Below are 72,089 nucleotides of genomic sequence, written 5' to 3' on the forward strand. Positions count from 1 at the left end.
CCCTGTGTGTGTGGTGTGTCGGTACATGTGTGTCGACATGTCTGAGGTAAAAGGCTCCCCTAAGGAGGAGATAGAGCAAATATGTGTGTGAGGGTGTCTCCGTCGACAACGCCGACACCTGTTTGGATATGTGTAAGAGCTGAGGTGAATTTATTGCACAAAAGATTAGAGAACAGACAGGAAATCTACCCTTGTCTGTCCCTATGTCACAGAGACCTTCAGAGTCTCACAATGCTCACTATCCAAAATAATAAACACTGATATCGACACGGAGTTTGACTCCAGTGTCGACTACGATGATGCAAAGTTACAGCCAAGATGGCTGAAAGGTATTCAATATATGATTATTGTAATAAAAGATGATTTGCATATCACTGATGACTCATCTGTCCCTGACACAAGGGTACACATGTTAAGGGGAAGAAAGCTGAGGTAAATTTCCCTCCTCTCATGAGGAAAAAGAGCGGGAATCTCCAGACAAGAGACTGCAGCTTCCCACAAAAAATTCTCAAGCAGTATCCTTTCCCCACTAGGGCCAGGATGTGATGGGAATCTTCCCCTAGGGTGTCCCGTTTGCACAGAAGGTAGCACTAGCTATTCTCAGGGATCCTGCAGATAGCGTACACATTCTAGTATACTACTCAGACCGGCGATTGTGTCGGCATGGGTTTATAGCGCTGTGGCAGCGTGGACAGGTACCTTATCAGCAGAGATTGAGACCCTAGTATGCATATAGATATATATATATATATGTATATATAGAGAGATATATATATATTAAAGATGCTGTCTTAAGTGATAGGTATATATATATATATATATATATATATATTAAACATGCCCAAAGAGACATGAGTATACTGGGTCCTAGAGTCAAAGCTATGTCGATTTCTGCTTGACGTGTCCTGTAGAATATGCAATGGATAGATGATGCCGACTTAAGAGGCAAGTGGAAGGCTGAGGATTGTGTGGAGAAGGCTTCTCGGACCTGGTCTCCACAGCTATAGCTGGTAATTCTGATATTTTGCCTTATATTCCTGCACAGCCTAGGAAAGCACGACATTATCAAATGCAGCCTTTCGAATAAAGAAACAAGAAAGTCCCAGGTGCGTCCTTTCTTGCCAGAGGCGGGGGCAGAGGAAAGAAGCTGCACAACACAGCTAGTTCCCAGGAACAGAAGTCCTCCCCGGCCTCTACAAAAATCCACCGCATGTCGCTAGGGCTCCACAGGCGGAGCTAGGCCCGGTGGGGGCACGCCTTCGTAAGTTCAGCCACAAGTGAGTTCACTCCCTGTTAGATCCCTGGGCAATAGATATTGTGTCTCAGGGATACAAGCTGGACTTTGAGAAGATGCCCCCTCACCGACGGCCCTGCCGGCTTCCCCCCACGAGAGGGAAACAGTGTTAACTGCAATTCATAAATTGTATCTTCAACAGGTGGTGGTCAAGGTTCCCCTCCTTCAACAAGGAGGGGGTTATTATTCGACCATGTTGTAGTCCCGAAACCAGACGGTTCGGTCGGACCCATATTGAATTTAAAATCCCTGAACATATACCTGAAAGGGTTCAAGTTCAAGATGGAATCGCTAAGAGCGGTTATTGCAAGCCTGAAAGGGGGAGATTTTATGGTGACTCGGGACATAAAGGATGCATTCCTTCATGTCCCCATTTATCCACCTCATCAGGCGTACCTCAGAATTGCGGTACGGGATGGTCATTACCAATTTCAAACGTTGCTGTTTGGTCTGTCCACCGCCTTGAGAATATTCACCAAGGTAATGGCGGAACTGATGGTGCTCCTGCGGAAGTAAGGTGTCACTATTATCACGTACTTGGACGATCTCCTCATAAAAGCGAGATCAAGAGAGCAGTTGCTGAACAGCGTATCGCTTTTTCCGGAAGTGAAACGGCAACACGGCTGGATTCTATATATTCCAAAGTCGCAGTTGGTTCTTACAGCTCATCTGCCTCTCCTAGGCATGATCCTAGACACAGACTAGAAAAAGGTTTATCTCCCGATAGAGAGAGTTCAGGAGCTTGTGACCCTGGTCAGGAATCTATTAAAACTAAAACAGGTGTCAGTGCATCACTGCACTCGAGTCCTGGGAAGGAGGGTGGCATCATACGAGGCCATTCCCTTCGGCAGGTTCCATACCTTCCAATGGGACTTACTGGACAAGTGGTCCGGATCACATCTTCGGATGCATCGGTTAATCACCCTATCCCCCAGAGCAAGGGTGTCTCTCCTGTGGTGACTGCAGAGTGCTCACCTTCTCGAAGGTCGCAGATTCGGCATTCAGGACTGGGTCCTGGTGACCACGGATGCAAGCCTCCGAGGGTGGGGGGCAGTCACACAGGGAAGAAATTTTCAAGGGCAGTGGTCAAGGCAGGAGACTTGCCTTCACATCAATATCCTGGAACTAAGGGCCATAAACAACGCCCTAAGTCAAGCGGAGACCCTGCATCACGACCAACCGGTTCTGATTCAATCAGACAATATCACCGCAGTGGCTCATGTAAACCGCCAAGGCGGCACAAGGAGCAGGGTGGCGATGGTAGAAGCCACCAGAATTCTTCGCTGGGCGGAGAATCACGTAAGCGCACTGTCAGCAGTGTTCATTCCGGGAGTGGACAACTGGGAAGCAGACTTCCTCAGCAGGCACGCCCTCCACCCGGGAGAGTGGGGACTTCACCAAGAAGTCTTCATGCAGATTGCAAATCGACGGGAACTGCCACAGGTGGACATGATGGCGTCCCGCCTCAACAAAAAGCTAAAAAGGTATTGCGCCAGGTCAAGGGACCCTCAGGCGATAGCTGTGGACGCACTAGTAACACCGGGGGTGTTCCAGTCGGTCTATGTGTTTCCTCCTCTTCCTCTCATACCAAAGGTGCTGAGAATTGTAAGAAAAAGAGGAGTGAGAACAATACTCATTGTTCCGGATTGGCCAAGAAGGACTTGGTACCCGGAACTGCAAGAAATGCTCACAGAGGACCCATGGCCTCTGCCTCTCAGACAGGACCTGTTGCAACAAGGGCCCTGTCTGTTCCAAGACTTACCGCGGCTGCGTTTGACGGCATGGCGGTTGAACGCCAGATCCTAGCGGAAAAAGGCATTCCGGATGAAGTTATTCCTACGCTGATAAAGGCTAGGAAGGACGTGACAGCAAAGCATTATCACCGTATATGGCGAAAATATGTTGCTTGGTGTGAGGCCAGGAAGGCCCTACAGAAGAATTCCAGCTGGGTCGATTCCTGCACTTCCTACAGTCAAGAGTGACTATGGGCCTAAAATTAGGGTCCATAAAGGTCCAGATTTCGGCCCTATCCATTTTCTTTCAAAAAGAACTGGCTTCACTGCCTGAGGTTCAGACGTTTGTTAAGGGAGTGCTGCATATTCAGCCCCCTTTTGTGCCACCAGTGGCACCTTGGGATCTTAACGTGGTGTTAGGTTTCCTGAAATCCCACTGGTTTGAGCCACTTAAGACTGTGGAGCTAAAGTATCTCACGTGGAAAGTGGTCATGCTGTTGGCCTTAGCTTCGGCTAGGCGTGTGTCAGAATTGGCGGCTTTGTCATGTAAAAGCCCCTATCTGGTTTTCCAGATGGACAGGGCAGAATTGCGGACTCGTCCGCAATTTCTGCCAAAGGTGGTGTTATCTTTTCATTTGAACCAACCTATTGTGGTGCCTGCGGCTACTTGTGACTTGGAGGATTCCAAGTTGCTTGACGTAGTCCAGGCTTTGAAGATTTATGTAACCAGAATGGCTGGAGTCAGGAAGACTGACTCGCTGTTTATCCTGTATGCATCCAACAAACTGGGTGCTCCTGCTTCAAAGCAAACTATTGCTCACTGGATCTGTAACACGATTCAGCAGGCTCATTCTGCGGCTGGATTGCCGCATCCAAAATCAGTGAAAGCCCATTCCACAAGGAAGGTGGGCTCTTCTTGGGCGGCTGCTCGAGGGGTCTCGGCATTACAGCTTTGCCGAGCTGCTACTTGGTCGGGTTCAAACATATTTGCAAAATTCTACAAGTTTGATACCCTGGCTGAGGAGGACCTTGTGTTTGCTCATTCGGTGCTGCAGAGTCATCCGCACTCTCCCGCCCGTTTGGGAGCTTTGGTATAATCCCCATGGTCCTTACGGAGTCCCCAGCATCCACTAGGATGTTAGAGAAAATAAGATTTTACTCACCGGTAAATCTATTTCTCGTAGTCCGTAGTGGATGCTGGGCGCCCGTCCCAAGTGCGGACTTTCTGCAATACGTGTATATAGTTATTGCTTAATAAAGGGTTATGTTATGTTGGCATCCATTGGTTGATGCTCTGTTGTTTGTTCATACTGTTAACTGGGTAAGTTTATCACAAGTTATACGGTGTGATTGGTGTGGCTGGTATGAGTCTTACCCTGGATTCCAAAATCCTTTCCTTGTAATGTCAGCTCTTCCGGGCACAGTTTCCTTAACTGAGGTCTGGAGGAGGGGCATAGAGGGAGGAGCCAGTGCACACCAGTAGTACTAAATCTTTCTTAGAGTGCCCAGTCTCCTGCGGAGCCCGTCTATTCCCCATGGTCCTTACGGAGTCCCCAGCATCCACTACGGACTACGAGAAATAGATTTACCGGTGAGTAAAATCTTATTTTTTCTTCTTTCTGAATTTCTCTTACGTCCTAGAGGATGCTGGGGACTCCGTAAGGACCATGGGGGTATAGACGGGCTCCGCAGGAGATAGGGCACCTAAAAAGAACTTTGACTATGGGTGTGCACTGGCTCCTCCCTCTATGCCCCTCCTCCAGACCTCAATTAGATCTTGTGCCCAGAGGAGAATGGGTGCACTGCAGAGAGCTCTCCAGAGTTTTCTGTGGAAAACGAATTTTGTTAGGTTTTTTATTTTCAGGGAGTCCTGTTGGCAACAGGCTCCCTGCATCGTGGGACCGAGGAGAGAGAAGCAGAGCTGGCTTGTCAAGTTGGGCACTGCTTCTAAGGCTACTGGACACCATTAGCTCCAGAGGGAGTCGGAACACAGGTCTCACCTGGGGTTCGTCCCGGAGCCGCGCCGCCGTCCTCCTCACAGACGCCGAAGATAGAAGCCGGATAGAGAAGGCAGAAGACATCTTAGGCGGCAGAAGACATCAGATCTTCATGAGGAATAGTGGGGATGGCGGTAGTAAACGAAATGGGGGAGAAGTTGGGGGGAGGGTAAGAGCAGGCAGTAAGGTTACTAACATGGGTACTAAAAGGGATTTTACCAAAGTACTAACCAATGACGATTACAGGTCATCCTTGCCACATAAGGTGAAAGATGTCCCTAACGCAAGGGAAAATACTTATCTTAGTTGTATGTATGTAAACGCCAGAAGCATTACTGGTAAAAAGGGTGAACTAGAAATACTTGCAGCAAGCAAACAGTATGATATTATAGGCATTACTGAAACTTGGTGGGATGAATCTCATAATTGGACAGTCAATCTAGAGGGCTATACACTGTTTAGGAGAGACAGACTAAATAAAAAGGGTGGAGGGGTGTGTCTGTACGTAAAGCCGGTTTTAAAACCTAATATATGGGAAGATATTCAGGAGGGGACTGTAGACACTGTTGAGACATTATGGGTAGAAATTGCATGCGGGGAAAAAGGAACAAAAAAGTTAGTATTGGGTGTATGCTATAGGCCGCCTGGTATCAACGCATCTGATGATGAATTGTTACTAAAGCAAATTGAAATAGCAGCAGGAGTAGGAGACATAGTAGTGATGGGCGATTTTAACTATCCAGAGATAAACTGGAAAAACGATTCATGTGATACTGCTAGGGGCAATATGTTTTTAAACACACTAAATGATAACTACCTAGTCCAACTAATTGAGGAACCAACTAGGTACAATGCAATCTTAGACCTGGTATTAACAAACAATCAGGATTTGGTATCAGGTATTATAGTAGGGGAACCCATAGGAAACAGCGACCACAATATGGTCACATTCAATATCAGTTTCTACAAACAGCCCTATACTGCCTCAACTAGGACTTTAAACTTTAGCAAAGCAAATTTTGAAAAGATGAGGGTATTTTTCAGGGATATTGAATGGGAAGGTTTGTTTTTAGGAAAAAATACTACAGAGAAATGGGAGGTACTAAAATTCCTGCTAGCTAAAAATACACTCAAATATATTCCTATGAGTAGCAAAAAAGGGAATAAAAATCATAAACCGATGTGGCTTAACAAAAAGATTAAGGAACTTATGGGCAAGAAAAGGCGAGCATTTAAAAAATACAAATCTGACGGGGAAGCAGAGTCATTTCAGCACTATAAGGAATGTAACAAAAATTGCAAAAAGGAAATAAGAGCGGCTAAAGTAGAAACTGAAAAACTAGTAGCAAAGGAAAGCAAAGCGAATCCCAAAAAATTCTTTAAATACATTAATAGCAAGAGATTAAAAAAGGAGAGTATAGGCCCTTTGAAAGACAAGTTGGGAGTCTTAAGCAAAAATGATAATGACATAGCGGACACACTAAATGAGTTTTTTTCAACAGTATTCACTAGAGAGGACCCAATTCAGGGACTGACACATAATCTCAATAATGACAATATCACACTGATAGGTACTTATTTAAGCGAGGAAGTAGTCTATGACAGATTAAAACATTTAAAGATTAATAAATCACCAGGGCCCGATGGTATTCATCCAAGGGTTCTAATGGAGCTTCACTCTGAACTGGCAAAACCGCTATCTTTGATCTTTGAGGATTCAGTTATATCAGGTATGGTTCCCAAAGACTGGCGTATAGCGGAAGTAGTGCCTATATTCAAAAAGGGAAGTAAAGCTGAACCAGGTAATTATAGACCAGTTAGTCTTACATCTATAGTGGGGAAAGTATTGGAAGGTATTCTAAGAGATAGTATTCAGAAGTTCCGTGAAACCAATAAGGTCATTAAAAGGAATCAACATGGGTTTATGAAGGACAGATCCTGTCAAACCAACTTACTTGGCTTTTATGAAACAGTAAGCGCAAACCTAGATCAGGGTAAAGACGTGGATGTAATCTTTTTAGACTTTGCCAAAGCGTTCGATACTGTACCACACATGAGACTTATATACAAGCTAAAAGAATCAGGGCTAGGAAGCACAATATGCACTTGGGTCAAAAACTGGTTAGATAATAGGAAGCAGCGCGTTGTGGTTAATGGATCTTTTTCAACTTGGACTGAAGTGCTAAGTGGTGTGCCGCAAGGCTCAGTATTAGGACCGCTATTGTTCAATATTTTCATTAACGACCTAACAGAAGGTCTAGAGAGCATGGTGTCAATTTTTGCAGATGATACCAAATTGTGTAAGGCTATAAATACAGAGGAGGATGAAGAGTCTCTTCAGAACGACTTAGTTAAATTAGAAGCATGGGCAGCCAAATGGAGAATGCGCTTCAACACAGACAAGTGTAAGGTAATGCACTGTGGTAACAAGAACAAAAATTACACCTACATACTAAATGGGGTAAAATTAGGGGATTCTGTACTGGAAAAGGACTTAGGTGTCCTCATAGATAGCAAGCTAAGCAGTAGTACCCAAAGTAGGACTGCAGCAAAGAAGGCTAATAAGATATTAGCATGCATAAAACGGGGTATTGATGCTAGAGACGAGAGTATTATACTCCCGTTATATAAATCACTAGTGAGGCCACACCTTGAATACTGTGTACAGTTCTGGGCACCGTACTACAAAAAGGATATCCTGGAGCTTGAAAAGGTACAGAGGAGGGCGACCAAACTAATTAAGGGCATGGAGACGATGGAATACAAGGAAAGGCTTGAAAGACTAGGCATGTTTACAATGGAAAAGCGGAGACTAAGAGGGGATATGATCAACATCTACAAATATATAAGGGGACAATACACAGAGCTTGCGCGGGACCTGTTTTTGGTTAGATCAACACAGAGGACTCGTGGACACTCGCTCAGGTTAGAGGAGAGGAGATTCCGCACAATACGGCGTAAAGGCTTTTTCACGGTAAGGACAATACGTGTTTGGAATTCCCTGCCCAAGGGAGTTGTAATGGCGGAATCTGTCAACACCTTTAAGAATGGGTTAGATAAATTCCTATTGGATAAGGATATCCAGGGGTATGGTGCATAGTCATGCATTATAGTTACTATAAATAGGGATAAAATTCAATGGCTGACAGCAGTATCAGTCAGAAAGTTTAGTCAAATCATCATGCATAGGACACCACAAATAGGTTGAACTCAATGGACAATTGTCTTTTTTCAACCTCAGATACTATGTTACTATATTACTATGTAAGGCGCGCAGCGGTAAGCTGCGCGCCATTGCTCCCAGTCACACACACAGAGCAGCACTGAAGGGTGCACGGCGCAGGGGGGGGGGCGCCCTGGGCAGCAATAAACCTCACATTTTGGCACAAATACAGTTGGATTAGACTGCGGAGGCAGTAAATCTATGATTCCCCGCCATTTTATTGAAAAATCACTGGGACCGAAGCCCGCCGTCGGGTGGGCGGGGCTTGATCCTCAGCACTAACCAGCGCCATTTTCTCCACAGAAGCTGCATGAGGAAAACGCTGGCTCCCTGGTCTCTCCCCTGCTGAACTCACAGGCTGGAAAAAGGAGGAGGGGGGCACATTAGCGACGCAGTGAGTGGGAATTGGCCTAATATATATAAAAAAAGCGCTATCTGGAAATATTTTTTCCAGTGTTTTTAAGCGCTGGTGTGTGCTGGCATACTCTTTCTCTGTCTCTCCTTAGGACCTGGTTGGGGTTTTGTCCCCTTATAGGTTAATCCCTGTGTGTGTAGGGTGTCGGTACGTGTGTGTCGACATGTCTGAGGCGGAAGGCTTCTCCAAGGAGGAGGTGGAGCAAATGAGTGGTGTGTCCCCGTCGGTTGTGCCGACTCCAGATTGGATGGACATGTGGCATATGTTGAATGCAAGTGTGGCATCTTTACATAAAAGGCTTGATAAGGCTGATTTAGGGGGGACATCAGGGGGTCAATCCTCAGATTGGACCGACTCACAGGGCCCGTCGGGGTCTCAAAGCGTCCCTTTACACAAGACACTACTACCGACACGGATTCTGATTCCAGTGTCGACTATGACGAAGTAAAATTGCACCCTAGGGTGACTAAAACCATTCAGTGTATGATTGTGGCAATAAGGGATGTGTTGCATATTGTGGATGAACCCTTGGTCCCCGACACAAGGGTACACATGTTTAAGGAAAATAAACAGATTATTAACTTTCCCACATCTCATGAATTAAATGAATTCTTTGGAAAAGCTTGGGAGACTCCGGATAAGAGACCGCAGATCCCCAAAAGAATTTATATGGCATACCCATTCCCTAAGCAGGACAGGGAGATTTGGGAATCACCCCCCACTGTGGACAAGGCCCTGACGCGCTTGTCCAAGAAAGTGGCGCTACCGTCTCCTGACACAGCGGCCCTTAAGGACCCTGCAGATCGCAGACAAGAAACTGCCTTAAAGTGTATTTATTCTCATACGGGGGCTGTGCTAAGACCGACAATTGCATCGGCATGGGTGTGTAGCGCAATTGCAGCTTGGACAGATGAGCTGACAGATCAATTTGATAATATGGATAAGGATACTATATTCCTAACTCTAGCCCATATTAAAGACGCAGTCTTATTTATGAGGGATGCTCAGAGGGACATTTGATTGCTAGCTTCTAGGGCCAATGCCATGTCTGTCTCAGCGAGAAGATCCTTATGGACTCGCCAATGGATGGGTGATGCGGATTCCAAGAAACATATGGAAGTACTACCCTATAAGGGGGATGTATTGTTTGGGGATGGGCTGACGGACCTGGTTTCCACAGCTACAGCAGGTAAATCAAATTTTTTACCATATATTCCCCAACAGCAAAAGAAAGTAACACCGTATCAGATGCAGTCCTTTCGGTCGCACAAGTCCAAAAGAGGTCGGGGATCCTCTTTCCTCGCCAGAGGTAAGGGCAGAGGCAAGAGAGCACCTGCTGCGGCAGGTGCCCAGGAACAAAAGTCCTCCCCGGCTGCTCCAAAACCCACAGCATGACGCTGGGGCTCCCCTGAGGGAGTCCGCACCGGTGGGGGCACGTCTTCGACTTTTCAGTCAGGCCTGGGTTAGTTCGGACCTGAATCCCTGGGTGTTGGAAATAGTTTCCCAGGGTTACAAATTGGAATTCGAGGAGGTGCCCCCGCGCCGATTTTTCAAATCGGCCCTACCAGCTTCCACATCGGAAAGGGATGTAGTGTTAGCTGCAATTCAAACGCTGTGTATACAGCAAGTGATAATCAAGGTTCCCCTGCACCAGCAGGGAAGAGGTTACTACTCAACCCTATTTGTGGTCCCGAAACCGGACGGTTCGGTCAGACCTATTTTGAATCTGAAATCCCTAAACCTGTACATAAAAAGATTAAAATTCAAAATGGAATCTCTCAGAGCGATAATAGCCAACATGGAGGAGGGGGAGTTTATGGTGTCTCTGGACATAAAGGATGCATACCTTCATGTCCCCATATATGCCCCCCATCAGGAATACCTGAGATTCGCTGTACAGGATTGTCATTACCAATTTCAGACGTTGCCGTTTGGACTCTCCACGGCCCTGAGGATTTTCACCGAGACAATGGCGGAAATGATGGTGGTCCTGCGCAAGCATGGAGTCACAATTATCCCATACTTGGACGATCTCCTGATAAAAGCGAGATCAAGGGAGAAATTGCTGAGCAGTGTGGCGCTCTCTCTGAGAGTGCTCCAGCAACACGGTTGGATTCTAAATCTACCGAAGTCACAGTTGATTCCGACAACTCGACTGCCGTTCCTAGGTATGATACTGGATACGGAACAAATGAAGGTCTTCCTCCCAATAGAGAAAGCCCAAGACATCCAGAACATGGTCAGAGACCTGCTAAAACCGAAAAGGGTGTCAGTTCACCAAAGCACTCGAGTTCTGGGGAAAATGGTGGCGGCCTACGAGGCCATTCCCTTCGGAAGGTTCCATGCAAGGACTTTTCAATGGGACCTTCTGGACAAGTGGTCCGGGTCCCATCTGCACTTACATCGGAAAATAACTCTGTCCCCAGGGACCAGAGTGTCCCTCCTGTGGTGGTTGCAAAGTGCTCACCTCCTGGAGGGTCGCAGGTTCGGAATTCAGGATTGGATCCTGGTTACCACGGACGCGAGCCTCCGAGGACGGGGAGCAGTTACACAGGGAAAATTTTTTCAGGGTCTTTGGTCAGACCAGAAGTCCTGTCTACACATCAATGTGTTGGAACTCAGGGCCATTTACAACGGCCTTCGACAAGCGGAGAGTTTTCTTCGAAACCTACCGGTTCTGATTCAATCAGACAATGTCACAGCAGTGGCTCATGTGAACCGCCAATGCGGGACAAGAAGCAGAGTCGCGATGGCGGAAGCCACAAGAATCCTTCGCTGGGCGGAAAATCATGTAAGCGCTCTGTCGGCAGTCTTCATTCCGGGTGTGGACAACTGGGAAGCAGACTTCCTCAGCAGACACGATCTCTATCCAGGAGAGTGGGGACTTCATCAAGAGGTCTTTGCAGACGTAACACGTCTTTGGGGAACTCCTCAAATAGACAAGATGGCGTCACGCCTCAACAAAAAACTTCGGAGGTATTGCGCCGGGTCTCGGGACCCTCAGGCAGTAGCAGTAGACGCTCTGGTAACACCGTGGGTGTTCAAATCGGTCTACGTGTTTCCTCCTCTTCCTCTCATCACAAAAGTGTTGAGGATCATAGGACGAAGAAGAGTACAGACGATACTCGTTGTCCCAGACTGGCCTCGAAGGGCCTGGTACTCGGATCTACAAGAGATGCTCACAGGAGATCCCTGGCCTCTTCCTCTGAGGGAAGACCTGTTGCAGCAGGGACCCTGTGTATTTCAAGACTTACCGCGGTTACGTTTGACGGCATGGCGGTTGAACGCCGAATCCTAGCGATAAAGGGGATTCCGGAAGAGGTCATCCCTACTTTAATAAAAGCTAGGAAGGAGGTGACGGTAAAACATTATCACCGTATCTGGCGAAAGTATGTGTCTTGGTGTGAGACCAAGAATGCACCTACGGAAGATTTTCATCTGGGTCGTCCTCTCCACTTCTTACAGACAGGAGTGGATATGGGCCTGAAATTAGGCTCTGTTAAGGTACAGATTTCGGCCCTCTCGATTTTCTTTCAGAAGGAATTGGCTTCTCTTCCAGAAGTCCAGACGTTTGTAAAGGGAGTGCTGCACATCCAGCCCCCTTTTGTGCCTCCAGTGGCACCATGGGACCTGAACGTGGTGTTGCAGTTCCTAAAATCACACTGGTTTGAACCGCTTAACAAGGTTGAGTTGAAATTTCTTACCTGGAAGGTGGTCATGTTGTTGGCCTTAGCATCAGCAAGGCGAGTGTCAGAATTGGCAGCTTTGTCACACAAGAGCCCCTACTTGATTTTTCATGTGGATCGAGCTGAATTGAGGACACGTCCGCAATTTTTGCCTAAAGTGGTTTCTTCGTTCCATATGAATCAACCTATTGTGGTGCCTGTGGCTACAAGTGACCTGGAGGATTCCAGATCCCTGGACGTAGTCAGGGCCTTAAAAATTTATGTAGCCAGGATGGCTAGAATTAGGAAAACAGAGGCTCTGTTTGTCCTGTATGCGGCCAATAAGATTGGCGCTCCTGCTTCGAAGCAGACTATTGCTCGCTGGATCTGTAATACGATTCAGCAGGCTCACTCTACGGCTGGATTGCCGGTACCAAATTCGGTTAAGGCCCATTCCACTAGGAAGGTGGGCTCTTCTTGGGCGGCTGCCCGAGGCGTCTCAGCATTACAACTTTGCCGAGCGGCGACTTGGTCGGGGTCAAACACTTTTGCTAAATTCTACAAGTTTGATACCCTGGCTGATGAGGACCTAGCGTTTGCTCAGTCGGTGCTGCAGAGTCATACGCACTCTCCCGCCCGATTGGATGCTTTGGTATAAACCCCATGGTCCTTACGGAGTCCCCAGCATCCTCTAGGACGTAAGAGAAAATAAGATTTTAAACCTACCGGTAAATCTATTTCTCCTAGTCCGTAGAGGATGCTGGGCGCCCGTCCCAGTGCGGAAACTCTGCAAGACTTGTATATAGTTGTTGCTTACATTAGGGTTATGTTACAGTTGACATCGGTCTTGGACCGTTACTGTCGTTTGTTCATACTGTTAACTGGTTATGTATGTTCCAAGTTACATGGTATGATTGGTGTGGGCTGGTATGAATCTTGCCCTTAGATTGCTAAAGCCTGCCTTGTATTGTCCATCTCCTCTGGGCACAGTTCTCTAACTGAGGTCTGGAGGAGGGGCATAGAGGGAGGAGCCAGTGCACACCCATAGTCAAAGTTCTTTTTAGGTGCTCTATCTCCTGCGGAGCCCGTCTATACCCCCATGGTCCTTACGGAGTCCCCAGCATCCTCTACGGACTAGGAGAAATAGATTTACCGGTAGGTTTAAAATCTTATTTTTTCTTTATTTCTCTTACGTCCTAGAGGATGCTGGGGTCCACATTAGTACCATGGGGTATAGACGGTCCCTTGGGAGCCATGGGCACTTTAAGAATTTAATAGTGTGGGCTGGCTCCTCCCTCTATGCCCCTCCTACCAGACCCAGTTTAGAAAATGTGCCCGGTGGAGCTAGGGGAGCTCCTAGGAGTTTTTCTAGTTTCTTTATTTTTTTAAAGAGTTAGGTACAGGGAGGTTGCTGGCAACAACCTCCCTGCTTCGTGGGGCATAGGGGGGGGGGGGAGTAGGAACCAACCCTAGAGGTTAATGGTTCTCTATCTCCGCTGACAGGACACCATCCTGATGGTGATGATCGCAAGCCCCCAAGGCGACCGCTCACTCCCGCAGCACGGCCGCCACCCCCTAACAGAGCCAGAAGATGGAGTGGTGAGTATGATGCCGCAGCACGGCCGCCACCCCCTAACAGAGCCAGAAGATGGAGTGGTGAGTATGATGCCGGTGCGCGGATCTTCTGGAGTTATTGTTGGAAGATCCGAGGCCTCTTCCTCTTCGAGAGGACCACCTGCAACAGGGGCCGTTCGCTTATCAAGACTTACCATGGCTACGTTTGAGGTTGAACGCCAGATCTTAGCTCGGAAGGGCATTCCGAACAAGGTTATTCCTACCCTGATACAGGCTAGGAAAAGAGTAACGTCTAAACATTACCATCGGATTTGGAAAAAGTACGTGTCTTAGTGTGAATCCAAGAAGTTTCAACTAGGGCGGTTTCTCCTCTTTCTGCAAGGGCCTGAGGTTGGGCTCCATAAAAGTCCGGATTTCGGCCTTGTCCATTTTCTTTCAGAAACAATTGGCTGTCATCCCTGAGGTTCAGACTTTCTTGAAAGGGGTTCTGCACATCCAGCCTCCCTTTGTGCCTCCTATGGCACCTTGGGATCTTAATGTGGTGCTGCAGTTCCTGCAGTCGGATTGGTTCGAACCTTTACAGGAGGTTGATGTCAAGTTCCTTACTTGGAAGGCGGTCACACTATTGGCATTAGCATCTGCTAGATGTGTGTCAGAATTGGGGGCATTGGCCTGCATGAGCCCCTACTTTGATTTTCCATGAAGATAGAGCTGAGCTCAGGATGCGTCAGCAATTTCTTCCGAAGGTTGTGTCAGCTTTTCATATCAACCAACCTATTGTGGTGCCAGTGGACACTGACTCCTCAATTACTTCAAAATCCTTGGATGTTGTAAGGGTTTTGAAGATTTATGTGAAGAGAACTTCTCGTCACAGAAAGTCGGACGCTCTGTTTGTCCTTTATGATCCCACCAAGGTTGGGTGGCCTGCTTCTAAGCAGATGATTTCTCGCTGGATCAGGTGTACTCTCCAGCATGCTTATTCTACAGCAGGCCTGCTGTGTCCAAAATCTGTTAAGGCCCACTATACTCGTAAAGTGGGTTCTTCCTGGGCGGCTGCCCGGGGTGTCTTGGCTTTACAACCTTGCCTAGTGGCTACTTGGTCAGGATTGAACACGTTTGCTAAGTTCTACAAGTTCGATACTTTGGCCTCTGAGGACCTAAAGTTTGGTCAATCGGTTCTGCAGGAGCCTCCGCACTCTCCCTCCCGTACTGGGAGCTTTGGTACATCCCCATGGTACTAATGTGGACCCCAGCATCCTCTAGGATGTAATAGAAAATAGGATTTTAATTACCTACCGGTAAATCCTTTTCTTGTAGTCCGTAGAGGATTCGTTTTCCTGCATTTGTTACTTAGTTAAGTACTGCGTTGTTACCTGGTTAAGTACTGTTCAGCCGTTGCTGAATTGTTTCAAGCTGGTTAGCTTGGATTTCTGTTATGTGTGAACTAGTGTGAATCTCACCACTATCTGTGTATTTCCTTCTCTTGAAGTATGTCCGTCTCCTCGGGCACAGTTTCTAGACTGGGTCTGGTAGGAGGGGCATAGAGTGAGGAGCCAGCCCACACTATTAAACTCTTGGCTCTCAAGGGACCCGTCTATACCCCATGGTACTAATGTGGACCCCAGCATCCTCTACGGACTACGAGAAAAGGATTTACTGGTAGGTAATTAAGAAATTTAGAAAGTGCTGACATAGTATGCAGCACTGTACATATAGGTAATCTGTGAGAATGTGTTAGTCTGGGTCTTTCCAAACATCACTCCTTCTGCCACTAAACCGAGCTGTAATCTATTGAAGAACCCATTACAAAGTTTTATTAATAAATGGAATCGTTGTTCAATTGTATTTCTCTAGCATCCATAAGGGATATTGGGGAATCTAGTACAGACTTGCCTACTCTCCCGGAATGGCCGGGAGGCTCCCGAAAATCGGGTGACCCCCCCGGAAGAACAGGCAAGTCTCCCGAATTCAGGGGCTCCCCACTGCCCGGCCGTCCCACTTAGCGAGTAAAGTGGGCGGTCCGGGCAGGCGATGACGCGATTCTTGTTGAATCGCGTCATCATAGCCACGCCCCCTGCTGTATAATGCCGATAATAGCGGCATTACACAGCGGGGGCGTGGCTTACGTGATGAGATCCCGCAGCCACGCCTCCTTTCCGCCTTCATCCCACCCCCTTCTGCACGCCCCATCACTGCCCGCCCCCCTGCTGAGCCGACCTGGCTGCTCTCTCCCAGATAGGCCGGTCATTGCGGGTTGCTGGATGACCCATGCCATTCATTCATGGGCCACTCAAATTCAGGAGGGCCTCTCTGGGGCTATGCCCCTGGTCACTATGGTGACCCTCCAAAAGCACATTCAGGACACTACACGCGTCCTCTGTGATTCGCTCAAGGAGATGGAGAACATTAATGCTAGGACTTCTGCTATGGCAGTGTCGGCGTGCAGGGTCTTGTGGTTGCGTCAGTGGATAGTGGACGCCAAATCCAAACGCAGTGTGGAATCCCTCCCCTTTTCCGGGGAATGGCTCTTTGGGGTTGAATTGGATACATGGATTTCCGAAGTTACAGTTGGGAAATCCATGTTTCTCTCCTTTGGGGCCCCGCCGGCGAGATGCTCCTACCCGGGGGCCGTCTGTACAACCCTTTCGGTCTCACAGATTTCGATCATAGGCCAGAGGTGCCTCCAATGCGACTAGAGGCACCAGAGGTAAGTCAAGAAAACCTGCAAGCACCAGCTCTCAGGAACAGACCACCAGTTCTGCTTTCACTAAGGCCTCAGCATGACGGTGCCCACCCACCCCGAGGGGATCTCGAGGTGGGGGTCGACTGCGTCACTTCAGCCGCATCTGGGAGGCTTCCTGCCAGGATACCTGGGCCAGGAATCTCGTTTCTCAAGGCTACAAGCTGGAGTTCGACAGTGCTCCTCCCCAACGATTTTTCAAATCAAGCTTACCAGCTTTGGAGAATATACAGGTTATGTTGCAACAGGCCATCCTAAAGTTGGTCCAGTCCCACGTCATTGTTCCAGTACCAATACCACAACAAGGCAAGGGTTATTACTCCAACCTGTTTGTGGTTTCGAAACCGGACGGTTCGGTAAGGCCCATTTTGAATCTAAAGTCCTTAAATCCTTACCTGAAGGTGTTCAAGTTCAAAATGGAATACTTGCGAGCAGTGATTGCAGGACTGGAAGAACAGGAATTCATGGTTTCCTTGGATAGCAAGGACGCCTACCTCCATATTCCGATTTGGCCGCCTCATCATGCGTACCTGAGGTTTGCCCTGCTGGACAATCACTACCAATTCCAGGCACTGCCCTTTGGCCTGTCCACAGCTCCGAGGGTGTTCACAAAGGTGATGGCGGAGATGATGTTCCAGCTCCGTGTCCAAGGAGTCAATATTGTCCCTTACCTGGACAATCTTCTGATCAAAGCAAGATCCAGGGGGCTTTTGTTGCTCCATATCAACCACACTATCCAAATTCTGTCACACCATGGGTGGATCCTCAACTTACAGAAGTCCCACCTGGAGCCGACTCGGCGGCTCCTATTCCTGGGGATGTTGCTGGATACTGTGGCCCAGAAGGTGTTCCTTCAAGGCGAGAACACTTCAGGAGATGGTCTGCATGGTATTCTGGTGGTCATTCCGAGTTGTTCGCTCGTTGCCGATTTTCGCTATGCTGCGATTTGTTGCTAAATGCGCATGGTACACAGCGTGCATGCGCTTAGTTATTTAACGAAAAACTTCGCAGTTTTGCTGTTGTCTGTGCGGCGCTTTTAAGTCGCACTGCTGATCGGTGAGTGATTGACAGGAAAGGGGCGTTTCTGGGTGGTAACTGAGCGTTTTCCGGGAGTGTGCTAAAAAACGCAGGCGTGTCAGGGAAAAACGTGGGCGTGTCTGGAGAAACGGGGGAGTGGCTGGCCGAACGCAGGGCGTGTTTGTGACGTCAAACCAGGAACTAAACGGACCGAGCTGATCGCAATCTAGGAGTAGGTCTGGAGCTACTCAGAAACTCAAACAAAGGTATGATTCCGCACTAGTCCAAGATTCAGACAGCATTGGAAGTGAGCAAGCCCGCAGGACGGGTGACACGCGTTTTCCAGCGTGGACCAAGGACGCTAGGAGCATTTTCCAGATCCCATCAACCTCAGACTGACCCAGGGACCTGGGCAGGGACCGGTATTTCCCCATCGATTTATCTAATTTTTACACACCAATCACATTGGTATTGGTACATGTACTCTATTTTTCAATCTCTTAGCTCAAAGCAGTGCAAATCAAGGGACTAAGGGACAGATCTTGTCCCCAGGAGGTTGCCTATAAATAGATTTACACTGAAAGCAAATTGACTATATTTATACGGTGACCCAGGGATTTGGGCAACGGTTATTATTAGAGATGAGCGGATTCGGTTTTACTCGGTTTTCAAAACCGAATCTTATTGGCTATCCAAAACACGTGACATCCGTGAGCCAATTAGATGCCGTTTTGAGAACCGAGTAAAACCGAACCCGCTCATCTCTAGTTATTATCCCTCGTTTATTGGATACAGCATGCCGATATCGGTCAGCAGGAGGCAATGAGAACTGATTAACATCACGGGGCAGTATCAAAAAGGAATAACCATATTTGAAAATACCTAGGTACACCAATTTGCCCTGGACATACCTCCGTTGGGAGCTGGCCATTAGAACCTGGACAGCCCAGTAATAGGAATCAATTTAATGCCTACGTATACGTGAGTAGCTGGGACCATTCAATATATAAATGGGACTGTGTGCCAGTGTGTGGTTTGCTTATAATTGAGGGCAACGGCGAGTATATTTAATATTGCAAACTCTCTGATCTAGGTATTCAAGCTTTAATTTTGACCTAGTGCCGTTATATTTTCACAGGCCCACATTTGGCCTAGTCCCCTCTCACCTTTTTCTATCTCTCTATTTCCCACCTACTTACATCCGCGGACTCTCATCTATGATTCACAGGTTAATCCTGTGTCTAACGTAGACAGTAGATCCACAACTTTTCCTTTTCTCTTTGTAACCCTTCCTTAGGTGCACTCTCATTGGTAAGTCGACAACATTTGCGTCCAGTAATTACTACCATACCCCACCGATAGAGCCCGATCTCGTCCGATCTTGGAAGCAAAACGGTGGTGGGCTGGGTCAGTATCTGTGAGGGGGACCCCCAGAGAATACCCGGTGTTATAATTTATGACTCATCTCGACTTTATACCAACAGCAGGATCACCACATTTTTTCTTCTTCAATCATCCTTTTGTCTTTTCCCTGTTCCAAATTTATAAATTGTTTTCATGTATCACTCTTCCCAAATATTCTGGGATAAGCTGATAAATTCCATTATTGATATTTACAAGGTCCCACAGAGGTCAATTTCTTACTTATATATACTTGATTAGGATCTATACTCCTAATATCAGTCCGGTCCAACGACCCATTGAGGTCTCATTAAAACAAGCCTAGCTTGTGCTGGTTGGAGAGGATTTGGGTGTAGAGCCAGTGTCTACATCCCCCTACAAGTCTAATACTTTAGACTAACCAGAACATTTCCAATTTTTTCAACCAAATAATCAGTCGATTGGTTTACCCTATAATCTGCATAGATTTCATTATTCAGATTTATGCAGTCACACCTTTGGCGATATCTTATTTTTAAGAGATATAGATGAGTTGACATGTATGTTTGTACACAGATACCATTTTATCCTTACTGGACAACGGTGGTGGAATATGATAGTGTGGATTTTTTCTTAATATAATTAGTTATTAAAAGTTATGTTTTAATAGTTTCATATAAACACATTTACATAAGAGTGCACCCACACAAGAGTCTTCTGCAAGCCAATTTGCTACTCAGAAACTGCAAGAAAATATTTAGTAGCAATTCTACTACTCTTTCGTTCGCTATTCTGCTAAGCTAAGATCCTCTCCCAGAGGGCGGCGGCCTATCGTGTGCAATGCTGCTAAAAGCAGCTAGCGAGCGATCAACTCGGAATGAGGGCCTCTGACCTACTCGAGTGTCCATCCATCTTTGCATAAGATTGTTGGGAAACATGGTCGCCTCATACGAGGCGATCCAATATGGAACTTTTCAGAACTTTTCAGTTGGATCTCCTGAACAAATGGTTCGGATCACATCTTCAGATGCACCGTATGATACGGCTGTCCAATATGGAACTTTTCAGTTGGATCTCCTGAACAAATGGTTTGGATCACATCTTCAAATGCACCTATGATACGGCTGTCGCCTCAGGCCAGGATTTCCCTCCTGTGGTGGCTGCAGTCCTCCAATTTACTGGACCCTCCTCATGACGGATGCAAGTCTAAGAGTATGGGGAGCTGTTACCCAAGGAGCACAGTTCCAGGGCAGGTGGTCAATCCACGAAAGCCTCCTTCCCATCATCATTCTGGAACTTTGGGCGATCTACAATGCTCTGCTTCAGGCCTCTCCTCTGCTCAAGGATCGTGCGATCCAAGTACAGTCGGACAACGCCACAGCAGTGGCATACATCAAACGGCAAGGAGGGACAAAAAGCAGAGTCTGCATGCGAGCGGTGTCCAGGATACTCCTCTGGGCAGAAAGAAATACAAGAGCAATGTCTGCAATATTCATTCCAGGAGTAGACAACTGGGAAGCAGACTTCCTGAGTCGTCACGATTTCCACCCGGGGGAGTGGGGTCTCCACCAGCAGGTGTTCCAGCAGATCATCCACCGGTGGGGCTGTCTGCAGATAGACATGATGGCTTCTCGTCTCAACAAGAAGCTTCACTGGTATTGCTTTCGAACCAGGGACCCTCAGGCAAGGGCAGTAGATGTACTGACGTCGCCTTGGCCTTACCTGCTGGTCTACCTGTTTCCTTTGATTCCGTTGCTCCCAAGGGTGCTCAAGCGCATCACAAATCAGGGAGTCCAGGCAATTCTGATTGCCCCGGATTGGCCTCGAAAGGTATGGTACGTGGATCTTCTGGACATGTCCGTTGAAGACCCTTGGCCTCTACCTATAAGAAGAGATCTTCAACAAGGACCGTTTGTCTACCCGGACTTACGGCGACTTCGTTTGACGACATGAAGGTTGAGCGGAACATCCTAGCTCACAAGGGCCTTTCCAAAAAGGTTATTGCTACCATGGTTCAGGTCAGGAAACCTGTGACGTCAAAACAATATCATCATATCTGGAGGAGATATGTCTCTTGGTGTGAGGAACGCACGTATCCACCTGCGGAGTTCCACTTGGGACGTTTCTTCCATTTCCTGCAGGCTGGTGTGGATAAGGGCTTACGTCTGGGTTCCATTAAGGTCCAGATTTCAGCTCTCCATTTTCTTTCAGAAGAAATTGGCAGTGTTGCCAGAAGTTCAGACCTTCTTGCAAGGGGTACTCCACATACCACCTCCTTTTGTGCCGCCTACGGCACCCTGGGATTTGAATGTAGTGTTGGAATTTCTACAGTCCTCCTGGTTTGAACCTCTGATGACGGTAGAAGACAAGTACCTACCGTGGAAGATGATGTTGCTGGCCCTGGCTTCTGCTCGACGTGTCTCAGAATTGGGGGCCTTATCGTGTAAAAGTCAGTACTTGGTCTTTTACGAGGACAGAGCGAAGCTCCTGATTAGACAGCAGTTCCTGCCGGAGGTTGTCTCTGCGTTTCACCTGAATCAACCTATTGTCTTACCGTCGAGTTCTGGTTCTTCTGCTCCTCCGGAGGCATTGGATGCTGTGCGAGCTTTGAAGATGTATATCAAGCGGATGACTCGGATCAGAAAGACAGATTCCTTGTTCGTGCTCTATGATGCTCAGAAAAAGGGTTGTCCTGCTTCAAAGCAGTCCATTGCTCGTTGGCTTAGGTTACTATCCAACATGCCTATGTGTCGGCAGCCTTAGTCTCTAAAGGCTCATTCTACAAGATCGGTGGGCTCTTCCTGGGCGGCTGCCCGTGGAGTCTCGGCCTTGCAACTATGCCAAACGGCTACCTGGTCGGGGAAGAACACTTTTGTTAAGTTCTACAAGTTTGATACCCTGGCCAAAGAGGCTACCCAGTTTGGGCAGGCAGTGCTGCAGCAGTCTCTGCAAGTTCCCGCCCATTCTGGAAGCTTTGGGATGTCCCCATCGTACTAGATTCCCCAATATCCCTTATGGATGCTAGAGAAAATAGGATTATAATTACCGGTAAATCCTTTTCTCATAGTCCATAAGGGATACTGGGCGCCCGCCTCAGTGCGTTGACTTTTCTGCAGGTTCTCATTTATGTGGTTACCTGTTCCGCTGTTGTTACCAGCCGTTGCTGGTTGTTATATGTTAGTGGTGTGCTGGTGTGTAAATCTCACCACTCTTTGTTATCATGTTGCCTTCTCTCATATATGTCCTTTCTCCTTCGGGCACTATTTTACCTATAACTGCCTGTGGGAGGGGGCATAGAGGGGAGGAGCCAGCACACCCAGTTAAGAAATGTAAAGTGCACCGGCTCCTTTGGTCCCCATCTATAACCCATCGTACTAGATTCCCTAATATCCCTTATGTACTACGAGAAAAGGATTTACCGGTAGGTAATTAAAATCATATTTTCTTATTTAAAGACTTATAGAGGGGTTTATTATTGAATGGAGTTCTGTAATAGGTGACTAATACTCATCTAACAAGACTGTCTTTAATGATGAGTGGCTCACTATTAAATGGGCAAATACAGCAATAATGCGGTTTATTAAAAGATGCGTAAACACCTAGAAATCCACCTATTGAGCTTGTCACACTAAAATCCGGGCAGTTGGGACATGTATAAGAAAAGTTTAGGTAATTAGTATAATGGCACAATGAAACATGGACTTTGTCCAAATGCCAGGTTGGCACAGAAGCTCTCTGGGATGCCCCACTCACACGCTGCCCACCTCCTTCGTGGTGTTAATAAGTCAGCTGCTGGGATGCGGGCTTACGGGATATTCATCTATCAGCACCAGCTCTCTGCGCGCACTCTAGAAGATCTAATCCAAGCTTTTTGGGAAGTCAGTGTAGTCTGATTTTCGAGTGACATCCATATAAATCACAAGTACGAGGCTTAATTAGGTAAGAGTTCGGTAATAGGGGTTTAATGAGCGGAAACATGTAATACAGATGGAATAATCAGAGGGGGATCCTTTCCTGGAGAGGGGTTAATGAAATAGGAGGAACTGTAATGGAAATGGATTTATTTGAGAGGTGGTGCACTGGAGGGGGGTTTATCATACCCCGTTCACACTGCACAAAAAACCCAGTATTTTTCCAGGTCAACACGGGTCGCTGTTGAATTCTTGGGTCGCCTGACATGGTAATTCAAGCCAGGAATAAAGTAGGGTTATTCCCGGGTCAGGTGCAGTGTGAATGGGTTACCAGGGTTGATTCGACCCAGGACCCGTTCACAGTATAGGCGGAGGTGGCGCTGGAGACGATCCTATCTTCAGCGCTGCTTCCACCCCAGGTGCCGCCTCTGTCCCCGCCGCCGGATGGGAACCCGACCCGGCGTATTGCCATGTCGGGAAGCCACCCTGTTCACACTGAGCGCGTCCAATGCCGGATGGCACCCGGGAATGACCCGTTTCCAATTCCCGGCTGTGACCCGACAATTGCAGTGCGAACAAGGTATTAGTGGTGGGTGGTATCATATATGGGCAGGAAAGCGGTATCCATGATGAGGAGGGCTAGCGGTCATGAGGGGTGGGGTATATCAGTGATGGAGAGAATTTGGGGCATCAATGAGGAAGAGATCTAATGAGAGGAGGGATTTCAATTATGGAGAGACGCGTATTAGTAATGGGGGTCTTTTACTGCTGAGGAGAAAGGGTATGAAGAGGTGGGCTCAGTGATGAGGAGGGGGGCCAGTAATGGGGAAAGCAGTAGTGATGTGAGAGGGAGTATCAATGAGGATGATGGCGGTATCAGTGATGAGGAGGAGGGGGTTATCAGTGATGAGCAGGATAGCGGTGTCAGTGATGAGGATGGCGGTGTCAGTGATGAGGATGGCGGTATCAGTGATGAGGATGGCGGTATCAGTGATGAGGATGGCGGTATCAGTGATGAGCAGGATGGCGGTATAAGTGATGAGGAGGAGGGGTATCAGTGATGAGGAGGATGGCGGTATCAGTGATGAGGAGGATGGCGGTATCAGTGATGATGAGGAGGGGAGGTATCAGTGATGAGGAGGGGGGTATCAGTGATGAGGAGGAGGGGTATCAGTGATGAGGATGGTGGTATCAGTGATGAGGATGGCGGTATCAGTGATGAGCAGGATGGCGGTATCAGTGATGAGCAGGATGGGGGTATCAGTGATGAGGAGGAGGGGTATCAGTGATGAGGAGGATGGCGGTATCAGTGATGATGAGGAGGGGAGGTATCAGTGATGATGAGGGGAGGTATCAGTGATGAGGAGGGGGGTATCAGTGATGAGGAGGAGGGGTATCAGTGATGAGGAGGAGTATCAGTGATGATGAGGAGGAGGGGTGGTATCAGTGATGAGGAGGAGGGGGGTATCAGTGATGAGGAGGAGGGAGGTATCAGTGATGAGGAGGAGGGGGGTATCAGTGATGAGGAGGAGGGGGGTATCAGTGATGAGGAGGAGGGGGTATCAGTGATGAGGAGGAGGGGTATCAGTGATGAGGAGTATCAGTGATGATGAGGAGGAGGGGTGGTATCAGTGATGAGGAGGAGGGGGGTATCAGTGATGATGATGAGATGGGGGGTATCTGTGATGAGGAGGATGGCGTTATCAGTGATGAGTAGGAGGAAGGGTATCTGATGGTGAAGAGGTCTAACAGTGACCAGTAGGTGGCGCTAGTGATATGGGGGAGGGCAGATAGAGCTGCTGCTGTCACCGCAGCCGGTAATAACACGAGATAATTGCTATAACACCATGACACTGCAGCTGCTGCAGTACTGTCTCAGTGCACACACTATATATGACGCTGCCACCTGATTCCGCCCAGCGCTGGCACACACGTGGCTATAACCCCGCCCCCGGAAGTACAGCCGTCGCCGCCATGTCGCTGGAGTCCGTGCGGTACAGCCGCGGCTCTCTGCAGGTTCTGAACCAGCTGCTGCTGCCGCAGGAGAGCCGGTATGATCCGGTGACCGGGGTGCGGGAGGGGGCCGAGGCCATCCGGACCATGAAGGTGAGAGACGCGGACTCAGCACTGACACACGGGGACACACGTGTTGTGGGCGGGGGGACTAACCGGCCAACCAGTGAGCGCTCTTGCAGTTATCACGTGATAGCGTTCCTGCTGCTGAATTGCAGAGCACATAAAGGAAGGGGGCGGGGCTGGGGAGATGTATCCCATAGCAACCAGCCTGCTTCTAGCTAGCATGTATCGTGCACGTCCTCTAAAATGTTAGGTAGGCGCTGATTGGTTGCTATAGGCAACTACCACACTTCTCAGAAACTTTGCCACATCTGCTCCCCTTTATTAGTAGTAGCTGGTCAATGATAATGGGCACCTGGCATTGCCTCTGTGCTGGGTTCAGCCATCAAGTGCTTCCTCCTGCACATCAGTGTCTGCGGCATACTTGCCTACCTGACCCTCTCCATGAGGGAGAAAATGCTCTGTTCCTGGACTTTCCTGGTAATGTATGATTGCCATCACCTGTGGTGAGCTAGTTAATTGGTAAGAAAGGTGTTTAACCACAGGTGATGGCAATCATACATTACCAGGAAAGTCCAGGAACAGAGCATTTTCTCCCTCATGGAGAAGGTCAGGTAGGCAAGTATGGTCTGCGGGCTGCCAGGCTGGAACCCTAAATGGGCAGAGGAGCAAATCCCTTTCCTGGGTGGCAGCTCTGCCATTTACAGAGTTCTGCCAACCTTATACACTGCAATCATTCCTAATATACCCAGATCAGTGCTTGTGGAGGTGTACCTATGCTTGCCAACATTCTGGCTGCTTCTTCTCCCCACCCGGCGCTGCTGACACTAACAGTGGGGATATCCTGTCCGCCTCGCTCTCACCACGGTGTCGGGCAGATCTCAGCGAAGCGGCTGCTGCTGCACAGGATGTATCACAGATGGCAGGGGCGAAGGAACCCGGTTGGCGTGAGGTATATGTTAGCGCTTATTTAAGAATGTCTTTTTCTCTATCGTCCTAGTGGATGCTGGGGTTCCTGAAAGGACCATGGGGAATAGCGGCTCCGCAGGAGACAGGGCACAAAAAGTAAAGCTTTAGGATCAGGTGGTGTGCACTGGCTCCTCCCCCTATGACCCTCCTCCAAGCCTCAGTTAGATTTTTGTGCCCGGCCGAGAAGGGTGCAATCTAGGTGGCTCTCCTAAAGAGCTGCTTAGAAAAGTTTAGCTTAGGTTTTTTATTTTACAGTGAGTCCTGCTGGCAACAGGATCACTGCAACGAGGGACTTAGGGGAGAAGAAGTGAACTCACCTGCGTGCAGGATGGATTGGCTTCTTTGGCTACTGGACATTAGCTCCAGAGGGACGATCACAGGTACAGCCTGGATGGTCACCGGAGCCTCGCCGCCGGCCCCCTTGCAGATGCTGAAACAAGAAGAAGGTCCAGAATCGGCGGCATGAAGACTCCTCAGTCTTCTTAAGGTAGCGCACAGCACTGCAGCTGTGCGCCATTTCCTCTCAGCACACTTCACACGGCAGTCACTGAGGGTGCAGGGCGCTGGGAGGGGGGCGCCCTGGGAGGCAATGAAAACCTATTTTTGGCTAAAAATACCTCACATATAGCCTCCGGGGGCTATATGGAGATATTTAACCCCTGCCAGAATCCGTTAAGAGCGGGAGACGAGGCCGCCGAAAAAGGGGCGGGGCCTATCTCCTCAGCACACAGCGCCATTTTCCCTCGCAGAAAGGCTGGAGGGAAGGCTCCCAGGCTCTCCCCTGCACTGCACTACAGAAACAGGGTTAAAACAGAGAGGGGGGGCACTAATTTGGCGTTAAAAATATATAAAAAAGATGCTATAAGGGAAAACACTTATATAAGGTTGTCCCTATATAATTATAGCGTTTTTGGTGTGTGCTGGCAAACTCTCCCTCTGTCTCTCCAAAGGGCTAGTAGGTCCTGTCCTCTATCAGAGCATTCCCTGTGTGTGTGCTGTGTGTCGGTACGTGTGTGTCGACATGTATGAGGACGATGTTGGTGAGGAGGCGGAGCAATTGCCTGTAATGGTGATGTCACTCTCTAGGGAGTCGACACCGGAATGGATGGCTTATTTAGGGAATTACGTGATAATGTCAACACGCGGCAAGGTCGGTTGACGACATGAGACGGCCGACAAACAATTAGTACCGGTCCAGACGTCTCAAAAACACCGTCAGGGGTTTTAAAACGCCCGTTTACTTTAGTCGGTCGACACAGACACAGACAGGGACACTGAATCCAGTGTCGACGGTGAATAAACAAACGTATTCCTTATTAGGGCCACACGTTAAGGGCAATGAAGGAGGTGTTACATATTTCTGATACTACAAGTACCACAAAAGAGGGTATTATGTGGGATGTGAAAAAACTACCGTAGTTTTTCCTGAATCAGATAAATTAAATGAAGTGTGTGATGATGCGTGGGTTCCCCCCGATAGAAAATATGGGCGGTATACCCTTTCCCGCCAGAAGTTAGGGCGCGTTGGGAAACACCCCTTAGGGTGGATAAGGCGCTCACACGCTTATCAGAACAAGTGGCGGTACCGTCTATAGATAGGGCCGTCCTCAAGGAGCCAGCTGACAGGAGGCTGGAAAATATCATAAAAAGTATATACACACATACTGGTGTTATACTGCGACCAGCGATCGCCTCAGCCTGGATGTGCAGAGCTGGGGTGGCTTGGTCGGATTCCCTGACTAAAAATATTGATACCCTTGACAGGGACAGTATTTTATTGACTATAGAGCATTTAAAGGATGCATTTCTATATATGCGAGATGCACAGAGGGATATTTGCACTCTGGCATCAAGAGTAAGTGCGATGTCCATATCTGCCAGAAGATGTTTATGGACACGACAGTGGTCAGGTGATGCAGATTCCAAACGGCACAAAGGTGTATTGCCGTATAAAGGAAGAGGAGTTATTTGGGGTCGGTCCATCGGACCTGGTGGCCACGGCAACTGCTGGAAAATCCACCGTTTTTACCCTAAGTCACATCTCTGCAGAAAAAGACAGTCTTTTCAGCTTCAGTCCTTTCGTCCCTATAAGAGTCATATCTGCCCAGGGATAGAGGAAAGGGAAGAAGACTGCAGCAGGCAGCCCATTCCCAGGAACAGAAGCGTTCCACCGCTTCTGACAAGCTCTCAGCATGACGCTGAGACCGTACAGGACCCCTGGATCCTACAAGTAGTATCCCAGGGGTACAGATTGGAATGTCGAGACGTTTCCCCTGCGCAGGCTCCTGAAGTCTGCTTTACCAAGGTCTCCCTCCGACAAGGAGGCAGTATGGGAAACAATTCACGAGCTGTATTCCCAGCAGGTGATAATTAAATTACCCCTCCTACAACAAGAAAAGGGGTATTATTCCACACTATATTGTGGTACTGAAGCCAGAAGGCTAGGTGAGACCTATTCTAAATCTAAAAAAATTTGAACACTTACAAAGGTTCAAATCAAGATGGAGTCACTCAGAGCAGTGATAACGAACCGGGAAGAAAGGGACTATATGGTGTCCCGAGACATCAGGGATGCTTACCTCCATGTCCCAAATTTGCCCTTATCACTAAGGGTACCTCAGGTTCGTGGTACAGAACTGTCACTATCAGTTTCAGACGCTGCCGTTTGGATTGTCCACGGCACCCCGGGTCTTTACCAAGGTAATAGCCGAAATGATGGTTCTTCTTCGAAGAAAAGGCGTCTTAATTATCCCTTACTTGGACGATCTCCTGATAAGGGCAAAGTCCAGGGAACAGTTGGAGGTCGGAGTAGCACTATCTCGGATACTGTTACAACAGCAGGGGTGGATTCTAAATATTCCAAAATCGCAGCTGATCCCGACAACAAGTCTCCTGTGCTTAGGGATGATTCTGGACACAGTCCAGAAAAAGGTGTTTCTCCCGGAAGAGAAAGCCAGGGAGTTATCCGAGCTAGTCAGGAACCTCCTAAAATCAGTGCATCATTGCACAAGGGCCATGGTAAAAAAAATGGTGACTTCCTTCGAAGCAATTCCAGTCGGCAGATTTCATGCAAGAACTTTTCAGTGGGATCTGCTGGCCAAATGGTCCGGATCGCATCTTCAGATGCATCAGCGGATAACCCTATATCCAAGGACAAGGGTGTCTCTCCTGTGGTGGTTACAGAGTGCTCATCTTCTAGAGGGCCGCAGATTCGGCATTCAGTTTTGGATGTTGGTGACCACGGAGGCCAGCCCGAGAGGCTGGGGAGCAGTCACACAAGGAAAAAATTTCCAGGGAGTGTGATCAAGTCTGGAGACTTTTCTCCACATAAATATAGCTAAGGGTAAATTTATAATGCTCTAAGCTTAGCAAGACCTCTGCTTCAAGGTCAGCCGGTATTGATCCAGTGGGATAAAACATCACGGCAGTCGCCCACGTAAATAGACAGGGCGGCAGGAGGGCAGTGGCAAAAACTGCAAGGACTTTTCGCTGGGCGGAAAATCATGTGATAGCACTGTCAGCAGTGTTTCATTCCGGGAATGGAAACTGGGAAGCAGACTTCCTCAGTAGGCACGACCTCCACCCGGCAGAGTGGGAACTTCATGGGGAAGTTTTCCACATGATTGTAAACCGTTGGGAATTACCAAAGGTGGACATGATGGCGTCCCGTCTGAACAAAAAACGGGACAGGTATTGCGCCAGGTTAAGAGACCCTCAGGCAATAGCTGTGGACGTTCTGGTAACACCGTGGGTGTACCAGTCGGTGTATGTGTTCCATCCTCTGCTTTTCATACCTAAGGTACTGAGAATTATAAGACGTAGAGGAGTAAGAACTATACTCATGGCTCCGGATTGGCCAAGAAGGACTTGGTACCCGGAACTTCAAGAGATGCTCACAGAGGACTTATGGCCTCTGCCGCTAAGAAGGGACTTGTTTCAGCAAGTACCATGTCTGTTCCAAGACTTACCGCAGCTGCGTTTGACGGCATGGCGGTGGAACGCCGGATCCTAAGGGAAAAGGCATTCAGGAAGAGGTCATTCCTACCCTGGTCAAAGCCAGAAAGGAGGTGACCGCACAACATTATCACCACATGTGGCGAAAATATGTTGCGTGGTGTGAGGCCAGGAAGGCCCCACGAAGAAATTTCAACTCGGTCGATTCCTGCATTTCCTGCAAACAGGAGTGTCTATGGGCCTCAAATTGGGGTCCATTAAGGTTCAAATTTCAGCCCTGTCGATTTTTCTTCCAGAAAGAATTGGCTTCAGTTCCTGAAGTCCAGAAGTTTGTCAAGGGAGTATTGCATATACAACCCCCTTTTGTGCCTCCAGTGGCACTGTGGGATCTCAACGTAGTTCTGGGATTCCTCAAAACACATTGGTTTAAAACCAGTCAAATCTGTGGATTTGAAGCATCTCACATGAAAAGTGAACATGCTCTTGGACCTGGCCTGGACCAGGCGAGTGTCAAATTGGTGGTTTTTTTCTCAAAAAAGCCCATATCTGTTTGTCCATTCGGACAGGGCAGAGCTGCGGACTCGTCCCCAGTTCTCTCCCTAAGGTGGTGTCAGTGTTTCACCTGAACCAGCTTATTGTGGTGTCTTGCGCCTACTAGGGACTTGGAGGACTCCAAGTTGCTAGATGTGGTCAGGGCCCTGAAAATATAGGTTCCAGGACGGCTGGAGTCAGGAAAACTGACTTGCTGTTATCCTGTATGCACCCAACAAACTGGGTGCTCTTGCTTCTAAGCAGACTTTTGCTAGTTGGATGTGTAATACAATTCAGCTTGCACATTCTGTGGCAGGCCTGCCACAGCCAAAATATGTAAATGCCCATTCCACAAGGAAGGTGGGCTCATCTTGGGCGGCTGCCCGAGGGGTCTCGGCTTTACAACTTTGCCGAGCGGCTATTTAGTCAGGGGCAAACACGTTTGTAAAATCCTACAAATTTGATAACCTGGCTAAGGAGGACCTGGAGTTCTCTCATTCGGTGCTGCAGAGTCATCCGCACTCTCCCGCCCGTTTGGGAGCTTTGGTATAATCCCCATGGTCCTTTCAGGAACCCCAGCATCCACTAGGACGATAGAGAAAATAAGAATTTACTTACCGATAATTCTATTTCTCGGAGTCCGTAGTGGATGCTGGGCGCCCATCCCAGGTGCGGATTATCTGCAATACTTGTACATAGTTACAAAAATCGGGTTATTATTGTTGTGAGCCATCTTTCAGAGGCTCCGCTGTTATCATACTGTTAACTGGGTTCAGATCACAGGTTGTACAGTGTGATTGGTGTGGCTGGTATGAGTCTTACCCGGGATTCATAAATCCTTCCTTATTGTGTACGCTCGTCCGGGCACAGTGTCCTAACTGAGGCTTGGAGGAGGGTCATAGGGGGAGGAGCCAGTGCACACCACCTGATCCTAAAGCTTTACTTTTTGTGCCCTGTCTCCTGCGGAGCCGCTATTCCCCATGGTCCTTTCAGGAACCCCAGCATCCACTACGGACTCCGAGAAATAGAATTATCGGTAAGTAAATTCTTATTTTTCTAAAATCAATAACAGCCCTGACGCACAGCAGCTGCACGGACGCCGGGCCAAATCCGACAGGATTGACGTTGTCTGAAATGGGGCTAAAATCTGCCGATCCACGTGCTTTCCGACAAGTCTGATTTCCCAACTTGTCGGGAAAAAATGAGGCTGGATTGAATAGGTCGGAACCCATTCCGACCTATTCTAATCGGAAAATGCTGTCTTTCCGACAAGACGGAAGTTTCCGACTCTAATTGAATATACCCCACAGTGTATATAGTGGGTTAGTGTGTAATTAGATGATGTCACAGTGAAAACAGGTTAGTCACACATTGTATATGGCAGGCTGGGGTGTAATTAGATGATGATGTCACAGAGCAAGGACAGGGCAGTTGCTAGTGTGTAATTTGATGATGAGGTCCCAGAGCATGGACAGTGCAGGCACTTGTCACTGTTTGGCGAAGCGCGTGCGGATTGTGGTGCATACATATGCGCAGTCAATCGATAATTTCCTGCTGTGCAAAAACGCACAGCAGCGATCGGATCTGAATCTGGCCCTTAGTGTGTAATTAGACTGTCACACAGTGTATATAGCATGATAGTGTGTAATTAGCTGATGTCACAGTGAGGACAGGGTAGTCAAACAGTATATATAGCCGGTTAGTGTGTGATTAGATGATGTCATACATTATATATAGCAGTTTAGTATGTAATTCGATTATGATGTCACAGAGCGAGGACAGTGTAGTCACACAGTGTATGTAGCAGGAAGCAGGATAGTGTATAATTAGGTGATGTCACAGCGAGGACACTGCAGTCACACAGTGTATGTACCATTATAATGTGTAATTAGATGATGTCACAGTAAAAACTAGTCACACATTGTATATAGCAGGTTAGGGTGTAATTAGATGATGTCGCAGTGAAAACAGGGCAGTCACATATTGTATATAGCAGGTTAGTGTGTGATTAGATTATGTCACAGCGAGGACAGGGCAGACACACAGTGAATGTACAGTAGCAGGTTAGTGTGGGATTAAATTATGTCACAGTGAGAACAGGTTAGTCACACAATGTATATAGCAGGTTAGGGCATACTTGCCTACCCTCCCGGAATGGCCGGGAGGCTCCCGAAAATCGGGTGACCCTCCCGGCCCCCCGGAAAGGTGGGCAAGCCTCCCGCTTTTCCCCTCGGCCGCCCGCAGCAGAGAACAAGCGGGCGGCCCGAGGGGGTCCGATGACGCGATTCGCGCTGAATCGCGTCATCGTAGCTCCGCCCCCCGCTATGCAGCGGCTCGTTTCTCGGCACAGCGGGGGCGGAGTCACGAAGACGCGACCCTGATGTAATGCCCCCGGACCGCCCATCCTACTACCGGCCACGCCCCCGGACCGCCTATCCTGCTGCCGGCCACGCCCCCCATACACCTACAACGCTGCCTCCTCCCGGAGGAGGCAGCAAAGTAGGTAACTATGGGTTAGGGTGTAATTAGATGATGATGTCACAGAGCATGGACAGTACAGGCACAGTGTATATAACAGGTTACTGTGTAAGTAGATGATGTCAGAGTGAGGACAGGGCAGTCACACAGTGTGTATATCAGGTTAGTGTGTAATTAGTTGATGTCACACAGTGTATATAGCAGGTTAGTGTGTAATTAGATGATGTCACAGCGTAAACAGGTTAGTCACCCAGTGTATATAGCAGGTTAGGGTGTAATTAGATGATGAGGTCACAGCGTGAGGACAGGGCAGTCACACAGTGTATATAGTAGGTTGGTGTGTAAGTAGATGATGTCACACAGTGTATATAGCAGGTTAGTGTGTAATTAGTTGATGATGTCACACAGTGTATATAGCGGGTTAGTGTGTGATTAGATGTCATACAGGTTAGTATGTAATTAGATGATGTCACAGTGTAAATAGGTTAGTCACACATTGTATATAGCAGGCTAGGGTGTAATTAGATGATGAGGTTACAGAAAGAGGACAGGGCAGTCACACTGTGTATATAGGAGGGTAGTGTGTAATTAGATGTCACAGAGCGAGGACAGTACGGTTACACAGTGTATGTAGCAGGTTAGTGTGTAATTAGATGATGAGGTGCAGTCACAGTGTATATAGCAGGTTAGGGTGTAATTAGATGATGAGGTCACAGAGTGAGGACAGGGCAGTCACACAGTGTATATAGTAGGTTGGTGTGTAAGTAGATGATGTCACACAGTGTATATAGCAGGTTAGTGTGTGATTAGATGTCATACAGGTTAGTATGTAATTAGATGATGTCACAGTGTAAATAGGTTAGTCACACATTGTATATAGCAGGCTAGGGTGTAATTAGATGATGAGGTTACAGAAAGAGGACAGGGCAGTCACACTGTGTATATAGGAGGATAGTGTGTAATTAGATGTCACAGAGCGAGGACAGTACGGTTGCACAGTGTATGTAGCAGGTTAGTGTGTAATTAGATGATGAGGTGCAGTCACAGTGTATGTAGCAGGTCAGTATGTCAGAGTGGGTACATGGTAGTCACTTAGTGAAAGTGGCAGGTTGCCCTTTTATAGGACGATAATGTCTTCTATCCAGCTGATAGCTGCCAACACAGGTTTTTTTTGGTTAACTTAAAGGACTTTGCTGTCACCTTATACAGGTGCGTGTTTGCGTTTTTGTTTTTCTTAATTCATAATGTTGCATTATAGTATAAATAATGATACAGAGAATGGTAGTTTCCCAATCAGTTTATGGTAGTATGAATGCCAGCTTAATTATCCAGCTTTTTTATCCAGTCTTATGGATAGATTGAATTAAGTGCAAGCCACCACAGCCTCTCACAAGGGTTCTTATGGAGCTTAACTCAGAACTAGCAAATCCTTTTATATTTGATTTTCTATGATTCTATTACATCAGGCATGATACCGAAGGACTGGCATGTAGCAGAGGTAGTCCCAATATTTAAAAAGGGAATTAAAACTCATCCCGGTAACTATAGACCGGTAAGTTTCACATCTATAGTGGGGAAAATACTAGAAGGTATGAGGGATAGCATACAGGAGTACTTGGATACCTCCAAGGTTATTAATAAGAACCAGCATGTTTTTGTGAAGGACAGGTCATGTCAAACTAACCTAATTGGCTTCTACGAGAAAGTGAGCGATCAGGGTAAAGCAGTGGATGTGGTCCATTTGGATTTTGCTAAGGCCTTTGATACAGTGCCATATAGGAGACTAACTTTTCAAGTAAGAGAGCTTGGTTTAGGAAACTCTATCTGTACTTGGGTAAGTAATTGGCTGGATAACGGGGAACAGCGAGTGGTGATTAATGGGATGTTTTCTGACTGGGCCTCAGTGCTTAGTGGAATACCTCAAGGGTCAGTACTCGGGCCACTACTCCTTAACATATTTATTAATGACCTACTGTAGGATTAGGTCTGGAAAGCACTGTCAATTTTCACAGATGATACTAAATTGTGTTGAGTGATTAATTCAGACATGGATGTTGAGTCTCTACAGAATTACTTATTTAAACTGGAGGTTTGGGCAGACAAATGGAGAATGAGGTTCAATATAGAAAATGTTGAAGTTCTACACCTTGGGACTAAGAACAATCGGGCAGCCTATAAATTAAATGGGGGAAAATGTAGGGGAAACGGTAGTTGAAAAATATTTGGGGGTGCTCATTGATAATAGACTTAGTAGCAGATCCCAATGTCAAAGTGCAGCAACAAAAGCAAATAAGGTATTAGGATGCATAAAACAGGGAAAGGAGACAAGGGATGTGAGTGTAATCCTGCCACTGTACAAATCATTGGTATGGCCACACCTTGAATATTGTGTACAGTTCTGGGCACCTCACTATAATAGAGGCGAGCCACAAAACTGATCAGGGGGTTAGAGGCGCTGGACTATTAGGAAAGGCTTACTAGGTTTACACTAGAAAAGAGGCGGCTGAGAGGGGATATTATTAATATTTATAAATATATACAGGGACAATACAAGGATCTATCAGGCGATTTGTTTATCGAAAAGTCTCTACACAAGACACCCTCTGAGGTTAGAGGAGAGACAATTTCATAGCCAATGAAGGAAAGGGTTCTTCACAGTAAGAGCAGTAAGGATTTGGAATTCACTGCCAGAGAAGGTGTGAATGGATTAGATAAATTCCTAGCTGAAAGACATCCAAGGATAATGCTGTATCCTTGGATGTCTTTCAGCTAGGAATTTATCTAATCCATTTTTAAACATATTGACTAAGTCCACCATTACTACCTTCTCTGGCAGTGAATTCCAAATCCTTACTGCTCTTACTGTGAAGAACCCTTTTAAGTAAGAAAATTTTAGAAAATGCATAACAAATAGTTGTAATTTAGACTTAAAAAATATAACTTCCTCTGGGCCTTTATAGTTAAAATATAGTTATATACAGATTGGTATAAGAATTATAATACAGGTTGAACTCGATGGACATTTAGTCTTTTTTATTTTTTTTATTTTTTCAACCTCATTAACTATGTTACTTTGTAATGTGCACATGCGCACAACACAGGTTTTTAAGGGTGGGAAAACTATGTTAATTTTTGCACACACTTGTGAGAGTAACCGCAAACTGGATTACCATGTCCAGGTACCCTGCATTGGCGTAAAGCGCATGGTTCTGACAGCTCCTCAAGGCTGATGGAATAACCCATTTACAGTAAGGGCTTTGGGATCGGTTCTAGCTGGTTTTCCCACAGGACCGATTTAATTCCCCAAGAGCTGCCTCTGGTACGGATTATAGTGGCTGTGTGGGATCTGTCTTATAACTGATTCCTACAGCTATATGGAAGTGCGAGCTACAGTCAGGCTATCCTGATTGTGCTCTTATCGGCTGTGAGAGCTTGTATCTAGTAGAACCTGACCCTCAATGTAGCGTTAATGCTTGTCAACATAGACAATGTACTGCCCCCTTGTGGAACCAAACTTCACTTGCTAGGACCCTTAATACTCACTGAGGTGTTTATAATAATCCTGATTGTATGTATAGCACAGGGTTAGCTAAAGGGCAATTCCATTTGTGACACACGACAAATGTTTCACTGCAAGAATGATTATTTCTCTATCGTCCTAAGTGGATGCTGGGGTTCCTGAAAGGACCATGGGGAATAGCGGCTCCGCAGGAGACAGGGCACAAAAGTAAAGCTTTTACAGGTCAGGTGGTGTGTACTGGCTCCTCCCCCTATGACCCTCCTCCAGACTCCAGTTAGATTTTTGTGCCCGGCCGAGAAGGGTGCAATTCTAGGTGGCTCTCATAAAGAGCTGCTTAGAGAGTTTAGCTTAGGTTTTTTATTTTACAGTGATTCCTGCTGGCAACAGGATCACTGCAACGAGGGACAGAGGGGAGAAGAAGTGAACTCACCTGCGTGCAGGATGGATTGGCTTCTTGGCTACTGGACATGAAGCTCCAGAGGGACGATCACAGGTACAGCCTGGATGGTCACCGGAGCCACGCCGCCGGCCCCCTCACAGATGCTGAAGCAAGAAAAGGTCCAGAATCGGCGGCTGAAGACTCCTGCAGTCTTCTTAAGGTAGCGCACAGCACTGCAGCTGTGCGCCATTTTCCTCTCAGCACACTTCACACGCAGTCACTGAGGGTGCAGGGCGCTGGGGGGGGGCGCCCTGGGAGGCAAATGAAAACCTTTAAAAAGGCTAAAAATACCTCACATATAGCCCCAGAGGCTATATGGAGATATTTACCCCTGCCTAAATGTACTAAATAGCGGGAGACGAGCCCGCCGAAAGGGGCGGGGCCTATCTCCTCAGCACACGGCGCCATTTTCTGTCACAGCTCCGCTGGTCAGGAAGGCTCCCAGGTCTCTCCCCTGCACTGCACTACAGAAACAGGGTATAACAGAGAGGGGGGGCAAAATAAATGGCTATATATATTAATATAAAAGCAGCTATAAGGGAGCACTTAATCATAAGGCTATCCCTGTCATATATAGCGCTTTTTGGTGTGTGCTGGCAGACTCTCCCTCTGTCTCCCCAAAGGGCTAGTGGGTCCTGTCTTCGTATAGAGCATTCCCTGTGTGTCTGCTGTGTGTCGGTACGTGTGTGTCGACATGTATGAGGACGTTATTGGTGTGGAGGCGGAGCAATTGCCAAATATGAGGATGTCACCTCCTAGGGGGTCGACACCAGAATGGATGCCTTATTTGTGGAATTACGGGATAGCGTCAACTCGCTTAAGCAGTCGTTTGCCGACATGAGGCGGCCGGACACTCAATTAGTGCCTGTCCAGGCGCCTCAAACACCGTCAGGGGCTGTAAAACGCCCCTTGCCTCAGTCGGTCGACACAGACCCAGACACAGGCACTGATTCCGGTGGTGAAGGTGACGAATCAACCGTATTTTCCAGTAGGGCCACACGTTATATGATTTTGGCAATAAAGGAGATGTTACATTTAGCTGATACTACAGGTACCACTAAACAGGGTATTATGTGGGGTGTGAAAAAACTACCAGTAGTTTTTACCGAATCAGAAGAATTAAATGACGTGTGTGATGAAGCGTGGGGTGCCCCGATAAAAAACTGCTAATTTCAAAGAAGTTATTGGCTTTATACCCTTTCCCGCCAGAGGTTAGGGAGCGCTGGGAAACACCTCCTAGGGTGGACAAAGCGCTAACACGCTTATCAAAACAAGTGGCGTTACCCTCTCCTGAGACGGCCGCACTTAAAGATCCATCAGATAGGAGGATGGAAAATATCCAAAAAGGTATATACACACATGCAGGTGTTATACTACGACCAACTATTGCGACTGCCTGGATGTGCAGTGCTGGGGTAGTTTGGTCAGAGTCCCTGATCGAAAATATTGATACCCTGGACAGGGACAATATTTTACTGTCGTTAGAACAAATAAAGGATGCATTTCTTTATATGCGTGATGCACAGAGAGATATCTGCACACTGGCATCACGGGTAAGTGCTATGTCCATTTCGGCCAGAAGAGCTTTATGGACACGACAGTGGACAGGCGATGCGTAGAGGAGTTATTTGGGGTCGGTCTATCGGATTTGGTGGCCACGGCTACGGCCGGGAAATCCACCTTTCTACCTCAAGTCACTCTCCAACAGAAAAAGGCACCGACCTTTCAACCGCAGCCCTTTCGTTCCTTTAAAAATAAGAGAGCAAAGGGCTATTCATATCTGCCACGAGGCAGAGGACGAGGGAAGAGACAGCAACAGGCAGCTCCTTCCCAGGAACAGAAGCCCTCCCCGGCTTCTACAAAAGCCTCAGCATGACGCTGGGGCTTCGCAAGCGGACTCGGGGGCGGTAGGCGGTCGTCTCAAGAATTACAGCGCGCAGTGGGCTCACTCGCAGGTAAATCCCTGGATCCTGCAGATAATATCTCAGGGGTACAGGTTGAAATTAGAGACAGAGCCACCTCGCCGTTTCCTGAAGTCTGCTTTACCAACGTCCCCCTCAGAAAGGGAGACGGTTTTGGAAGCCATTCACAAGCTGTATTCTCAGCAGGTGATAGTCAAGGTACCTCTTCTACAACAAGGGAAGGGGTATTATTCCACTCTTTTTGTGGTACCGAAGCCGGATGGCTCGGTAAGGCCTATTCTAAATCTGAAGTCCTTGAACCTGTACATAAAGAAGTTCAAGTTCAAGATGGAGTCACTCAGAGCAGTGATAGCGAACCTGGAAGAAGGGGACTTTATGGTATCCTTGGACATCAAGGATGCGTATCTCCACGTTCCAATTACCCCTCACACCAGGGGTACCTCAGGTTCGTTGTACAAAACTGTCACTATCAGTTTCAGACGCTGCCGTTTGGTTTGTCCACGGCACCTCGGGTCTTTACAAAGGTAATGGCCGAGATAATATTTCTTCTTCGAAGAAAAGGCGTATTAATTATCCCATACTTGGACGATCTCCTAATAAGGGCAAGGTCCAGAGAACAGCTAGAGATGGGTTTAGCACTATCTCAAGAGGTGCTAAAGCAGCACGGATGGATTCTGAATATTCCAAAATCCCAATTAATGCCGACAACTCGTCTGCTGTTCCTGGGGATGATTCTGGACACAGTTCAGAAAAAGGTTTTCTTCCCGAAGAAAAAGCCAAGGAGTTATCTGACATGGTCAGGAACCTCCTAAAACCAGGAAAGGTGTCTGTACATCAATGCACAAGAGTCCTGGGAAAAAATGGTAGCTTCTTACGAAGCAATCCCTTTCGGCAGATTCCATGCAAAGGGATCTGCTGGACAAATGGTCAGGGTCGCATCTTCAGATGCACCTGCGGATAACCCTGTCGCCGAGGACAAGGGTATCCCTTCTGTGGTGGTTGCAGGAGGCTCATCTATTGGAGGGCCGCAGATTCGGCATGCAGGATTGGATCCTGGTGACCACGGATGCCAGCCTGAGAGGCTGGGGAGCAGTCACACAGGGAAAAAATTTCCAGGGAGTGTGGTCGAGCCTGAAAAAGTCTCTTCACATAAGCATTCTGGAACTAAGAGCAATCTACAATGCTCTAAGCCAGGCGGAACCTCTGCTTCAAGGAAGACCGGTGTTGATCCAGTCGGACAGCATCACGGCAGTCGCCCATGTAAACAGACAGGGCGGCACAAGAAGCAGGAGGGCAATGGCAGAAGCTGCCAGGATCCTTCGCTGGGCGGAGAATCACGTGATAGCACTGTCAGCAGTATTCATCCCGGGCGTGGACAACTGGGAAGCAGACTTCCTCAGCAGACACGACCTTCACCCGGGAGAGTGGGGACTTCATCCAGAAGTTTTCCACATGCTATTAAACCGTTGGGTAAAACCAATGGTGGACATGATGGCGTCTCGCCTCAACAAAACACTGGACAGGTATTGCGCCAGGTCAAGAGATCCGCAGGCAATTGCTGTGGACGCGCTGGTAACACCTTGGGTGTACCAGTCGGTATAAGTGTTTCCTCCTCTGCCTCTCATACCAAAGGTATTGAGGATTATACGGCAAAGAGGAGTAAGACTAGTGGCTCCGGATTGGCCAAGAAGGACTTGGTACCCGGAACTTCAAGAGATGGTCACGGACGATCCGTGGCCTCTACTTCTGAGAAGGGACCTGCTTCAGCAGGGTCCTTGTCTTTTTCAAGACTTACCGCGGCTGCGTTTGACGGCATGGCGTTTGAATGCCAGATCCTAAAAGGAAAAGGCATTCCAGAAGAAGTCATTCCTACCTTGATAAAGGCAAGGTAGGAAGTCACCGCGAAGCATTATCGCCGTATTGGGCGAAAATATGTTGCGTGGTGCGAGCAGCGGAGTGCTCCGATGGAGGAATTTCAACTGGGTCGTTTTTCTACATTTCCTGCAATCAGGATTGTCTATGGGTCTCAAATTGGGATCTATTAAGGTTCAAATTTCGGCCCTATCAATATTCTTCCAAAAAGAATTGGCCTCGGTCCCTGAGGTCCAGATTTTTATCAAAGGAGTACTGCATATACAGCCTCCTGTGGTGCCTAAGGTGGCACCGTGGGATCTAAATGTAGTTTTAGATTTCCTCAAATCCAATTGGTTTGAACCACTAAAGAATGTGGATTTGAAATATCTCACATGGAAAGTGACTATGTTACTGGCCCTGGCTTCGGCCGGGAGAGTATCTGAACTGGCGGCTTTGTTTTATAAAAGCACTTATTTAATTTTCCATTCGACATAGGGCAGAGCTGCGGACGCGTCCGCATTTTCTCCCTAAGGTGGTATCAGCATTTCACCTGAACCAGCCTATTGTAGTGCCTGCGGCTACAGACGACTTGAAGGACTCCAAGTTGTTGGACGTTGTCAGAGCCTTAAAAATATACATTTAAAGGACGGCTGGAGTCAGAAAATCTGACTCGCTGTTTATACTGTATGCACCCAACAAGTTGGGTGCACCTGCTTCTAAGCAGTCGATTGCTCGTTGGATTTGTAACAAAATTCAACTTGTACATTCTGTGGCAGGCCTGCCACAGCCTAAATCTGTTAAGGCCCATTCCGCAAGGAAGGGGGGCTCATCTTGGGCGGCTGCCCGAGGGGTCTCGGCATTACAACTCTGCCGAGCAGCTACGTGGTCAGGGGAGAACACGTTTGTAAATTTTTGCAAATTTGATACCCTGGCAAAGGAGGACCTGGAGTTCTCTCATTCGGTGCTGCAGAGTCATCCGCACTCTCCCGCCCGTTTGGGAGCTTTGGTATAATCCCCATGGTCCTTTCAGGAACCCCAGCATCCACTTAGGACGATAGAGAAAATAAGAATTTACTTACCGATAATTCTATTTCTCGGAGTCCGTAGTGGATGCTGGGCGCCCATCCCAAGTGCGGATTATCTGCAATACTTGTACATAGTTATTGTTAACTAATTCGGGTTATTGTTTAGGAAGCCATCTTTCAGAGGCTCCTCTGTTATCATACTGTTAACTGGGTTTAGATCACAAGTTGTACGGTGTGATTGGTGTGGCTGGTATGAGTCTTACCCGGGATTCAAAATCCTCCCTTATTGTGTACGCTCGTCCGGGCACAGTACCTAACTGGAGTCTGGAGGAGGGTCATAGGGGGAGGAGCCAGTACACACCACCTGACCTGTAAAAGCTTTACTTTTGTGCCCTGTCTCCTGCGGAGCCGCTATTCCCCATGGTCCTTTCAGGAACCCCAGCATCCACTACGGACTCCGAGAAATAGAATTATCGGTAAGTAAATTCTTATTTTTTTTCATGAATAAAATATCAGAAGTTCTGCAAACTATGCTAGTTATAAACTATAATCAGTTAACTGTTAAAGTAACAGGGAAGTTTAATTCTGTAATTATCAGAATTATACAGGTACACATATTATGTGACAGACACGACACTAAACGGGAACACAAATTCAGGATGAGTATAACTTCCTTCCAAATCTTCCAAAATATGAAACCTACAGTTCCATGACTTAACACTGAGAATGATAGAGTTGTTGGCTTGGTTGGGTAAAGAAGATAAGAAATTTCAAGTAAATATTTTATTTAACATTGTTCCTGTGACAGACACGACATAGAAATTGTGACAGACACGACATGTTCCAAAATACTTGCAAAAACCATTTAAATCTGTCAATTAAACTACATCATTATCAAAGCTAACATCTTGAAAATACAGTTTAAGCATATTATCAAATTGTGGCTCTGGTAAGATTCTTATAATCTGGTGTGTATCAATATTTGCCTCGTCATCAACTGTAGGCCCAATTTTTTTTCCAGATAAGGCACAAAATCACCACCGCGTTCCACAGACTGCCATCTTGAATAAACAATGCTGCCAACTTATGATTTATAAAACAGGTGTTTATCTTTGGTTTTACAAAATATTAACTTCAGAGAATATACATTTTCACTACAAGACTAATTGTGGCCACTTTCAGGAAAAGATGTTCTGGTTTCCATAATCATGGAATTACCCTACAGTAATGTGTAGATTCTAAGAACATTCTGCCATTAATCAAATTCCCATGCCCAATAATATTTTAGCTTTTCATTCCCTGTAAAATACTGTTACTGCCAGATAGAGGAGATAATATTAAACAACTGAAGTGAGTAAGCTGCATTGCCTTATCTAGGTCCGTGGAGCTCCAGCAATTGCCATTGTGGGGTCCCTTAGCTTGGCAGTCGAGTTGGCCTCCAGTCCCCCACAGCAGGTGTCTGACCTTCTCGCCTTTGTCCGGGAATCGATGGATCACTTGGTCAGTGCCCGGCCAACCGCAGTCAACATGAAGAGAGCGGCAGATGAGCTGAATGCATTCTTGGCACAGATGGCGGAACAGCCGGGAGCTACCATCCAGGGGCTTACCGAAAGGTACACATTAAGCCAGCCATACCTGTGAATATTCCATAACTTTAGTGCTCTTCTACCTCAAACTCTGTTCTCCTCGCAGTGTGATCCAGTGGGCCGAAAGCCTTCTGGAGAAGGATGTCAAGGATAATCGCCTGATCGGAGACCTAGGAGCGCAACACATCCTTCAGACCACAAACGTCACAGGTGGGGTCTGTATAATGACCCACTGTAACACGGGGTCGCTGGCCACCGCTGGCTATGGCACCGCTTTGGGTAAGAGAAAACTAATGCTGTATTTTGCTTCGTTTTTCCTTTCATGACATAGATGAGTTACAGGACAATTCAGATCCACACCTCCAAAACAGAAGGGTAATCGATCATATCTTGAACCACTAAACCCCCCCAGCCCCATTTTTCTTTTTCCTATAGTATTGGTCCACTGCCCCCCCCCCCCCCCCCATATTGACTCGTAACAAACCCCAGCTTACTATGAGTGTGCCTTGCTACAGCGCAAAGTGCCTTTTAACCATTGGAGCCCTAGGGGCCCTTAGGCTTCAGCCTAGGTGATAATATGGCTCTTGTAATCAGGCATTGAGATGGCAGTGGATGTGCTGCTATGGTCTCCAGACTCTTTGCTGGAAATCCGATCTGAGCAAGGTACAAGAGAATATGCAGGGTGGGATGATTAAGCTTTCACTGCAGATCAACAACAAATACTTTGTTTATCAGTTGGATGCAAGTACTGTTTTATATATAGTTGTGTTTGACCTCACAATCATCTGAAATCAGTGTGATAGGATCCTCACATAATGATGTTAATGGTTTGCTGCTCCTTCTGCTTTGTATTGGACATGCAGGAATTGGCTGTGCTGCTGCAGTATTAAGTGGTACATTTCCTAAAGTGCATTTTCTATTGCGGGGTACACTGGGCTCCACAAGGAATGGACAATGGGGGTGTAGAGTAGGATCTTGATCCGAGGCACCAACAGGCTCAAAGCTTTGACTGTTCCCAGAATGCACAGCGCCGCCTCCTATATTACCCCGCCTTCCAGCGTAGGAGCTCAGTTTTGTAAGTTGGTGCTACAGTAAGCAGGCACTTAACAGAGGGGCTGCTCCAAGCAGCCCTAAGAAAAGCTTTTAATGAGGTAAAAAGTGAAGACTTCAAGGGCAGCAGCGGTGGTAAATGTTTTGTGACATTCACTGCTGCAGCTCCAGCTCTCCCCAGCGGCGCTGTACACTCCCGAGCCCTGGTTGCCGGGTACCTACAGCAGAGGCTCCGGTTTTCTTCACGTTAGACACACACGGCTGGGGCTCTCCAGGATCGCGTGGCCGAGCTTCGGGAGGTGGTAAGTGGGTCCCACTTGCGGGACCCGGTCTTTATCGCGATCTGGCGCGGTCAGTGGGAGGCGGGCCGCGCGCGCGCTGGCGGTGGACACTGTGGCAGTACAGGCGATCCCACTAGATCACCAGGGCATGGGCGCAGGTCAGGTTTTCTCTCTAAACCAATTCTTATATCGCCCACAGTACCCGGTGGTTTTGCCCGCAGAGGGGATAAGGCTTAGACCTGAAGCCCCTCCCCCAGCCCCAGGGCGCCATTTCTAGCAAGTGTTCCCGCCCTGGAGCTGTATATCTGTCTTTTCCTCACTCCCTGTCAGTGTCTGCGGCGCCGTTATCCCTCAGCTCACTGTTCCTGGGACTGCTTGGGCAAATCATCCTATGTAAAGCCGCCTGGTTGTCAGCGCTGTGACTTTACATGACACTTAAGTATTCTACCTGCCTTGTTAGACAGTGATAGTTAAGAAAGAGTGCACTTAGTCAGGGTTTTATAGTACAATTACCCTGTGATATACATCCAGTTCTTACTGTGTACTGTTATATCTATTGTTGTATAGCTGTGTAAGCTAGTCCAGTGCAGTATTATTGTCTGTAATATTTCTGCATTGTACAAACTGTGACTTTCTGTGTGTGCATTTGATAGCTGAGTGGTGTCCATTTCGTGTCTTTCACTCAACCTGCTATCCCTATATTTCATAACCTGAGGGGGCTTGGTGCGTCAGGTGTTATCTAATATAGGATTTTCACAAAGATATACTGTATTACGTATTTTTCTCTGATTTAGTCACCTTATCTCTCCTTTATCTCAGGCTGGTGCTGACTACACTGCGCAGGGGTTTGGGTTCAGAGGTAGTGTTGCTGATAATTGTACTTTGTTAACCTCATACTGCAAGTTATATCATGTCTGCTTCTGAGGGTAACGGTTCTGGGGCTGAACACACAGCCGGTGTTGCTGACGCCACGGGGCCATATGAGGAGACTATAGAAGCTGTGGGCTCTGGTTCTGGGGGCTCCTTGCCCCCCAGTGGGATTGTGGCAACGGAGGCAAATACTGACCCACCGTGGGCCGCTTTTTCCACGCTTTTGCATACGCTAGTTCATAAACTAACTTCCCCTATGGGACCCCCAATGCCGGAACAACCGTATGTGGTCCATGCAGCTAATCCGACGTGGGCGGACAATTTATCTGCTCAATTAAAGAAGTTGAACCAGTCCTGGACTACTAAACAGTCTGACCAACGCTCTCCTAAGTCCAAGAGGTCCTCTAAGCGAGTGCTTATCTCCTCACAATCCACTGCTGTCACTGACACCTCGTCTGATGAAGACAGCACATATACTGACCCCTCAGGTTCTGACTCAGATACGGCTGATGGGGAGGGTAGTTCACATGTGGATGTTCCTGATCTTTTGGAGGCTATTAAGTTAATTCTGCAGATTACGGATGATCCCGAGCCATCCATCCCTCCTAAGAAACCAGATAGGTTCAAGCGTCAGAAGGTGGTTAAGCAAGTTTTACCTCACTCTGACCACTTAGTGGATATACGTCGTGAACCCTGGGAAAACCCGGGTACGAAGTTTGTGCCTCAAAAGAAGATGCTGGCTCGCTATCCCCTCGCGCCAGAGTTGTCTAAAAATCGGGAAACGCCTCCTCCGGTAGACTCGCATGTGACTAGGATGGTGGTTTCCTCAGCTCTACCTGTCACTACCGTCGCGTCTCTAAAAGAGCCTACGGATAAACGTGTGGAGGGTTGTCTGAAAGCGATTTACACCCTCACGGGTGTTGCACAAAGGCCCACTATTGCAGCTACATGGGCTGCAGAGGCTATTGAAGCACGAGCCTTGGAGTTAGAAGCTGAAATCTTTTCTGACCATGCTAGACAATGCTTGTCATATATTGTCACAGCTTCTCGATATATTAAAGAGGCGGCTTCTGATGCCGGTATCCTAGCAGCCAAGGCCTCTACTACGTTTGTCCTGGCTCGCTGGATATTGTGGCTGTGATCCTGGTCTGTGGATCTGGACTCTAGAAAAACCCTGGAGGTACTCCCTTTCAAGGGAGATATTCTGTTTGGGGAGGACTTAAATAGGATTGTGGCTGACTTGGCTACTGCCAAAACTGCCTGTCTGCCTAATACCGCTCCTTCTGTGTCGAAGGCTAAAGGTACGTCCTTTCGTCCTTCAGGTAAAACAAAAGGTCAGGCGTACCATAAGCAAGCCCGCACTTCCAAACCTGGTAAGCCGAAGCCCAAAAGAGCCTGGGCTGCCAGTCAGCCAGCTGCCAAGACCGATAAGCCTGCCGCATGACGGGGCGGGCCTCCCCCTGGGGGATCCCAGGGTGGGGGGCTGGCTTCTAGGGTATTCCCAGGAATGGTTGAAGACCACTTCAGATGCCTGGGTACGGGAAGTCGTCACTCTAGGTTACGCCATAGCCTTCAAATACCGACCACCTCATCGATTTTGCCAGACAGACGTCCCTTTGGACCAGACAAAGGCAAAAACTCTACACTCTGTGGTACAGACACTCTTGGATACAGGAGTCTTAGTACAGGTGCCTCTTGCTCAGAGGGGCCGGGGATACTATTCTCCGCTTTTTCTAGTCCCGAAACCGAATGGGTCCTCCCGGCCCATTCTCAACCTCAAGGCATTGAACAAGTTTGTGAAGGTTTCCAAGTTCCGTATGGAAACCCTTCGCTCTATAGTTCTGGCCTTGGAACCTGGGGACTACATGGTCTCCCTGGACATACAGGATGCTTACCTGCATATTCCTATAGCACTGTCACCTCAACAATACCTGAGGTTCACTGTTGGCAACCTACATTACCAGTTTCGGGCGTTACCTTTTGGTTGAACAACGGCTCCGCGAGTCTTCACCAAAGTTATGACAGTGGTACTCCGCCGTCAAGGGGCAGGATACTACCGTATCTGGACGACTTGTTAATCCTGGCAAATTCCCCAGATCTTCTCCTGCGTCACCTGGATATGACGGTCCAGTTTCTACAAGCCCACGGGTGGCTCATCAACTGGAAGAAATCCTCCCTGGTCCCTGCTCAGAGCATGGTGCACCTGGGAGCGTTGTTGGACACTCACAACCAGAGGTTGTTCTGGTCTCCAGAGAAAGTCCTGAAGATTCAGGACAGGATTCGTTGCTTCCTTTCTCGTCCGCAAGTGTCGATACATTCGGCAATGCAGGTGCTGGGCCTGATGGTATCGGCATTCGACATGGTGGAGTATGCTCCATTCCATTCTCGCCCCGTCCAGAGGCTGATCCTAGCCAAGTGGGACGGCCTGCCTCAGCGGATCAGGTCTCAAATGATCTTCTTGACTCCGGAGGTCCGTCTGTCGCTACACTGGTGGCTTCGGGACCAACAATTGTGCAGGGGTCGTCCCTTCTGGATATCTAACTGTGTCCTGTTGACGACAGATGCCAGTCTAAGAGGTTGGGGCGCGGTGCTGGAGCAACACTCCCTTCAGGGTCGGTGGACCAAGGAGGAATCTCTCCTCTCGATCAGCATTCTGGAATTGCGGGCGGTCTTCAATGCGTTGAACCTGGCCCAGCATTTAATTCAGAACCGTCCTGTTCAAGTACAGTCGGACAACGCCACCACGGTGGCTTACATAAATCATCAAGGCGGCACTCTAAGCCGTTTGGCAATGAAGAAAGTCTCACGGATTCTACGTTGGGCGGAACGCCATCTACCGGCCATATCGGCAATATTCATTCCGGGAGTCCTGAATTGGGAAGCGGACTTTCTCAGTCGTCAGGACGTTCATGCTGGCGAGTGGGGCCTCCATCCAGAAGTGTTTCAACTCCTCGTGGAAAAGTGGGGTCTTCCAGACGTGGATCTGATGGCGTCTCGACATGATCACAAGGTTCTGGTCTTCGGAGCAAGGACATGGGATCCTCAAGCAGCATTCGTGGATGTGCTGGCGGTGCCGTGGAGGTTTCGGCTGCCGTATGTGTTCCCTCCGGTGTCACTCCTGCCCAGGGTAATTCGGAAGTTCAAGCAAGAAAAAGGAAATCTGCTTCTCATAGCTCCAGCGTGGCCCAGACGGCACTGGTTCTCAGGCCCTGCAGGTCTATCATCGGAGCGTCCAATTCTACTTCCACAATGCCCAGACCTCCTCGTTCAGGGCCCCTGTGTCTACTAGGACCTAGCCCGGCTATCTTTGACTGCGTGGCTCATGAAGCTTCCGTCTTGAGGGCTAAAGGGTTTTCTGAAGGGGTCATTAAAACTATGTTGCGGGCCTGTAAACCGGCTTCTGCTCGGATTTATCATAGGGTCTGGCATTACTACTTTGTTTGGTGCGCATCTAACAATTATGATGCTTCCAAGTTTAGTACAGCCAAACTTTTTGGCTTTTCTGCAGCAATTCCTAGATTTAGGCCTGCGTCTGGCCTCCCTCAAGGTTCATATTTCTGCCTTGTCTGTGTGGTTTCAGAGAAAAATTGCGACTTTTACCTGATGTTCATACTTTCACTCAGGGTGTGTTGCGTATCCAACCTCCCTATGTCCCGCCTGTGGCTCCTTGGGACTTGTCGTTGGTTTTGGAGGCGTTGCAGGAGCCTCCATTTGAACCCCTTGGTTCAGCTGACCTTAAGTGACTTTCCCTTAAGGTGGTGTTCTTGCTGGCTATTGCCTCTGCTAGAAGAGTGTTGGATCTGGGTGCCTTGTCCTGTAGTTTCCCATATCTGATTTTTCACCGTGACAGGGCGGTTCTTAGGACTCGTCCCGGATATTTACCTAAGGTGGTTTCTTCGTTTCACCTTAATCAGGAGATTGTGGTTTCGGCTTTTGTCTCTCCTGATTTGTCTCCCAAAGAGCGGTCTTTGGATGTGGTACGGGCTCTCCGTATCTATGTGAAGAGAACAGCTTCTATTCGAAAATCTGATTCTCTTTGTTTTGTTTGGATTTCACAAATGTGGCTGGCCTGCTCACAAGCAAACCCTGGCCAGATGGATTAGAATGGTGATTGCACATGCTTATGTGAGGGCTGGGTTGTCGGCTCCTGCTCACATTACGGCCCATTCTACTTGGTCTGTTGGACCTTCTTGGGCGGCCCAACGTGGTGCGACCCTTGATCAATTGTGCAAGGCGGCTACGTGGTCCTCAAGGAACACGTTCACATGGTTCTATGCCTTCGATACTGCCGCTTCCCAGGATGCTTCCTTTGGACGCCGGGTTCTTGTGCCCGCTACAGTGCGTCCCCTCCCATAAGGAACTGCTTTAGGACATCCCCATTGTCCATTCCTTGTGGAGCCCAGTGTACCCCGCAGCAAACGAGTTTTATGGTAAGAACTTTCCTTTGTTAAAACTCTTTCTGCGAGGTACACTGGGCTCCACAAGGCGCCCACCCTGACGCACTTAGCTTCTTTGGGTTGGTAGGGCATTAGCCGCTGACACTTCTCCTGTCGTGAGAGTGTGGTGTATGTGGCTACTAACCGTTGTCGTCTCTTTTCCTGCTACTGCATTGGGCTGGTTAACTAAAAACTGAGCTTCTGTGCTGGGAGGCGGGGTGATATAGGAGGCTGCGCTGTGCATTCTGGGAACAGTCAAAGCTTTGAGCCTGTTGGTGCCTCGGATCAAGATCCTACTCTACACCCCCATTGTCCATTCCTTGTGGAGCCCAGTGTACCTCGCAGAAAGAGTTTTAACAAAGGTAAGTTCTTACCATAAAACTCGTTTTTCCAAAATAAATATTTCATAGAATATATGATAATTACAGTCCGTTTGGTTGCTATGGGCGACACTTCTAGTTTTGTACAACTGCGCTTCAGTAAATGTATCCCTGATTGCTCTTAACCGATCTGCTGCTCCCATTGGCTGCACATTGTTCTAGACTCCCAACTCTTTTAATGCTGGCCATTCCCTGTGCACCCATTTTTGAAGTATATGGAATCTGATCTCTGACTGTAATCAAGCGCACTGGAATGGAATTGATCTTCTTCTGTATTTGCTCTCATTATCTGTGGCTTTGTGGCAGGTGTGGTGCGCTCCCTTCACGCCCTTGGCCGTCTATCACAGGTTTTCTGCACAGAGACCCGACCCTATAACCAGGGCTCCAGGCTCACCGCTTATGAGTTAGTATATGAGAAGATTCCAGCCACTCTTATCACCGACAGCATGGCGGCAGTCACCATGAGAGAACGTCAGGTCAGCGGTGAGTGCCACATGGAAGTAACCGGTTCAGTGTTATTGTCGCTCTCTAATGGTATAGCGTGATGATGACCCTTGCTATGACTTAAGGTGGCTCTGCATGTGGCCATTATATCAGTCCGTTTGGATGATGTAGCCAAAGCTGGCCTGAAATTGGCCAATGAGTGCGGCTGCACTGAGAACGATCCAAACCTGTCTGCATTTAAATAGTTTAAGGCCTAAATAAAAAGCAATTGGTCAGTCATGGCTATCACTTAAGGTAATTTACCAAATGCAGTGATACACGTGTATCACAGATCTGGATGTTCACCAATAACGCCTTGACGTGTTACTATAGTATACTGATAGAAAGATAAACTTCATTGGCATCAATTGTCTATAGAGAGGTTCTCAAACGCTGTCCTCAAGGCACCCCCAACGATCCAGGTTAGAAGTTTTTCCATGCTTAGCAACAGGTGACTTAAATAGCACCTCAGTCAATTTGATTTCTCTGACGTCCTAGTGGATGCTGGGAACTCCGTAAGGACCATGGGGAATAGACGGGCTCCGCAGGAGACTGGGCACTCTAAAAGAAAGATTAGGTACTATCTGGTGTGCACTGGCTCCTCCCTCTATGCCCCTCCTCCAGACCTCAGTTAGATTTCTGTGCCCGGCCGAGCTGGATGCACATTAGGGGCTCTCCTGAGCTCCTAGAAAGAAAGTATATGTTAGGTTTTTTATTTTACAGTGAGACCTGCTGGCAACAGGCTTACTGCAACGAGGGACTAAGGGGAGAAGAAGCGAACCTACCTGCTTGCAGCTAGCTTGGGCTTCTTAGGCTACTGGACACTATTAGCTCCAGAGGGATCGACCGCAGGACCCGTCCTTGGTGTTCGTTCCCGGAGCCGCGCCGCCGCCCCCCTTACAGAGCCAGAAGCATGAAGATGGTCCGGAAAATCGGCGGCAGAAGACTTCAGTCTTCACCAAGGTAGCGCACAGCACTGCAGCTGTGCGCCATTGCTCCTCATACACACTTCACACTCCGGTCACTGAGGGTGCAGGGCGCTGGGGGGGGGGGGCGCCCTGAGCAGCAATAAAAACACCTTGGCTGGCAAAATAATCACAATATATAGCCCCAGAGGCTATATATGTGATAATTACCCCTGCCAGAATCCATAAAAAAGCGGGAGAAAAGTCAGCCGAAAAAGGGGCGGAGCCATCTCCCTCAGCACACTGGCACCATTTCTCCCTCACAGTTCCGCTGGAAGGAAGCTCCCTGGCTCTCCCCTGCAGTCTGCACTACAGAAAGGGTAAAAAAGAGAGGGGGGGCACTAAATTTAGGCGCAGTATAACTTATAGCAGCTATAAGGGGACATAATTCAGTTAGTCCCTGCATTATATAGCGCTCTGGTGTGTGCTGGCATACTCTCTCTCTGTCTCCCCAAAGGGCTTTTGTGGGGTCCTGTCTCCTTTTAGAGCATTCCCTGTGTGTGCGGTGTGTCGGTACGACTGTGTCGACATGTTTGATGAGGAGGCTTATGTGGAGGCAGAGCAGATGCCTATAAATGTGATGTCACCCCCTGCGGGGCAGACACCTGAGTGGATGGACTTATGGAAGGAATTACGTGCAAGTGTCGACTCCTTACATAAAAAATTTGACGACATGCCAAATGCGGGACAGCCGGCTTCTCAGCTCGTGCCTGCCCAGACGACTCAAAGGCCATCAGGGGCTCTAAAGCGCCCACTACCTCAGATGGCAGACACAGATGTCGACACGGATACTGATACCAGTGTCGACGACGAAGAGTCAAATTTAATGTCCACTAGGGCCATTCGTTGCATGATTGAGGCAATGAAAGAGGTATTACACATTTCTGATATAAACCCAGGTACCTCAAAAAAGGGTATTATGTTTGGGGAGAAAAAACTACCAATAGTTTTTCCCCCATCTGAAGAATTAAATGAAGTGTGTGAAGAAGCGTGGGCTTTCCCCGATTAAAAAATTGGTAATTTCAAAAAAATTACTAATGGCGTTCCCTTTCTCGCCAGAGGATAGGTCACGTTGGGAAACTCCCCCTAGGGTGGATAAAGCGCTCACACGTTTGTCATAAAAAGTGGCACTACCATCTCCGGATACGGCCGCCCTAAAGGAACCTGCTGATAGAAAGCAGGAGGCTATCCTGAAGTATATGTGTATGTATGTATGTATGTGTATATATATATATATATATATATATATATATATATATATATATATATATATATATATATATATACACATACATACATACATACACTGGTGTTATACTGAGACCAGCTATTGCTTCAGCGTGGATGTGCAGTGCTGCTGCTGCATGGTCAGATTCCCTGTCGGAAAATATTGACACCCTAGACAGGGACACTATATTGCTAACCGTAGAGCATATAAAAGCATCAGTCTTATACATGAGAGATGCACAGAGGGAGATCTGCCGGCTGGCATCTAGAATAAGTGCATTGTCCATTTCTGCTAGGAGAGGCTTATGGACTCGGCAGTGGACAGGGGATGCAGATTCAAAAAGGCACATGGAAGTTTTGCCTTATAAGGGTGAGGAGTTATTCGGGGATGGTCTCTCAGACCTAGTTTCCACAGCAACAGCTGGGAAGTCAGCATTTTTGCCCCATGTCCCCTCACAGCCTAAGAAAGCGCCGCATTATCAGGTACAGTCCTTTCGACCCCAGAAAAACAGGCGGGGAAAAGGCGGGTTCTTTCTGTCTAGAGGCAGAGGTAGGGGAAAAAAGCTGCAACAAACAGCAGGTTCCCAGGAACAAAAGTCCTCCCCCGCTTCTTCCAAATCCGCCGCATGACTGTGGGGCTCCACAGGCGGAGCCAGGTACGGTGGGGGGCCGCCTCAAAAATTTCAGCGATCAGTGGGTTCGCTCACGGGTGGATCCCTTCAAGTAGTATCTCAGGGGTACAAGCTGGAATTCGAGGCGTCTCCCCCCCGCCGTTTCCTCAAATCTGCCTTGCCGACAACTCCCTCGGGCAGGGAGGCTGTGCTAGAGGCAATTCACAAGCTGTATTCCCAGCAGGTGATAGTCAAGGTGCCCCTACTTCAACAAGGACGGGGTTACTATTCCACACTGTTTGTGGTACCGAAACCGGACGGTTCGGTGAGACCCATTTTAAATTTGAAATCCTTGAACACATACATAAAAAGATTCAAGTTCAAGATGGAATCGCTCAGGGCGGTTATTGCAAGCCTGGACGAGGGGGATTACATGGTATCCCTGGACATCAAGGATGCTTACCTGCATGTCCCCATTTACCTTCCTCACCAGGAGTACCTCAGATTTGTGGTACAGGATTGCCATTACCAATTCCAGACACTGCCGTTTGGACTGTCCACGGCACCGAGGGTGTTTACCAAGGTAATGGCAGAAATGATGATACTCCTTCGAAAAAAGGGAGTTTTAATTACCCGTACTTGGATGATCTCCTTATAAAGGCGAGGTCCAAGGAGCAGTTGTGGTCGGAGTAGCACTATCTCGGGAAGTGCTACAACAGCACGGCTGGATTCTAAACATTCCAAAGTCACAGCTGGTTCCTTCCACACGCCTACTGTTCCTGGGGATGGTTCTGGACACAGAACAGAAAAAAGTGTTTCTCCCGCAGGAGAAAGCCAAGGAGCTGTCATCTCTAGTCAGAGACCTCCTGAAACCAAAACAGGTATCGGTGCATCACTGCACACGAGTCCTGGGAAAAATGGTGGCTTCATACGAAGCAATTCCATTCGGCAGGTTCCATGCAAGGACCTTCCAGTGGGACCTCTTGGACAAGTGGTCGGGATCGCATCTTCAGATGCATCGACTGATAACCCTGTCTCCAAGGACCAGGGTGTCTCTACTGTGGTGGCTGCAGAGTGCTCATCTTCTAGAGGGCCGCAGATTCGGCATACAGGACTGGGTCCTGGTGACCACGGATGCCAGCCTTCGAGGCTGGGGGGCAGTCACACAGGGAAGAAATTTCCAGGGACTTTGGTCAAGTCAGGAGTCGTCCCTACACACAAATATTCTGGAACTGAGGGCCATTTACAATGCCCTAAGTCAGGCAAGGCCCCTGCTTCAAAACCAGCCGGTACTGATCCAATCAGACAACATCACGGCAGTCGCCCATGTAAACCGACAGGGCGGCACAAGAAGCAGGTTGGCGATGGCAGAAGCCACAAGGATTCTCCGATGGGCGGAAAATCACGTCATAGCACTGTCAGCAGTGTTCATTCCGGGAGTAGACAACTGGGAAGCAGACTTCCTCAGCAGACACCTCAACAAAAAGCTAAAGAGATATTGCGCCAGGTCAAGGGACCCTCAGGCGATAGCTGTGGACGCTCTAGTGACACCGTGGGTGTACCAGTCGGTTTATGTGTTCCCTCCTCTGCCTCTCATACCAAAGGTACTGAGAATAATAAGAAGGCGAGGAGTAAGAACGATACTCGTGGTTCCGGATTGGCCAAGAAGAGCTTGGTACCCAGAACTTCAAGAAATGATCTCAGAGGACCCATGGCCTCTGCCGCTCAGACAGGATCTGCTACAGCAGGGGCCCTGTCTGTTCCAAGACTTGCCGCGTTTGACGGCATGGCGGTTGAATTCCGGATCCTAAAGGAAAAGGGCATTCCGGAGGAAGTCATTCCTACGCTGATAAAAGCCAGGAAAGAAGTAACCGTAAACCATTATCACCGTATTTGGCGAAAATATGTTGCGTGGTGTGAGGCCAGGAAGGCCCCTACAGAGGAATTTCAGCTGGGTCGTTTTCTGCACTTCCTACAGTCGGGAGTGACTATGGGCCTAAAATTGGGTTCCATTAAGGTCCAGATTTCGGCTCTGTCGATTTTCTTCCAGAAAGAACTGGCTTCACTGCCTGAAGTTCAGACTTTTGTAAAGGGAGTGCTACATATTCAGCCCCCTTTTGTGCCTCCTGTGGCACCTTGGGATCTCAATGTGGTGTTGTTTCCTGAAATCACATTGGTTTGAGCCACTTAAAACTGTGGATCTGAAATATCTCACGTGGAAAGTGGTCATGTTATTGGCCTTGGCTTCGGCCAGGCGGGTGTCAGAATTGGCGGCTTTGTCATGTAAAAGCCCTTATCTGATTTTCCATATGGATAGGGCAGAATTGAGGACTCGTCCCCAGTTTCTCCCTAAGGTGGTATCAGCTTTTCACTTAAACCAACCTATTGTAGTGCCTGCGGCTACTAGGGACTTGGAAGATTCCACGTTACTGGATGTAGTCAGGGCCTTGAAAATTTATGTTTCCATGACGGCTGGAGTCAGGAAAACTGACTCGCTTTTTATCCTGTATGCACCCAACAAAATAGGTGCTCCTGCTACTAAGCGGACTATTGCTCGCTGGATTTGTAGCACAATTCAGCTGGCGCATTCTGCGGCTGGATTGCCGCATCCTAAATCAGTAAAAGCCCATTCCACAAGGAAGGTGGGCTCATCTTGGGCGGCTGCCGAGGGGTCTCGGCTTTATAACTTTGCCGAGCTGCAACTTGGTCAGGGGCAAACACGTTTGCTAAATTCTACAAATTTGATACCCTGGCTGAGGAGGACCTTGAGTTCTCTCATTCGGTGCTGCAGAGTCATCCGCACTCTCCCGCCCGTTTGGGAGCTTTGGTATAATCCCCATGGTCCTTACGGAGTTCCCAGCATCCACTAGGACGTCAGAGAAAATAAGATTTTACTCACCGGTAAATCTATTTCTCGTAGTCCGTAGTGGATGCTGGGCGCCCATCCCAAGTGCGGATTGTCTGCAATACTTGTATATAGTTATTGCCTAACTAAAGGGTTATTGTTGAGCAATCTGTTAAGAAGCTCAGTTATATTTCATACTGTTAACTGGGTATAGTATCACGAGTTATACGGTGTGATTGGTGTGGCTGGTATGAGTCTTACCCGGGATTCAAAATCCTTCCTTATTGTGTCAGCTCTTCCGGGCACAGTATCCTAACTGAGGTCTGGAGGAGGGGCATAGAGGGAGGAGCCAGTGCACACCAGATAGTACCTAATCTTTCTTTTAGAGTGCCCAGTCTCCTGCGGAGCCCGTCTATTCCCCATGGTCCTTACGGAGTTCCCAGCATCCACTACGGACTACGAGAAATAGATTTACTGGTGAGTAAAATCTTATTTTAACCATCTGTGCTGAGCCATGGATGTACCTAAAACCTGGACCGTTAGGGTGCCTTGAGGACCGCGTTTGAGAACCTCTGGTCTATATTCTTTCCCTTCACATTATTGCATTTAAACTATTTGGTAGTAATCGTAACTCCTTGCTTATCAGCCTAGATATATTTTCCAATACTTATCTAGGAAGCATGAGAAAGCTTCCTTTCCCTCATCTAATTCCACTCCTGTTCCCAGCTGTTGTGGTGGGAGCCGACAGAGTGGTTGCTAACGGTGATACTGCTAATAAGGTTGGAACCTACCAGTTGGCCATCACTGCCAAGTATCATGGAATCCCGTTCTACGTGGCCGCACCTAGCACATCATGTGACCTTAGCCTGCCTACAGGAAGCAGCATTGTGATCGAGGAGAGGCCCAGTCACGAGTTGACCGACATAAATGGCGTCCGTGTGGCGGCTCCAGGTGGGTGACTATGGAACAAATGTTTTGACAGTCATTTATCCCATTACTAGGTGTGATGACTCCCTTCTCCCCACAGGCATTCAGGTCTGGAACCCTGCTTTTGATGTCACTCCTCATGAGCTCATCACTGGAATAATTACAGAGAATGGAGTCTTCAAACCTGAAGAGCTGAAAGATAGATTGAGAAAAAATCCTTAAAATGCTGTGTTGTTCAGAGGTGTTGCATAGTGCACCAATGCAGTAATCTATGTCTATATATGCAAAACGCCTTGTGCATTTACTGTGAACCCCCCCTCCCATCCTGCACACACTGTATTGGGTTGTCCCCACAGCCTCCTCTACATTTTTATAATAAATTTGCATGGAACTATTCTGCTTCCACTCTAAATGGGTAATTCTGGAGTTTTGTTTGGGCCATTTGTAGGCTTTATAGCGGTCACCTGTTGCCTCTTACAGTTTTCTTCTACTTGGGTGGAGGGCTCATTATAAACACATTGGCTTATGCGGGAATGCAGGATGTGTGACCGCCTGTTCCTGAGTTTTTTTTTTTCTCTTTTAGCTCCATGTGATTTAGGGGGACATTTACTAAGCAGTGATAAGAGCGGAGAAGTGAGCCAGTGGAGAAGTGGCCCCATCAACCAATCAGCAGCTCGGTTTCATTTTATAGTATGCAAATCCTAGATGTTACGTCAGTGCTTATTGGTTGCCATGGGCAATTTCTTTTTCATCCACTAGGGGTCACTGGAGTACTCTTGGGGGGATATGGACGATTCCGCAGGAACAAGGCACTGAATAAATTAAATTTGGAACTACTCCTCCCCTCCATATCCAAGAGTACCTCAGTGTTTTTTCGGTGCTCACCATAGCAACAAGGCTTGTGTGGAGCTTATCCGCACTTATTGGATTTTTGATTTTTCTTTTTTTCAACTGTTCCACATCCCTCCCCCCCCCCTTCCAATAGGCGTGGGTCCGGGATAGTGGAAGCTGCTACAAGCAGCTGTGGCGTGTCGGGCCTCTCTGAAAGAGCTCCCTCACAACCACGTGCAGGATTACCTGCAGGAAAGGCTGGACGGAGCTTACAGAAGAAGCCCCGTCATAGCCCTCACCACAGGGTCCAGGTATGTTGGGACGGGGCGGTCAGCTCACGCTGCCGCCCCACTGTGTGGGGACACTGTGTTTATGTGCGAGCCGCCGCTTCCAGCGCCCACCGCCGCTACCTGGTTACCGCTGCCTCCCGCCGCTCCCTGAGTCGCGCCGGCCATGTTCTCCATGCATAGGCTGCTCCACGGCTCTATGCAGCGTGCTCCCCGGCTCCCACTGCCGCTTCCCGGCTCCCTCTTCAGCGTATGTAGGCCCCGGCTCCGTGTAATAGAGAGCGGTACACGGAGCACGGGGGGTGGGGTGGGGGGAAGCACACAGCAAGGAGGGAAAAGTACACAGCAAGGAGGGAGAAGCGTGTTCTTAGCAGCAGCAGCAGCGCTGCATGTGTTATTAGAATAGGCTATTAAGCCTTTTGTTAACAGGATTCACTTATATGTGCAGATGGGAGTGTAGGTCTTACACTAAAGGTTTGAATACAACATAAGTATGTTTCTCTAACGTCCTAAGTGGATGCTGGGGACTCCGTAAGGACCATGGGGATTAGCGGCTCCGCAGGAGACTGGGCACAACTAAAGAAAGCTTTAGGACTACCTGGTGTGCACTGGCTCCTCCCACTAAGACCCTCCTCCAGACCTCAGTTAGATTCTTGTGCCCAGCCGAGCTGGATGCACACTAGGGGCTCTCCTGAGCACCTAGAAAGAAAGTATATTTAGGTTTTTTATTTTCAGTGAGATCTGCTGGCAACAGACTCACTGCAGCGAGGGACTAAGGGGAGAAGAAGCGAACCTACCTAACAGGTGGTAGTTTGGGCTTCTTAGGCTACTGGACACCATTAGCTCCAGAGGGATCGACCGCAGGACCCGACCTTGGTGTTCGTTCCCGGAGCCGCGCCGCCGTCCCCCTTACAGAGCCAGAAGCACGAAGACGGTCCGGAAAATCTGCGGCATAAGACTTCGGTCTTCACCTTGGTAGCGCACAGCACTGCAGCTGTGCGCCATTGCTCCTCATGTACACCTCACACTTCGGTCACTGATGGGTGCAGGGCGCTGGGGAGGGGGCGCCCTGAGGGCAATAAATAACACCTTGACTGGCAAAAATATACATCATATATAGTCCCAGAGGCTATATAGATGTAAAATTACCCCTGCCAGTATTCCAGAAAAAGCGGGAGAAAGTCAGCCGAAAAGGGGGCGGGGCTTCTCCCTCAGCACACTGGCGCCATTTTCTCTTCACAGTGCAGCTGGAAGACCGCTCCCCAGGCTCTCCCCTGTAGTTTTCAGGCTCAAAGGGTTAAAAAGAGAGGGGGGGCACTAAATTTAGGCGCAATATATGTATACAAGCAGCTATTTGGGGAAAAATCACTCAGTTATAGTGTTAATCCCTGCATTATATAGCGCTCTGGTGTGTGCTGGCATACTCTCTCTCGGTCTCCCCAAAGGACTTTGTGGGGTCCTGTCCTCAGTCAGAGCATCCCCTGTGTGTGCGGTGTGTCGGTACGGCTGTGTCGACATGTTGGATGAGGAAGGTTACGTGGAGGCGGAGCAGAGGCCGATAAATGGGATGTCGCCCCCTGTGGGGCCGACACCAGAGTGGATGGATAGGTGGAAGGTATTAACCGACAGTGTCAACTCCTTACATAAAAGGCTGGATGACGTAACAGCTGTGGGACAGCCGGCTTCTCAGCCCGCGCCTGCCCAGGCGTCTCAAAGGCCATCAGGGGCTCAAAAAACGCCCGTTACCTCAGATGGCAGACACAGATGTCGACACGGAGTCTGACTCCAGTGTCGACGAGGTTGAGACATATACACAATCCACTAGGAACATCCGTTACATGATCTCGGCAATGAAAAATGTGTTACGCATTTTCTGACATGAACCCAAGTACCACATATAAAAAGGGTTTTATTTTTGGGGAGAAAAAGCAGCCAGTGTTTTGTTCCCCCATCAGATGAATGAATGAAGTGTGTAAAGAAGCGTGGTTTCCCCCGATAAGAAAGTGGTAATTTCTAAAGAGTTACTGATGGCGTACCCTTTCCCGCCAGAGGATAGGTCACGTTGGGAGATGTCCCTTAGGGTGGATAAGGCGCTCACACGTTTGTCAAAAGGTGGCACTGCCGTCTCAGGATACGGCCACCTTGAAGAAACCTGCTGATAAAAAGCAGGAGGCGATCCTGAAGTCTGTATTTACACACTCAGGTTATATACTGAAACCTGCAATTGCCTCAGCATAAATAGTGCTGCTGCAGCGTGGTCTGATACCCTGTCAGATAATATTAATACGCTAAGACAGGGATAATATTTGCTAACATTGAGCATATTTAAGACGTTGTCTTATATATAAAGGATGCACAGAGGGATATTTGCCGGCTGGCATCCAAAATTAATGCAATGTCCATTCTGCCAGGAGGGTATTAGAAACCCGGCAGTGGACAGGGGATGCTGCATTTAAAAAGCACATGGAGATTCTGCCTTTATAAGGGTGAGGAATTGTTTGGGGATAGTCTCTGGGACCTCGTATCCACAGCAACAGCTGGGAAGAAAAATTTTTACCTCAGGTTTCCTCACAAAAGCCTAAGAAAGCACCGTATTTTCAGGTACAGTCCTTTCGGCTTCAGAAAAGCAAGTGGGTCACAGGCGCTTCCTTTCTGCACAGAGACAAGGGAAGAAGGAAAAAGCTGCACCAGTCAGCCAGTTCCCAGGATCAAATCTTCCCTCGCTTCCTCTGAGTCCACCGCATGACACTGGGGCTCCACAGGTGGAGACAGGTGCGGTGGGGGCGCGTCTCGGAAACTGCAGTGACCAGTGGGCTTGCCCACGGGTGGATCCCTAGGTTCTGCAAGTAGTATCACAGGGATACAGGCTGGAGTTCGAGACGACTCCCCCTCGCCGTTGCCTCACATCAGCCTTGCCTGCTGCCCTCGGAGAAAGGTAGTACTGGCGGCGATTCACAAGCTGTACTTCCAGCAGGTGAAATCAAGGTACCCCTCCTTCAACAAGGCCGGGGTTACTATTCCAAAATGTTGTGGTACCGAAACCAGACGGTTCGGTGAGACCCATTCTAAAATTGAAATCCTTGAACACTTATATACGAAGGTTCAAGTTCAAAATGGAATCGCTCAGGGCGATTATTGCAAGCCTGGGAAATTTCAAGGTATCACTGGACATCAAGGATACTTACCTGCATGTCCCTATTTACCCTCTTCACCAGGTGTACCTCAAAATTGTGGTACAGGATTGTCATTACCAATTCCAGACGTTGCCGTTGGTCTGTCCCCGGCACCGAGGGTATTTACCAAGGTAATGGCCGAAGTACTTATCCCGTACTTGGACGATCTCCTTATAAAGGCGAGGTCCAGGGAGCAGTTGTTCGTCGGAGTAGCACTATCTCGGGAAGTGCTAAAACAGCACGGCTGGATTCTGAATATTCCAAAGTCGTAGCTGGTTCCTACAACGCGTCTACTGTTCCTGGGTATGGTTCTGGACACAGAACAGGATAAAAAGGGTTTCTCCCGGAGGAGAAGTCCAAGGAGTTGGCGTCTCTAGACGGAGACCTCCTAATCCAAATACAGGTATCGGTGCATCAATGCACGCGAGCCTTGGGAAAGATGGTAGCTTCTTACGAAGAATTTCCATTTGCCAAGTCCCATGCAAGGATCTTCCAGTGGGATCTGTTGGACAAGTGGTCCGGGTCGCATCCTCAGATGCATCGGCGGATAACCCTGTCTCCAAGGGCCAGGGTGTCGCTGTGGTGGTGACTGCAGAGTGCTCATCTTCTAGGGGGCTGCAGATTCGGCATACAGGACTGGGTCCTGGTGACCACGGATGCCAGCCTTCAAGGCTGGGGGGCAGTCACACAGGGAAGAAACTTCCAAGGCCTATGGAAAAGTCAGGAGACTTCCCTACACATAAATGTTCTGGAACTATGGGCCATTTACAATGCCCTAAGTCAGGCTAGACCCCTGCTTCAACACCGGCCGGTGCTGATCCAGTCAGACAACATCACGGCGGTCGCTCATGTAAACCGACAGGGCGGCACAAGAAGCAGGATGGCGATGGCAGAAGCCACAAGGATTCTCCGATGGGCGGAAAATCATGTGTTAGCACTGTCAGCAGTGTTCATTCCCGGAGTGGACAACTGAGAAGCAGACTTTCTCAGCAGACACGCCATCCACCCGGGAGAGTGGTGACTTCATCCAGAAGTCTTCCAAATGATTGTACACCGTGGGGAAAGGCCACAGGTGGACAGGATGGCGGTCCACCTCAACAAAAAGCTACAAAGATATTGCGCCAGGTCAAGGGACCCTCAGGCGATAGCTGTGGACGCTCTGGTAACACCGTGGGTGTACCAGTCGGTGTATGTGTTCCCTTCTCTGCCTCTCATACCCAGGGTAATGAGAATAATAAGAAGGAGAGGAGTAAGAACTATACTCATTGTTCCGGGTGGCCAAGAAGAGCTTGGTATTCGGAACTCTAAGAAATGATCTCAGAGGACCCATGGCCTCTGCCGCTCAGACAGGACCTGCTGCAGCATGGGGCCTGTCTGTTCCAAGACGTACCGCGGCTGCGTTTGACGGCATGGCGGTTGAACGCCGGATCCTGAAGGAAAAAGGCATTCCGGAGGAAGTTATCCCTACGCTATTTAAAGCTAGGAAAGAAGTGAACGCAAACCATTATCACCGCATATGGCGGAAATATGTTGCGTGCTGTAAGGCCCCAAGGAGGAATTTCAGCTAGGTCGATTTCTGCACTTCCTACAAGTCAGAGGTGACTATGGACCTACAATTGGGTTCCATTAAGGTCCAGATTTCGGCTCTATCGATTTTCTTCCAAAATAGAACTGGCTTCACTGCCTGAAGTTCGGACTTTTGTTAAGGGAGTGCTCCATAGTCAGCCCCCGTTTGCGCCTCCAGTGGCACCGTGGGAACTCAACGTAGTGTTGGATTTCCTGAAGTCGCATTGAGTTGAGCCACTTAAATCCGTGGAGCTACAATACTTCACGTGGTCATGCTGTGGGCCTTGGCGTCGGCCAGGCGTGTATCAGAATTGGCGGCTTTGTCAAAAGCTCTTATCTGTATTTTATATGGATAAGGCGGAATTGAGGACTCGTTCCCAATTCCTTCCTAAGGTGGTAGCAGTTTTTCATGTGAACCAACCTATTGTGGTGCCTGCGGCTACTTGGGACTTGGAGGATTCCAAGTTTCTGGACGTAGTCAGGGCCCTGAAAAGTATATGTTTCCAGGACGGCTGGAGTCAGGAAAACTGACTCTCTATTTATCCCGTATGCACCCAACAAGCTGGGTGCTCCTGCTTCTAAGCAGACTATTGCTCGCTGGATCTGTAGCATGATTCAATTTGCACATTCGGCGGCTGGACTGCCGCACCCTAAATCTGTGAAAGCCCATTCCACGAGGAAAGTGGGCTCTTCTTGGGCGGCTGCCCGAGGGGTCTCGGCTTTACAAATTTGCCGAGCTGTTACTTGGTCGGGTTCAAACACTCTTGCAAGAGTCTACAAGTTTGATACCCTGGCTGAGGAGGACCTAGAGTTTGCTCATTCGGTGCTGCAGAGTCATCCGCACTCTCCCGCCTGTTTGAGAGCTTTGGTATAATCCCCATGGTCCTTACGGAGTCCCCAGCATCCACTTAGGACGTTAGAGAAAATAAGATTTTACTCACCGGTAAATCTATTTCTCGTAGTCCGTAGTGGATGCTGGGCGCCCATCCCAAGTGCGGATTGTCTGCAATACTTGTATATAGTTATTGCCTAACTAAAGGGTTATTGTTGAGCCATCTGTTGAGAGGCTCAGTTGTTATCATACTGTTAACTGGGTATAGTATCACGAGTTATACGGTGTGATTGGTGTGGCTGGTATGAATCTTACCCGGGATTCAAAATCCTTCCTTGTGTCAGCTCTTCCGGGCACAGTATCCTAACGGAGGTCTGGAGGAGGGTCTTAGTGGGAGGAGCCAGTGCACACCAGGTAGTCCTAAAGTTTTCTTTAGTTGTGCCCAGTCTCCTGCGGAGCCGCTAATCCCCATGGTCCTTACGGAGTCCCCAGCATCCACTACGGACTACAAGAAATAGATTTACCGGTGAGTAAAATCTTATTTTTTATTTAAATCTGTTTGGATAAGTTATAAGTCTGCACTTTGTGTTATACTGTAAGCTTGAGGGATATATTTAACCATGCTTCCTGTTTTTTTTTTTTTTCCTGTTGTGTTTCCAGAATTTCCTGCACTACATCTCTACTCCATTGAAGGCGCAGGTTTGTAGGTGGATTTTGGGATCAGGTTTCATATTGCTGGCGTGCACTGCACTTGGCCAGATATATATTTATAGAGACACCTTAGTGCTATTTACGGAGTTGCGCAAGTTGTCTGTCTTTGTATTTTGTATTGTCTGTCTGCATAATGAGTAAGACACCAGCAAAAACTAAAGCAGTTTCACTGCAAGGTCAGTGTGTTACCGGATGGATCTACCACATGTACAGTATGTTTTATGAATTCAGCTACAAATACAATTTCCGCTCTGGTTTCAAAGCCAATTTCATCCCCGGACACTCCATGGGCTATGCTAGCAGATGTCCTGGCTGGATTGCAATCAGAATTGGCCGCCACTCGGCAAGAGCGGGAGGCGGCAAGATTGGAGTCTAGGGTGAAACCACTAGAACTACCGGAGTGGTCTCAGCCTTACCAAAAGTCCAAGTCCTCTTTGGGTAGAAGGGATAAGTTTAATTTGTCTTATAATTTACCGGTTTCTGCTATGTTGCTTTCTGACTATTCTATGCCAGACCTCACTGCGCAAGATGAGGGCGAAGTAGACCAGCAGTCAGATGGTGACTATTTTGACAGCCCGGGCATTGATAATCTCATCAGAGCGGTGCGTCAGTCTCTGAAGTTTACAGAAACTGAGGAGCCTCTGACAAATGATGAGGTCGTCTTTACTAAACGACAGAGAACTCCAATGTGTTTTCTTGTGTCGGAATCTCTTAATAAGATGTTACTAGAAACACGAAAGAAACCGGGTAAACTGTTTTCTATACCTCGCAGATTTAAGTCTAGTTACCCGTTTCCAGAGTCTGTGACAGCTACATGGGAGAATCCGCCATTGGTGGATTCGTCTGTGTCTAAACTTACAAAGAAATTAACCATACCAGTACCAACTGCTACTACGCTTTAGGACCCTTTCGGACCGTAAAATAGAAGCTATGCTAAAGTCCATGTATATAGCAGCAGGGGTGTTGCTTAGACCTGGGTTGGTTGGCATTTGGGTAACTAAGGCGCTAATGGTATGGATAACAGAACTCAAGTCTGCCTTAAGTGATGATCACCTTATACTTCTCACTGATCAAATTTGGGAAGCTGCTGACTATCTATGTACAGCTTCTACTGACGTCTGTCAGCTCACTTCTCGCCTTTCATCATCGCTAGTTACAGCACGATGAGCGCTCTGGCTGCGTTCTTGGCAAGCGGAGGCGGAGGTCAAAAAAGGTATAGAGGCCTTACCTTACGGTGGCGAGAAGTTGTTTGGTCCTGAATTGGACAAATGGATTTCTGAGGCCACGGGAGGAAAGTCTGTTTTCTTACCATTGCCTCCAACAGTACCTAGAAGGAGATATTCTGTACCTGCGTTCAAATCCTTTAGACCTCAGTCCTTTCGCGGGCGTGGCAGAGGAACGGCCACACCTTTTAGACTAGGTCGGGGACGTGGTTTCCAACAAACCAACACCACTCGTCAGGACGCTAAGGTCACCGGCAAGCCAGTGGCATGACAGGCTCCCAGCCCATCACGGATCTCCAATTGTGGGAGCACGCCTTCAGACGTTCCAGTTGGCGTGGTTTCAGACGTCCACAGATGGGTGGATCCGCAATTTAGTCTTAAAAGGTTACAAAATAGAGTTCGACTGTCTCCCGCCAATGCGGTTTTTCAAGACAGGACTGCCTGTGTCGGACGACAAGAAGGCGGTTCTGCAGATTGCCATTCAGTCTTTGCTGGATGCAGCAGTTTTGATTCCGGTCCCTGTACACCAACAGGGTAAGGGTTATTATTCCAGTCTGTTTGTGGTACCAAAGCCGGATGGCTCGGTCAGGCCAATATTGAACTTAAAGGGTCTCAATCAGTACGTCACTTACAACAGATTCAAGATGGAATCTCTGCGTTCAGTAATTGCAGGTCTAGAGCCACAGGAATTCATGATTGCACTGGATCTCAAGGATGCGTACTTACACATTCCGATTTGGCCACCTCATCAGAGGTTCTTGCGGTTTGCAATACGGCAGAACCATTACCAGTTTCAGGCTTTACCATTTGGCCTCTCGTCAGCGCCTCGGGTATTCACCAAGGTGATGTCTGTGATGATAGCTCATCTCAGATCCCTGGGAGTGATAATAGTTCCGTACTTGGACGATTTGCTCATCAAAGCTCCGTCTCAACAAATGCTCCTCCAACAGGCGTTGCTAACCTACAATGTACTGGTTCACCACGGTTGGATTGTCAACTTCAAGAAATCACATCTAATTCCGTCTGAACGACTTCAATTCCTAGGTATGATTCTCGTTACGGTAAATCAAAGAATTTACCTACCAGAACAGAAAGTACAGGTCATTCATCATCTGGTACAATTAGTGCTCAAGCCACGCACAGTCTCGGTTCATTTGTGCATTCGCCTCTTAGGCACAATGGTGGCGGCTTTCGAATCGCTTCAGTTCGGAAGACGTAACTCACGTCCTTTTCAACTGGATGTGCTCGCGCAGTGGTCGGGCTTGCATCTGCAGATTCACTGCAGGGTGAGGTTGTCTCCACGGGCCAGCGTGTCTCTACTCTGGTGGCTCAAAGTACAGAATCTAACCACAGGGAAACGGTTCAGCGCCTGGAATTGGATAATTCTCACGGCGGACGCGAGTCTCAGAGGCTGGGGAGCTGTAGTTCAAAATTATCAGCTCAAGGGTCTCTGGGCGGATCACGAAAGATTGCGGTCTATAAATGTCCTGGAACTCCGGGCAATTTACAATGCGCTATGACAAGCAGTGCACATGCTTTGGTCTCAGACTGTTCAGGTGCAGTCAGACAATGCAACGGCGTTCGCATACATCAACAAACAAGGAGGAACGAAAAGCCGCATGGCAATGCGGGAAGTAGCTCGAATCCTCAATTGGGCCGAGTATCACCAAGTGATATTGTCGGCAGTATTCATTCCGGGAGTGGACAACTGGGAGGCGGATTATCTCAGCCGTCGGGATTTTCATCCAGGAGAATGGGCATTAAATCCAGAGGTGTTTTCACATGCTGGTCCAGAGGTGGGGTTACCCTCAAGTGGACCTGATGGCATCTCGCCACAATCATCAAATGCCCCAGTACGTGTCCAGAACGAGGGATCCATAGGCAGTGGCGGTGGATGCTCTCACAATCACGTGGCCGTACAGCCTCGTGTATCTGTTTTCACCGTTTCCGCTGCTCCCTCAGTTGCTAAAACGGATCAAAAGAGAGTCCGTCACAGTCATACTAGTGGCGCCTCATTGGCCTCGGAGAGCTTGGTTCTCGGATCTCCGCGGACTACTCGCAGACGATCCTTGGCCGCTCCCACTACGTCTGGACCTGTTACAACAGGGTCCGTTCCTTTACCCCGATTTAGTGCGGCTGCGTTTGACGGGGTGGCCGTTGAGACAGCCCTCTTAAGAAGAGAGGGCATTCCAGAATCGGTTATACCAACCATGTTACGAGCTAGGAAGCCGGTTACGGCAGCTCATTATTACAGAATTTGGCGTGCCTATATAGGTTGGTGTGAAGCTAGGAAGTTTCCAACTTCATCTTTCAAGTTATCCCGTCTTTTGTTATTTCTACAGATGGGGTTAGATGGAGGTCTGCGTTTATCCACACTAAAAGAGCAGATATCTGCGTTGTCAATTTACTTTCAAAGAAGATTGGCTCTATTGCTGTCGGTACACACTTTTCTGCAAGGTGTCCTCAGAGTACAGCCTCCATTCACTCCACCTACTGCGCCATGGGACTTGAATCTGGTTTTAGATTTCTTACAGTCTTTATATTTCGAACCATTACAACAAGTGAATATTAAGTTTCTCACTTGGAAAACAATTTTTCTCCTAGCCTTAGCTTCGCAAGGCGTGTTTCAGATTTGGGTGCCTTGTCATGCAAGCCACCGTATTTAGTGTTTCATGATGACAGAGCGGAACTTCGGACGAATCCCGCTTTCCTACCAAAAGTAGTGTCCTCTTTTCACATCAATCAACCAATAGTAGTTCCTGTGTTAACAGGAGATTCTGGAACCTTGGATGTGGTATGCGCACTACGCGTTTATGTATCCCGAACGTCTACAGTTCGTAAGACGGATACGTTGTTTGTTCTCTACGATGCAGCCAAGATGGGTTGGCCAGCTTCTAAGCAGACCTTATCCAGATGGATAAAACTGACCATACGTCAGGCATACCTTCATGCTAGGTTACAGCCACCTACATCAGTAACAGCTCATTCCACACGTTCTGTGGGAACGTCATGGGCAGCTGGTCGTGGAGCTTCTACGACACAGCTTTGCCGTGCGGCTACATGGTCTTCAGTGCACACGTTTGTGCGCTTTTACAAGTTTGATACTTTTGTGGCATCAGCATCTAGCTTTGGCCACCTAGTGTTACAGGTGCCAAACAGCTCTCCCGCCCACGGGGGAAACTTTGGTACGTCCCAAGAGTACTCCAGTGACCCCTAGTGGATGAAAAAGAAAATAGGATTTTGGTACTTACCAGGTAAATCCTTTTCTTTGAATCCATAGGGGGCACTGGACGCCCACCCAGAGCAGTTTTTCCTGGTTTGTGGTAAGTTCAGAGAATCTTATGGTAACGCACTCTCACCGACTGGTTCAAATTATCGGTTATGGTGTCAACTGTTAGTTGTCAGTAACGTTATGTGTCAACTTTATTGTTGTCCGTTTTGTTATATGTAATTCTCCATTGTTAACCTCTCTATAGCTCCTGTTCGGCTCAGTAAAAAAACACTGAGGTACTCTGGGATATGGAGGGGAGGAGTAGTTCCAAATTTAATTTATTCAGTGCCTTGTTCCTGCGGAACCGTCCATATCCCCCCAAGAGTACTCCAGTGCCCCCTATGGATTCAAAGAAAAGGATTTACCTGGTAAGTACCAAAATCCTATTTTCTCCACTGGCTCACTTCTCTGCTCTTATCACTGCTTAGTAAATGTCCCCCCTAAATTTCCTTTTATTTTGTGTTGCTTCAGTGTGGTTGTTTCCTCAAGCCAAGGGATTGGGTTACACACATTTGCCATCTGAATTGGCATCCGACTTATTTCACCTTTCCAAGGACAATGCTGTCCTATAATTATACCAATTTCCATACTATAGGATGTCCACAGTCCCAGCTAGTCATGCAGATAGACCCGCCATGTGTGTAAGATGAACACCTGTACATTTAGCTGCTGTACTCGCTGCCACTCTATGTATGTTTGATGCTCCCAGTATGGATAAATGGGATCGTGCTACACTGGGGCAATAATTAAGTTAATTATAATTAAATTGATTAGTAACATTGCTACTCAAACGCCATTTAGCATCTGACATGATATATATCAATTTCCATGTAATATTGTGCTTAGAATCCGCATATACCACCATAAGGTTTTTACTTTAATTTTAGAATACATTTTTTTTAGTGCTCTTCAAGACTCCCTTCAGCCTGCGCTATGGGGTATGCATCCTGCCCAATCTCTTCATCCTCCATGTCCTCCGACATCCCCCTCCTCATCTTCCTCATTCCCTACATGTGCTGGTCCTGGGGCAGAACCCTCTTCTTAGCACTGGATTCCATGTGGTTTGTTGGCTCCTGTCCCACTGTATCACAAAGAAGTGGCCAGAGATGGAAACCTATCTTACCGGGGAGAAATATGACACGTACACTCCATTGGTTGAGCCGTTTAAAATAATTTTACCTGCTCTTCACAGTAAGCTAGGCTTAATGTAGAATTTTGTGAAAGCTCTGGATAAATTAGGCCAGGCTTTAGTTGTCTGAAGGGGTCTGGGACTCCAGGTCGACAACAAAAAGGTTGACACACCTTAGGTCGACGCCAATTGGTCGACACCTTAGGTCGATAGGAACAAGGTCGACAGGAACAAAGTCGACAGGGAAAAAGGTAGACATGAGTTTTTTTTTTTTTTTTGGTGTCGTTTTCCTCGTAGAGTGACCGGGAACCACAATTAGTGCACCGCGTCCCCTCGCATGGCTCGCTTCGCTCGCCATGCTTCGGGCATGGTGCCTTTGCTCCGCTCGGCACAGATTACCGTTCCAATCGTAGTCCACATGGATCGTTAAGTATGAAAAAGTTCCAAAAAAGAAAAAAATTGTGAAAAACTCATGTCGACCTTTTTCCATGTCGACCTTTTGTCCATGTCTACCTTTTGTCAATGTCGACCTAAGGTGTGTCGACCAATTGCAGTCAACCTAAGGTGTCGACCTTTTTGTTGTCGACCTGGAGTCCGGATACCGTCTGAAGGAAAAGTTTCTGACGTTAAGCGAAGCAACGCTAAAAGAAGGCGCATTCGTTGCCCCCCCCTCCAAATAAGAAACTGCTTTCGGATGAAATAAGTAATGCTAAATTGATTTGAAATTGAGTCTGCTGCTTTGTCCTCCTTCAAGGCTGCTGTGCGGCTTCTTCGGGAACAGAAAAGAGGACGAATATGTGTCCATTGTGAATGAACTATTGGACAATCATAAGCCTATGGGCTGTAGAATGTCACTTAAAATTCACTTCTTTTACATTCCCATCTACACGTATTCACTGACCACCTGCGTGTACTGTAAGTGATGACCAGGGGGAATATTTTCACCAAGACATTCTGACAATGGGGGCATCACTACCAAGTACGCTGGGACCCTGCAATGATGGTGGACTACCGCTGGCTCCTTTTTAGAGAGACCACTGTACAAACGGAAAGCGTCCGCATCCTATTTCTCTAAAGCAAAGTGGTTTTACAGTTTATCTTTCTGTTAACAATTACATTATGGCTAATTTGGATTGTTATGAGTTTGTGGAGCTTAGTTTCTGCAGTTTTCAAGTGGTACTGTAGTTTTATTAGTATTTTATAAATACAATGAGAATATCTAAATTCTATAGAGATTAATTGAAATTTTCACTTTCTTTTTTTCAGATATACAGTACTGTGCAAAAGTTTTAGGCAGGTGTGGAATAAATGCTGCAAAGTTAAAATGCTTTCAAAAATAGAAGTGCTAATAGTCTATTTTTTATCAATTAAAATGCAAAGTAAATGAACAGAAGAGAAATTTAAATCAAATCAATGTTTGGTGTGACCACCCTTTTCCTTCAAAACAGCATCAATTCTTCTAGGTACACTTGCACACAGTTTTTGAAGGAACTCTGCAGGGAGGTTGTTCCTAACATAGAACTAACCACAGATCTTCTGTCGGTGTAGGCTTCCTCAAATCCTTCGGTCTCTTTACGTAATATCAGACAGACTCGATGATGTTGAGATGAGTGCTCTGTGGGGGCCATATCATCAGTTCCAGGACTCCTTGTTCTTCTTTATGCTGAAGATAGTTCTTAATGACACT

General features: G+C 47.9%; 1 protein-coding gene across 1 annotated transcript; it reads left to right on the forward strand.

The window, feature by feature from the left end:
- The first annotated feature begins 24,857 nt into the window (after window positions 1-24,857).
- MRI1 (methylthioribose-1-phosphate isomerase 1) lies at window positions 24,858-57,791 on the forward strand. The gene is made up of 6 exons (XM_063931056.1): window positions 24,858-25,056; window positions 43,096-43,331; window positions 43,411-43,583; window positions 50,628-50,804; window positions 57,179-57,403; window positions 57,480-57,791. Exons 1-6 carry the CDS (start codon window positions 24,925-24,927, stop codon window positions 57,599-57,601), a joined length of 1,065 nt encoding a protein of 354 aa, XP_063787126.1. The 5' UTR covers window positions 24,858-24,924; the 3' UTR covers window positions 57,602-57,791.
- Window positions 57,792-72,089: the final 14,298 nt, after the last annotated feature.

The sequence above is a fragment of the Pseudophryne corroboree genome, chromosome 6, assembly GCF_028390025.1.
Source record: "Pseudophryne corroboree isolate aPseCor3 chromosome 6, aPseCor3.hap2, whole genome shotgun sequence".
In the NCBI taxonomy this organism is placed as follows: domain Eukaryota; kingdom Metazoa; phylum Chordata; class Amphibia; order Anura; family Myobatrachidae; genus Pseudophryne; species Pseudophryne corroboree.

Bases quoted from the DNA above. Each gene is read 5' to 3' on its own strand.
- MRI1 (XM_063931056.1), top strand. From the start codon at position 24,925: ATGTCGCTGGAGTCCGTGCGGTACAGCCGCGGCTCTCTGCAGGTTCTG. The intron at 50,805-57,178 runs GTGAGTGCCACA...TCCTGTTCCCAG, and splicing joins GAGAGAACGTCAGGTCAGCG to CTGTTGTGGTGGGAGCCGAC. The intron at 57,404-57,479 runs GTGGGTGACTAT...TTCTCCCCACAG, and splicing joins CGTCCGTGTGGCGGCTCCAG to GCATTCAGGTCTGGAACCCT.